Genomic DNA, 57,229 nt, shown 5'->3' with positions numbered 1-57,229 from the left:
AGCAGAATTTTCCACCACTAGATGGCACTGTCTCAGTAGAATTCTATGGAACTGAACAGAGGGGAAGTATTCAATTCAAAGGCCTTGTCACCCCTCTCCTCCTGTATAATGCAGCCCATAGCAATTATGCCAAAGAACCAGGACGCACAAAACCCCCAAGTAAACAACACAAATTCCCCTAATGTAGGGATGCTCTAAGATAATAAATACATTGCTAAAAAGAATATTTCGTATTCATCAGATCAGTAATCCTTACAACAACCCTCTAAGGTTGGTCAGAATTACCTTATATTGCTCATCGGCACAGCACTGTGGCTGAGAGATGGTGACTTGCCTAAAACCACTCGCCCCTTAGTTCATGGCAGAGGAGAGATTTGATCCATGGATGGACTCTGATTCTCAGCTCAGTCTCTCAGCTGCTACACTATCAAAGTTTGTTCAGATGGTAATTTTCTTCCAAATGATTGCTTTAGCCATATGCAACTGTATGCAGATTTAAACAATTAATCAAAAATAATTTATTCAACTAAAACTTTGTAAAACAGGTAACTTTCAAAGGCTCATGGAACAGAGGCTCTTGAGTAGCATTCCTCAGCCTAGTGCCCTCCAGATGTCTTGGACTACTACAATCCCCATTGACCATGCTTGCAGCAGCTGTTGGATATTGTAGTTCCAACCAGTGGAAGCTGGTGGCTCAGATTTAGGTGGGGCAGTACATCCATTCTGGGTTTCATTGTCAAAACCAGCCAGAACTTTAAATGAGCTAGCCAAAGTGCTGAACCCTAGCTGCAAAACAGTTTCAGCACCTTGGATAGCCATTTTTAGACTTCTGGCTGATTCTGATTGAAACCTAGAGTGGATTTGTAGCACCACCAAAATTGGAGCTGCCAGCCTCCACTGGTTCAAACACATCTGGAGGGCACACCAGGTATGGAAAATCTGCTTTTGGGCATAATATTACATGCAAAATTCACACATATAAATTGTAAATAAATTATATATGCCTATTACATACACAATGAATAAAAATAGAAATACAATATTAAAACACAGAATGGCTGTACTTCTTACAACTTTAACACATTTTTCTTTCTCTTAAAATTGCGATGGTAAGCAAACATTTTGCCACACCTTAACTAAAATGTTATAAGGCTGCTAGGGGCCAAGTGATATTGATTTGGGGGAATAAACCCAACCCTTAAGGCCACCACTAACCATCCCTGTGCAAGAGGAAACAGAAATCATTTTGTTTTGCCTTAATAAAGGTAAGACAGATTTTTCTAAAAAAAAATGGTGTGCAGTCCCCAACGTCAACAGATGTCACATTAAATAAACAGAAGGGGGCATATCTGTTGTGTAAGAAGATGCTATCTTTTCTGTAAATGCTTTTCAGTGAAGAATAGCTTTACTGTAGAAGCAGATACTAATTCTTATATTTCAGAGCTCTATCAACCTACTTGTTTTTCCTGATATGTACCCACAATTTTAACCTCCGTTTCATTAGCGCAGCAAGCGCTGGTCACTTTTGGTCACTTTCACACGTGTGCGTTGTTGCACTATGTCACCTTGTCGCTTGTTCGCTCTCCCATGCCACCCCGCCCCTTCTCCTTCCCCCTCCAGTTCATTGGTTCTACTCAGGAAGGAGGAACTGGATTGCATTATTGCTCCTGTGCCTCAAGTCAGGCATTGGAAAGCAGAGGGATGCAGCGAGCCCACACCGCCAGCCTCAGTTAGAAAGGCACAGAGAGGAGACAAACTTAATACTCTCCCCCACCCCGCTTTCTACGCCCCGCCCCAACATCGAAGCTTTGTAGTTGAAAGCCAGCCACGAAGTCTGAACGAAACGACTCCACAATCAAAATCCCTTTTTTGACTCCCTTATTCTTGTTTTTGTGCCTTTGTGTTGCTTTTTGCTTTGGGGCAACATTTAAATCTTCAGGGAACCTTCTTTTCTTTAATAATTTTCTGGACATTTTTGGTTAACCATGTTGATGACCTCTTGGACTTGGTGCTACCTTTTCTGAACTGTGGCTTGATATTATTGCAATTTTGAGTAACCCACAAATGTTCTGGAGAGATTTGACCCTGTTGATTTTTTCTTTCGACTTCCTTTTTAACCAATCCCTTTGAATACTTTGGGATCTTCTGGGTGGGGTCTTCTAACTCTGCTAGACAGCTCCCCATTACTGGTGCTCCAGGGGCTAGACTGCAGAGGAGAGGCAGGGTGTCAGGCCTGGTGTAGAGGTGAAGAATCCTCCTCCTTCCTCCTACCCCGGGTGTGTACCAAGATCCTGAAAAAGTCAGCACAAAAAAGGACCGTGCCTCTTGGCCAAACTGATTCAAACTTGTGATGCTTCTTGGCTATAGCCCATTGCAAACAGCAGCTTAGCTGAAAACCTTGCACAGAAATCTAAGAGGATGCCAAGCCTCAGCTGGTGGACATGTTGCATAGAACTTCACTTATTCTGAGATGTCCCACATACATATTTATATTATTAACATTTATATATTGCTTTATTTCCTAAAACACCATCAAGGCAGTGTACAAAAATGTAAAATGAAACCTTAGAACAATTTTTAAAGTATTTTTTTTAAAAAAGCCCAGCCAAGATATATACAGCCCAGTTCATATTAATTTGTCTCACATGGTCCTGTACACAGTCCCATGGAGGAATTTGGCAGTGTGACTGGGCCCTCAGTATCTTTATTATTAAGCATAGTGACATTAATTTCTATTTATCTGATACAGATTTCAATCTAAAGTGTTCATTCCAGCTGAAAGAAACTAAAACACATTTGATCTCACATCAGAGGTGTGCATGGTATCCAGCCAAAAGGAAAAAAATTGAGCTTCATTGAAAAATTTAGGTTCAGAGGTGCCATATCCTCATTGCTTTTCTTGACAAAAGCCCCACTCATTTCAAGCCAGAATAGCAATTTGAAGATCATTTTTCCATTTAAAATTCCTTTTATTTTCAGGCTAGTCAGATATTAGGATGGGGGGACCAGATAGTTTCCACTAAATAGTGGTGGTCTCAACATCTAGACCATCTCAATTTAATAGGTCAGTCATTCTGCAGTCCCTTGAGGGACACAGGGAAAGCTGGTAGCCAAGCCAAGGCAGGAAGGACATGGGGGTGCTGTTGCACTGTGTCCTGCTTCGTTGGTCCCTGGCTGGCCACTATGTGAACAGAATGCTGGACTAGATGGACCCTCAGTCTGCTCCAGCACGGCACTTCTTATGTTCTTACCTGGGATAGGTTCAAGTGGGTCCTGCTGACTGGGATTCTATCATACTAGAATAGGAGAATGTTGCTTCAGCAGGGAGCATCATCACTTCTCACCTCCTAGCATCCGTCGCCTGGACCAGCTGCCTCACTCTGCCTAATGGTAGGGCTGGCCATGAAAAGGAGGGATAGAGTTGGTAGCTGCACTATCTCAGGTCTAGAAACACACTTAGAACTGCAGGCTGGGGGCTATATCCATAACATTTTAATTGCCACATCTTCCCTCAAAGAATTCTGGGAACTGTTGTTTGGTGGGGGGTGATGAAAATTATCTGTTAGAGATTCTTCCTGGCTCCCTCACAGGACTACAGTTCCCTGGGAAGAGGGAATTATTATTATGCCACTTTAGGTCATTATGAAGATACACTCATAAAGGTCCTGGTCCAATAGGTCAGATGAAAAAATGTATCCCTGGGAATGGGAAAGTTAAAATATCATTTCAGGGAATCAATTTCATAACATTTCATTTCGACAAATATTATTTTGTGGAATACATAAAAACGTTTAGGTATAAAAAGATGCCACATGCCTTGATTGATAGCAGGGCAGTTAAGCCAAGAAAATCTTGGTAACAAAGAAATCAAAACATTCTTCACTTGCACACTTGAGAAGCACCAGATTATTGCCATGTTCAGGCCAAGATAAGCAAAACCTTACTAGACCTCAAAACCTTAAAAGACCTTTGAATGCAATGATTAAGGTGCAGAAATAGGACAGAAGACAACTGCAAGCTTCAAACATGACTTCTACTTCGTAGGCATCTTCTTGTCACAACTAAGACAGGTAGAGTAAATAAGCAACAGCGAAACCAAAACCAGCACCCCAATTCCCTACATGCATTAGCCATTTTAGCTGTATGCTTTACAACTGAAGTAATACACATGGCAGTCTAACACCCCCTCCCCATAAGACCGTTAAGTCCAAAGTCTAAAATTACCCAGCTTAACCACTACTTCCCTCTGGACACGGAGGTCTTAAATAGCCTCAGGGAAAGTGGGTGAAGGGCATTGATCATCCTTTCAAGAGCTAATGGCTTAAAGCTCCCCAGCCTGTGCATCTTCTCTTCAACTTAGCAACTAGACATGTGGCCATAATCAAAGATTACAAATGTGTTTGAATATAGGTATTACAATGAAGGTAAAAATAGGTTCCTGGTTACTTTAGGAATAAGGAACTAGAATTAAAAAGCTAGCTCTAGGAACCAGCATCAGCCCCATGGTATTAGTGGTTGTGTTCAGTAGCCCAACGTTACATGAAAATTCATTCAGAATGTGTGAGCAATCCCAATCCATCCTTGGGCATGCACTCATTTGGAGAAGTGTATTGTAGGAACTGGCCAGTTTCAGTCAGGACCAACAATAATTTATTTGAACAGGTCAGCCCTTTCTCCAGCTGACCCTGAGAACTGCTGTCTGATGTATACCTGACTGGCAAGTTGACACATTTTTTTCCATGTGCGCAAGGGCAGTTGGGGTCTGCTCACATACAGTATAAGCAAAAGGTAATGTGTGAACCAGACATTGTTTGCATGGCTGTTATGGTAACTAATTCTTGAGTAATCAGAAGAAGATGATAGACCAGCAGAAATGTATGTTATCTGTAGGACTGTCTTCACTATGAACCTGCCCCCAATGTTAAAATCAATGTCAGAGGACCCAGCCTTTGGCACACCAGGAAGAACCATTAGGTTGGCAGGTAATAAGAACACACCTTCGGAACTTCTTCCCCAGGGAGATACATATGGGCTCATCAATATCAGTGTTTAAAAACAAAACAAAAACACACACACCTGAAGACACGTTTATTCCAGTCTGCATTTGGTGCTTAAAAATCATTAGTTCCTGCTGCTACTACTGGTGTGTGTGTGTGTGTGTGTGTGTGTAATTGTAATATGTTCATGTTTTTGTAATCTCGTAAGCCACCTTGTGAGGACAGTGCATTCTGAAAGGCAGGTTAAAAATCTTTTAAATACATATATACATACTTAGAGCCATTTAAAGTAAATAGTTCCTGCCAACATCACTGCATAGGTAGATGTTGTAAAGAAACATATTCAAATGCCTAAGTTATTCGAGCAATTTGGTGGGGGGGGGGATTCCAGGGAAAGCAGGTTGTGTGGGACAATAAAAAGGACTGTTTTTGCTTCTGCTTTGACTGCTTGTGTCATCCCATCCTAACCCTGCTTGCCTCTGCCCTAACACACACACTTTTAGCATACCAAAACATCTTTTAGTTTCTCCAGTTATATCTCTGATACTGTGAGTGATTTGAAAAATAACCTCCAGGTTATTTGTATTCTAAAACTCTGTTAGGGTTGAAAGCACAGGGCAGCTGACTCCATCTTAAAGATGAGACAACCTTGACAAGTTTTTCCCCTGTGCACCTCTGACAGAATGTATATCTTGATTTCCCACATTCCATCGAGTGGGATGCAAGCATATTATCCATTTATAAGAATACAAGGGATGTGTCTGTCTATCCGTGAGGACCATAATGCCAAGTCCATGGGGCCCAGGCAACTGAAACTTGCTATGCATACTAATAGGACCCTAGGAGTATCGACCTTGCATTTATTTTGTCTTCAACCAACATTATTTGATGGTTGAAGCCTGCAATAATATCTTCAGCTATTTGGGACAAATTTCCCTAACCAGCTCATAGCTTTGCAGTTCATATGGTTTGAAGGGGAGATTAGCAGTCCAGAATTATATGCCTGTCTCCACCCTACACCCCCCCCCCACACACACACACTTGCAGGAAAATAGGGTGGACAGAGACCCCTGTCTCAAGGGGGCTAGAATGATGCACCATGGCAATGGCCATGCCTAGGGGTGCCAGCAGGCATGGCTTCACTCAGTTGGGGTGGGCATAATGTGTCCAACTCTGATAGCTGTACAAGTTTGCTTGAAGCTTTGGGTGCATCAAACTCCGTAATATTCCAGCCCACGCAAAGCTGGGTCTGTTCACTATTCATTCATAAAGTGCTTAAAACTTCATAAAGTGAACATTCATAAAGTGCTTAAAACTTTCTAGGCAATGTATGTAGATTGAAGAATAGAACCGTCCCTGCCTGCAGGCGCTCAATCTGTCATGACACAAAAGGAAAACTGAATGGGAAGGAGAACAAGAAGCAAATTCAGGCGCCATTTTTTGAAGTGACCAGAAGTGACATCATTGTTCTTCAAGTCACCAGCTGGAATGGCTACTGAGGATACAGTTCTGAAAGGACAGGAGAAGCCAGTTGGCATTTTGGTCCCAGCTGGGCTGATGAAGGGGCCTTAGTGGTTCCCCTCTCCCTTAAATGCAGCCAGATGTGTGCTGATGGAAAGGTTCTGGGAAAGGCAGAGGATCCAAATAGTGGTTGGTCCCAGCCTGACCAATGGAGGATTCTCCTCTCCCTCAGAGAGGCACTAGACAATATATTATGAAAGAGGATGACTATCAAATGCTATTAACTGTGGAAGCTAAGTGGTAGGGCCGGCCCTACCCAGAAAGGTAAGGCTTAAGATTCTTGCAGGGGTGCAGGACCTCTTTCAGCCTGAGGGCTGAATTCCATTTCGGAGAAGCTCCCAGGTCTTAATGCCAATTGCAGGCAGAGCCGAAAATGCCAGAGGATATTTTAGCTTAAAGCTCTTATGGCCAGTAACTAAGCCTTAGGAGAGACATTTCAACCTTTTAGAATGGGGGAGAAACTGCACAAAAGCCTGAAAACGCACATGTTTTGTGGTTGGGGGAATGGGAGATAGCCTTCTGGGGAACTCCAGAGGGCCAGGTTTGCCCCCTGGGCCTGAAGTTCTGCACCTGTATTCTAATGCAATCAAGGCCCTAGGCAAGAATGGTGACTTCCTATTCAAGGTTAAGCCACAGCCGTGCCCTCAAGACAAATGCTATGAAGGCCCCTCGAAAATCCTACCATACCATTTTGGAGGGTTTTCCTGTTTCAGGTGCATATTAAATTTGGCCTTCAATTGTTTTGTGCCATCTGCTTCCATGTTTTACAGCAGATGTCCCCACACCACAGCCTAACAGCAATCTGTGTTCCAACTCCTTTCCAAAGAGCTTCGGCTTGTTCTGTGAACGGAGAGGGCTGAGAAGAACAGCGTGGCTTGAAGCTGAAGGAAACAACTGAAACTCTCCCCACCCCCTCACACACACACTTATACGTGACGCTTCCCCCCTTTTCTTCCTCCCCACAGGAGAGAAGGGAAACAGAAAGGAGCCATCTGCCCTGCCCCTCTGATCCCACAGCAGCTGCTGAGGTAAAAGGAGGACAGAGAAATGTGTTTGTTGAGTGAAACATGAAACACAATCTGCTCTCCCTAGCCAGTCCAGCAACAACAACTGCTGGAAAAGCGCAAGAGGAATGTTCCCTTTTCTCTTTATGCTTTCCCAAGTCCTTCCTTTTCAATGCTAAAAGGGCAATTATCACAGGGATTTGGTTCTCACATTCCACAATAGTTACACCAAGGCAGCGGTGTAGCAAAGGCTGCACCCCTGGACTGAAGGCCAGGGGTCCCCAGACAGCAGCAGATGATGGGAGAAATAAGCCTGGTGTCTGCACCATAGCATCATGGCAACCTAGGGCACAGGAGTTAATGGTTGTCACAGCATCCTTTCTCCTTGTTTTTAAACCATTTGATAGTCAGGGGTCACCTAGCCAGGCATGTATATGTTTCCGGATGCACATTTCGTTATTTTTTACTTTTAAAACATATTATCCCAACAAAGTGGTGCTTTTTCCAAAGCCAATGTGTTTTGCTGCGGGGAAGCAAAAGGAATTCCTGGGTGCTACGATTTAAGAGAGCTTAAGGTGCAAACCTATGCATGTTTATGCAGAAAACAGTCCTACGCATCCCAGCATTCCTCAACCAGCCAAATTTACATAGGATTACATCCTTAAAACCCTGCATGAGCTCAGGGCTGGCAAACAGGGCTTTTGTCTTTGTTTTGCTCTAACTTGTCAGGAATGTTGAAGCATGAACAAAGCATGAAATGGCAGGGCAGCGAAGAAGCGAAATATCATTGAGTCCTCCACACCTGGAATAACACACAGGGCCATCTAATGGGGAGGCCCGTAAAACCATTAAATCCAGGGTCAAAATTACATCACTGTAACACTGTACCAAAGACTAACGGAGTGTTCAGGGTAACGGAGCGTTCAGAGAGTCAGAGCAAGGGTTCGTAGCTCAGTGGGAGAGCACAAGCTTTACCTGCAGAAGGCCCTGGGTTCAATCTCTGGCATCTCGTTTTGTTTTGTTTTTTAAAACAAGGATCACGTGACAGAAAATATAATCTGCTAGACAACTGCTGCTAATCAAAGGAGACAATGGGCTTGTCTATACGGCTTGTTTACCTTGACCTAAATGTGCATATTTGTGTTTCAAGACACATGACGCAGCCGTCCATTCGCCACAGCGCCAGGTTTTTAATGTGATAATGCGCATATTCGTAGTTGCGATTTACCACAAGTTTAGGATCACGTCCAAGTTTTCAGCATGTTATGATTATGTGTCTTTGGGGGAGTTAAATCGCATTTTGACATGTGGGCGGAGCTTTGAGGGTAGGACGTGATTGGCCGATTTCCCACCTATCGGCTGCCTCATTCCTTCATGCCTTTTTTAGTTTGAATTCTCTAATTCTGCGGACCTCCGCAGAGAGCTTATTTAAACAAAGAGGGAGGAATGGGCATCCTCCTCTGCTGCCTTGTTCCTTCCCCCCATCTGCTCCCGGTTTGTCTGTTATATGAATCTGCGGAGCTCCGCATAGAAAATTTATAGCTTCCATTGTCTCTACTCCGTAGCATCTAATCATTGTATATGCGCATGTGCGCATTTATAACTGCACTAAAAAAAAAATCAGGAAATAAATCGTTGTTGCTGCTGCAGTGTGATGCTCTTTACCTAGATTCGAATCAACAAAAATTTGGGTTTATATTTAATGAGGAGCAATCCCGTTGTCATATAGACGGGGGCAATGTTGGGTTAGACAGACCACCTGACCTGGTTCATATTCAGGCAGATGTCTGTGTTCCAATGGTGATAATATCCTTGGTTCTGGGGTGGGAAGAAACTGTGGAAGCTCATAACCAAGAGACACAAAGCTCCATCACAGCTTGGAAGAAACACTGGCTAACACTGGCTACCATCACTTCTCCGTGGACACTTAGTTACTTCCTGTTTTCAAACAGGAAGTAAACAAAGTGCACCAGGGCCATTCAGTCCTTTGTTGTGAACACGCTGCTTCTCCCACACACAGCAGGAGAGAGCAGCAACTTCGGTTTAAAAAATATTCTGCAGTTTTTCTTGCAGCACAAGGAAGACCAGAAGGGGCGGAAGGCATCATGTGAGGGACCGCTGAGGAATCTGTGAGTGCCCAGTAACAAACGCTCGACGGATGGAGCTTACAGTCAAACAAACAAACATTTTACAAGCACCCTGACGCTGTTGTTTTGACAGCATCACCCACTACCTGAACTTCATATCATTTGACCACTAGGTCCTCATGCACAGAGAACATATTTTAGCAGTTTGCTGTTCTTCACAGTAAGCAATGAGCTACAAATGGGACCTGAAACATGGAGTGCTCCTGTTTGGGGGGGGCGGGGCAGGGGTTTGACAAATTCCTGGAGGAGAAGGCTGTCAATGGCTTCGCTCATGCCACCCTGTTCCAGCTAGCCCTGATGTCTCTATGCTACCTCCAGTATTAGAGGCAGTATGCCTAGGTACACCAGTTGCTGGGGGACATGGACAATAGGTGTGACCTGTGAAAGTGGGGTTTTAGTTAAGGTGTGTTCTGCATTTCTTGCTTTGTGTGCCCCTGATGGATCAAAACCAGTTTCGTGAAAATCCAGATAATACCTAGAAGCATTTCTCATTCCATTTTCATGTAGATGACCCCTTGGAAATATGCAGGAAAGCATTACTTTTAATTTTGAGGAGGAAATGCTTCCTTGGCTAGGTGAGGAGAAATAAGCTGCATTCATTTTTCACTAGGATCTGTCTTCTTCAAAGAGCTTACAATCGAAAATTCATTAATGGGAAAGTAACAGAGGAAGGGGAAGGAGTTGGTAGTGGAAACAGAGGTAAACAGGGAAGCAATATTTGAAGCGTCATCCCACATACCTGCTTCCCTCGGATTATCCCCGTAGCGCTAAGCTTTCGTGGTGGTTGTTTTTGCTACCAGGCAACAGTGATCCTTTGCATACCAGGAAGTGAGTTTAAGGGGGGAAATGTAAAAAATCATAAAAAATCAACGGATGACTCTATTCAATTCAAATTTGGTATGCTTAAAGCTCTCCCTAATATCTATTACTGTGCCAATTTTGGTGTCTTTACCTTTAAAGCTTACGCAGATGTAAGCATTTCTTTAAAATCCTGCTCCTGCGCCCCAGCGGCGGGTCAGAAGATACGCTCAAAATGTAGGGGCTAAATACGGTGAATCTTTTTGCTTTATTGCACAATTAAGGCAGGATGCATGGGAGTACTTCACAATCAAAGCAGATTATAAGGTGGGAAACTTCTGAGTTCTTTGCATGCAATTCGCAGTGATTGCACAGTATAACGGCTGGCGTGATAAAGGGCATAGTTCTTCCATTTTTGCATGCGCATAGGCTTAGGTACAGACTGTTAGAAGATGGCAGCTATCCCCAAGCTGGTGACTTCTAGATGTTTTGGACTACAGCTCACATTGAGCTTGACCATTGCTCATGCTGGCTGAGGATGATGGGAATTACAGTCCAATACAGCATCAGGTCACCACATTGGGGAAGGCTGGAATAGGGCTTGGAAACTTGAGGGCTGTGCCGAAGGCTTAGTGGAAAAACTGGGGTTTGACCAAGGAAGTGAAGGAGGCAATTTCAAGCATTTGGAGCAGCAAGGAAGAAACAGGGCAAACTTTTGAGGTTGCAGGAAGCCGGAGGGACAAAGATAATGGGCAAGGCTGTATTTGGATGTGCATAGGCAGGCAAAAGTAGTGCATAAGCCTGGGTGGATATAAGCGTGTGATGGGTGTCCGTACACACAATGCATGTGAAAGCCTACTTATATTTCAAAAATTCAGATTTGGAGTCAGCCTCACCACTAGCCTGAAACCACAAACAAGTTATTACACATGCATAAATGTAAGCTGTACCTCTGGTGGTTTCTTTCATGTATAAATGGCAGCTAGAAGTGAGAACATGTTACTCTGGCGGTTTGGCTTCTCTTCCTCCCCACCCCTCTGAAATAGAATGCCCTTCCTCCTTAATTACCTTCTGGAAGCTGGTAATTAATTACCTTCTGGAAGCTGGTAGAGACCTTCCTTTTTTGAGGGGGAATAATTTAATATGTAAAATTTTAACCAGCCCGAATCTGTATTTTTAAAAAATCTTTTTAATAACTTTGTCTGCTGTTTTATGTTTTACTGTTTAATGTTTTGTTGTTTTTTAATTGTTAAGGATGTTTTTAATTGTTAAATTAAGGTTTATTGTTCTCTTTATGAGGAACTGGTGCTATGGTATAAATGTTTTAAAATAAATACATAAATAAATCGGTCTAGAAGCAATAGGCTCAGGGCGTGACTGAAGAGAGAAATGAAGGATCATGGGGAAGCCATGTGGGGTAATTTGGCTCTTCAGTTTTCTTTGGCTGCTATTGCACTTGCAATTCAGAGCTAGTTAATTGCAGCAATTACTGCAGAAAGTGCTACCGGGTCTTCCAGCCATTCATTCTTACAATAGACCTGTGAAATAAGCCCATTTTACAGAAACAGAACTAAAGCTGAGATAGTGATTTAGGACGCAGTCCTATGAAGACCATATAACAGAAGTCTTAAAAGAACTACATATATTATGGTGAGACATGGGAGAGGGCTTTCTCTGTTGTGGCACCCTGGTTGTGGAATACCCTCCCCTTGGGGGGCTGACTGATGCCGACCCTGGCTTCATTTCGGCGCCAGGTTAAAACATGGTTCTTTATCAAAGCCTTTGAGGGCTAAATTCTCCATGGTCACAGTTTTAATTGTTTTCATTGCTTTTAATTTTTTTCTACTGGTTTTAATTTGTTAACAATTTCATACTTTTTTAGCTGTGGATATTTATGTTTACATTGTTCTGATTTTATCTGTATGCCGCCCTAGGATCCTAGTGATATAGGACGGAATACAAATGTTTTAATAAATAAATAAAATAAATGTATGTTTTGACAGAAAAATATATTCCAATAACATGTACAGAATTGAACTGTCACTGAAGGCAACTTCAGATTTGTTTTTCATACAACAGCATAGGCAAAGAAAAAGAAAGTGTGCATTTATGTACCTTTGCCATGTCCAAAGACTGCACATATCTATTTTACCATGAATACATGTTTTGTGAACTTGCTGCCAATCGTGGCTTTCCAATATGTGCACATATGACAATTTAGACAGATCCATGATCATCACATAAAATGTGAATGAAATTTTGTGTGTGTTATGTCAGACTGAACTCCATGGAGGAAGGGCAGACATACAAATGTGAGATATAAATGACTCCATAAGATCGTTTTCGGTTTGTTACTTAGAGTGCTTATTAGGCCCAATGAGAATTAATTCACAGGTACTACATTTAAAAAGTGTAACAATTATAGGTCTCTTATTTAGGAAAAAATGGAACGACGCTGATGGAATAGCATCGTTTGCAACTCTGTTCAATTGATAGACACAATGGAAGAAACAAAGACAGAACATTCATAAACTTAAAATTATGAAGCCTGTGAAGTTACATTCACATGTATATCAGAGCCAGATCTCAGGGCTATCAACTGGCTTCGATTAAGTCCCAGTAGAACAGGATGAGGCAACGTTTTTGGCCCCAACGTCTGTGGCAGTTTGGGTGTGGGCTGCCCACCCCTGCAGTAGAATATAAGCTACTTCCGAAGGAAATTGTTCAGTTTAGGGAAGACCTTCTGTGCATTCTGTGTTGTCACATCTAAAACTTCTTCCATGGAAATTCCTTTTATTTTAGCAACATATTCTGCAGCAATGAAGATATTCTTTGGTTCATTTCTCACCTGAAATACAAATATATATGGGTTCCAAGTGGGTCATCCTCTGGTCAATAATTGCAGCAATTCTCCTCTGGTCAACTTGAAAGCAGGTCTTCCAATCTTTATTGCTAACCTTTTCCATTTCCTGAAATTAAGGCCCAGAAGGATTATTCTTCTGTTATGCACTACAGCCATTGCGGGCTTTAATATGCCCCCTGCTTACCAAGCCAAGAATTCTTCAGCTCTCAGGGCCAGCCCTACCATTAGGCAGAGTGAGGTGGCTTCCTCAGGAAGCACATTGTTAGCTATTTAATTTATTATTGTTGTGCTTTTATGCCCAGGTGTGATGCTTGTGGGGTTTTCTGCCTCAGGTACCAAACAATTTGGCCAGCCTGGGATACTATTTTTTTATTATTTGTTTATTTACAGTATTTATATACCGCTTCACAGCCAAAGGATTTCAGAGCAGTGAACAACAGATAGAAGAAAAGAATAAAAACCACGGTATTAAAATTAGTATGTTTGAAAGAACAGAGTTCTGATAAAACAAAAGTACTGGTATAACTGTGGCTAGTCACTCAAGGAAAGTTTCCTGTAACAAGGACGTTTTCAAGAGGCGCCGGAAGTAACACAAGTTTGGCACCTGCCAGACCTCCAATGGCGGGGAATTCCATAGGAAGGGGAATATGCACTTTGACTTGAGGGAGCAGAGCGCCACTTGCAGCATAGCCTCAGGCAGCAGAACGTCTTGGACTGGGCCTGTTGTCAACTCTATTTATGAGGAAGAGCCACAGTAGAGCACTGCATGCTGTGCGGATGGTCCCAGGTTCAATCCCTAGTATTTCCTGGGCTGAAAAACCTCCTGCCCAAAACCCAGAGAGCTGTTACCAGTCAGTGTTGACAATACTGGGCTTCAGTATAAAGCAGTTTCCTATGTTCTTCCTCCCTCCAGTTGATTGCCCACATGTCATTTCAGCCTTGCTGGTGGTGCAGCGGGAAAACCAAAAGCCAAGCAGTAGATTCATAGAATCATAGAATAGTAGAGTTGGAAGGGGCCTACAAGGCCATCGAGTCCAACCCCCTGTTCAATGCAGGAATCCACCCTAAAGCATACCTGACAGGTGGTTGTCCAGCTGCCTCTTGAAGGCCTCTAGTGTGGGAAAGCCCACAACCTCTCTAGGTAACTGGTTCCATTGTCGTACTGCTCTAACAGTCAGGAAGTTTTTCCTGATATCCAGCTGGAATCTAATTTCCTGTAATTTGAGCCCATTATTCCGTGGCCTGCACTCTGAGAGGATCGAGAAGAGATCCTGGCCCTCCTCTGTGTGACAACCTTTTAAGTATTTGAAGAGTGCTATCATGTTTCCCCTCAATCTTCTCTTCTCCAGGCTAAACATGCCCAGTTCTTTCAGCTTCTCCTCATAGGGCTGTTTCCAGAGCCCTAATCATAGTAGTTGCCCTCCTCTGAACACGCTCCAACTGCCAATTCACCAGGTTTCTCAAGCTGCTCCCTTCTCCATTTCTACGAAGGGGATGACTTTGGTAAACCCGACTTCTGAGATGATGAGTTGTGCCAGCATCTCAAATTACTGCCTCTCAATAAGGAGTAGGGCTCATGAACTGTTTTGCATCTCAGAAAAGCTGGAACAAGGTGACATGAGTAAAGCCTGCACTATTTGTGAAACCGGGCGGACACCACTGGCATGATATCACACATGGGGTTATGTCATGCCTAGTTTAGATGAGCCTTGGTGCAAAACAGTCTTCCCCTATCTTGTGTTCTCTAGATGTTTTGGACCACAATTCCAAGCATTCTTGACCATTGGCTGGGGCTGATGGGTATTAAAGTCCAAAACATCTGGAAGGCACCAGGTTGGGGAAGGCTTGTACAGAATCCAGCATTCATCTGATCTGCCAATTTTTGACAGAGTCTGTAGTTCCTCTGCCTGGCACCAACATTATTATCTTTTTGGTGCCAGGTCAAGGCTTTCCTCTTCTCCCAGGCATTTAACAACATATGCAGAGTTTTTTTCTTAATTGACCCCAGAATAGTTGTTTTAAATTGATATTGTTTGTTTTTATGCTTTTTATGCTTTTAAATTTTGTATATTTGTTTTTAATGTTCACTATTTGTAATCTTTGTAAACCACTCAGAGAGCTTCGGCTATGGGGCGGTATATAAATGTAATAAATAAATAAATAAAATTAGGAATGTCTCCTTTCTTTACTCCTCAGTGTCTCACCACCTTCCTGAACTTCAGCTGGTATCATCTGCCTTGCTGTTGTCTGTTACCTTTTAGCCATTCTGGCTGACCTTGATTACACAGTGATCCTTTACCTGTTTCTCAGGACCTAGAGCAGGAGAGTCTGTTTCTAAGCAAATGCTTTCTAGGGGAAGCTGTTTCACAAGTTTCTGCTTCTTGAAGGAAAGAAAAAAGGCAATGAACATCGACATTTCTGAGCAGACAAAGCAAACATTAAAACAAAGTGTCCACTGAATAATGAATGTTAGTTGATGAATCACCTCTTTTATTCAAAGAAATGCAATTAAGGATACAATTCTATGCATGTTTAGAATGGGAAAAAATGGGGACTACTGGGAGATGGAGGATTCCCCCCTTCTAAACATGCATAACATTGCACCTTTAAACACTTATATTACTCAACAAAATGCCTTTTTCAGGTTACTGAACTAACCAATGTTTACTTAAATTGTAAGTTACCAATCTTTGGAAGAAGGGAAGTTCATAGTTAAAATCTTCAGTTCCATTCACTATTTCACTATTTCAGTAACATGAGAGCTAAAAAAGTTTCCAAAAATAAACAAGACAGTGCCCCAACTATTGAATCAACTAAAGCTGTTGAATTAACAGCATACACATATACATGTTTTCTTAGAAATAAGTCCTATTGAGTTTAATGGGACTTACTCCCAAGTAAGTGTATAGGATTTGTAACCTATTTGTAATTCTATGCACATCTCAGGATTTTTTTTGCCTGCATTCAGTATGGCTTACTCCCAGGTAAGCATAAATAAGATTGCAGGCTAGATGCTCTCCATTGTGTGTAATACATCAGAAGCTTTGTAACCATTTTATCACATTACCATAATTATCAAATTATAAATCTGCAGTAAAGATCTAGAATTATAGGAGGATCCTTTGAATTATGGTTACATGGAAGTCAGCTTCCTGCTCCTGTTGAAATATTGTTGCTATTATTTATTATTCTAAATGGGGACGATCATTAATGCATAAAGAGACAAAAGGCCTTTCCGCTTCATCTGTCAGTGTGTCCCCTAACAGTGGCTTTTCATCCACAGGCCTGTTTTAATAACAATAGCAGGATATCCATCCCCAGGCGATAAATGGGAGGGGTATTTACCCTTGTTGCAGGAGGTTTATTTGCACAGCTCAGAAAAACAAATTTTGCTACATTTTCAGCTGTGCTGCAAGGGGGAAGGAAACGCCCTCTAAAGATTAAAGCAATATCCCCAAACGCTAAATACAAGGCCCACAAAAACGACACTGCATCATTGCAGACAAAAGGGAGCAGCTAGCCTTGTTATAGTCTGCATCACTACAAAAAGACCTGGCTCTCACATAATGTGCATGAGCAGGAGGGAGAGAGAGAGAGAGAGAGAGAGAGAGAGAGCCCATTGGTTACCCATGGTTTATTATTAGGTTGACTGTTGGGTTGTTTAGGCCCTAAACAACCCATCCGTCTGGGTTTGCATGTCACAACCTACAAACATGCTGATCATAGGCTGTTGTAGGCACCTCCTCTCTCCCACTCCTCCCTGACAGCCACTGGTTTATTTAACCCATGGGCTGTCATCACGTGCAAACTGCCACCAGGAGAAGAAAGAAACAGACAGACAGTGCTTGACGATAGGAGAATTCACTGCCTCTCATAAATTAAAGAAACTTCCTGAAGTGTCAGGACCTGTCCATTGTTGGAGAGGCCATACCGGGCTATTACTTGTATCCAATGTTAGTCCTTCTTAGAGCAGACTAACAATGTACACAACCTGCTGTACTCTACTAGCAGGCTTGAACCAAGGAATCTAACAACAGGGACCAAGCATCACATTCTCTGCACCATCAGGACAGCTTACAGGTGAGGGGACTGGCTAGCCTGAGCTTTATTGCTCCACAGTATCCCACCCACCCCTTTACAGTGACAGGGAAGGAAACTGCAGCTACTCAGCCCAGAAGGAAGCAGGTGACCTGGAGAGCCAATAGACAAGACCGGCCCTTCCATGAAGCAGGATGAATCCCCCCGCCTCAGGTGGCAGATCCCAAAAGGCAGCACATTCAGCTGCCAGGAGAACTAAGCACCTTGTTCAGCGCCCTAGAAAGCTACGCTGGCCACTCATCTGCTGGGGCACAAGCAGCTGGCACAGCTCTCTGGAGTCCCCTCCCCCCACCCCCGGCAATGTCTCACATTGAGGACCCCCCTCAGAACACCTTAACAGGTGAGTTGACTCTCTGAGAAGCCCCGCCAGATGCTCAGAAGGGAGAATGGCCAACACAGCTCTTCAGCCCAAATGCCTTGCTGTGAGGGCTCCTTCCTTAGAGCATTGTTGGGGAAGGAGCCCTGGAGATCACTTGTGCTAGTGTGACCCTGCCAATACCTTGCCCTACGGGAGGCATCAAGGGAGGAGAGAGGCCTACTGCCAGTGCCGCCATTGGGAGGATGAGGAGGGCAGTGACTGCTGCCCAGAAAGATAGGAGGACTGGAGGAGGAGAAAGAGGAGGAGGGGTGAAGCAGGGCAGCAGAGAGGGGGAAAGGAGGAGGTGAAGGTGGGTGGGTGAATGGCCGCCACCATTGTGACCAGGGTGGGAAGAGAGAAGAAAGGGCAATAGCACAACCTCCCTGAAGTTCTCCCTGGGAGTTCTTAGGCCAGCTCTGCCATTAGAGACCATGCTAGCCTTTTATGAGAGCTCTCTTCGTTTTGCCCCTTTAGGGCAAGCAAGTGCTGGAACTTGACCACCAATCTGTTTGGACCATGCCATTTACGAAGCGTCTGAGCCCTCCAGGCCCTGTCATGAAGATTTGGGATACGAACAAGGAACCTTGTGGAAACTAAAACCCCTTGAATCTTACCTGTTCACTCCTTATAATGGAGGGAGGAATGGAGAAAAAATATCCAGCCTTCACCCCTTCCATTGCCACCGAGGGCTTGCCATCGAATGCGTGGAGCAGCACCCTTTCGGCACCTACAAAGACCCACAGGAATCAGGAAACGCACGTGTGCTTCCAGGAGAAGCGACATCAGAAGCAACACAGGGCAGCAAAATGAAGCTCCAAAGCCCTACATTGCTCTAATGCATAGGAAGGAGCTTGGTGCACACTTGTGAGGTGTGGATCTGGGCTTTTATCCCTTTGCCCTATACTCATAGTATGTTTCATATTCATCTATGTGAGCTCCTGACTTGGCTGGCATGAACCTGACTGAAATCCAGACGTTTTCTAGTCATGCTGATAAGAAAAGGCTAATAATAATAATATTTATTTCTTATCCACCTCTTCCTCTGGATCGGGGCGGGGAACAACATTAAATACAATATAATACATAAAGCTAGTTAAAAGAGCATATAAAACCAATACAATATTAAAATAACAATCACAACATCTTAAAATTCTTAGGTTTAAAATTCATCTGGGTAGGCCTGCCAGAATGCGTGATGCTAGAACTTCAGGCAGATATAGATAGATCTATCTGTATCTATATATCTCCTCCCTCCCCGTCTGTTACGGAGATTTTAGATTGTAAGCTATATGGCAAATTGTCTTGTTTTGTTTTATTCTGTACAGAGCCATGAAAATTGATGGCACTTTATAAATAAATATTATTAATAATACATAATAATAATAGATAAGGGTGACCATATGGAAAGGAGGACAGGGCTCCTGTATCTTTAACAGTTGCGTAGAAAAGGGAATTTCAGGAGGAGCACCTGGTGAATTGCAGCACCTGGTGAAACTCCCTCTTCCTCACAACAGTTAAACCTGCAGGAGCCCTGCCCTCTTTTGTATCTGGTCATTCTAGTATAGCTCCTGCAGCTTTAACTGTTGTGATGAAAAGGGAGTTGGATTTCTATGAATCCAACCTGCTGATTCCACAATGGATTGGCTTTTGCCGAGTCATGCAGATTCCGTGGACTCACGGTGCTTTTTTAAAAGTTCTTGGAATTTTGCACAAATTTAATAATATAAAAATATATAAAATATAAAAACACTGGCTGAAAATGCGTATTTCCCCCAAAGGGTAACGCATGAAAATATGCATTTTGGTCGGATTTGCGCATTTCTACAAGTATCATTTCCCGCAAATTTAGGAACATGAAAAAATCCAATTCTGTCAATGAGTGGACGACGGAATGAAAGGTGCCTGACAATCCGCGAAATGCAGACGGAATGGATTTTACACAAACAGCACATCCCTATCCACAACATGCCTCCCCTGTTCTTTAGATGCAATATGTATTCCTTACCTTACTTCAAAATATGGTTAAGCTAAATCGGCTGAGTGTGGGGGCCCTCCTGCTCAGTGGGGCCCTGGATACCTGCCCCCAAATCCTGACCTAATGGCACCACTGCTCATACTTAAAGGCAGGGTCTCCCTAAAGCGCAACTGCCCAGTACCTTCAAACACCTACATTTGTGCCAGTAATTTAGTATGGCTTTATATCTTATACTCTGAATTAGGACCCCCAGATGTATGATCTGCTACTTGTAGATCTGGTTCTCATGTTTTTAGTGCAATATCCAAAGGAAAAATTCTGCTCCTCCTCTAGTGAATGGGCTCCACATCAGGTGTCCGTGTATTTTAGCAAAAGAACCTCCACTGAACAGACATAAATCATCAAATAAAAATATATATACCTTGTTCCTTTAAGAGGTTAATGGTTGGCCTTCCAGCTGAGCGGGAGTGGACATTTCTAGGATAAATAAGAAGAACAAAGGACATCAGCAGGAGATTTTAGCAAAGCTGAGCTGGCTTTTCATGGCCGGATAAAGTAGTTCCCAGGGTGGTGTTTGAATGTAACTTATGCTTTTAAGCTCTATTCAAGCTGGATATTTTAACTTATTGTTATCTACCCCAAGCCTTCAGAACAGGGTTATTTTAAAATTTATATAAACAAGTAAACAACTGAATGTTCACTGATTATAGTAAAAAGGAGGAAAAGGAAACTGTTATTAGTGTAATGTCTGGAAAGATTTCAAAGCACTGGACAAATATTTTACAATACAGCTTATTACCCTGAAAACGCAATGGCATTTTCTCCATGAGTACAAATAACACGTGCAGCATATAGGATGTATGTAAACCGCGACAAGGATTTTAATAAGAACAGATTCAAAGCAGGGGTAGAGGATCTCTTTCAGCCCAAGGGCCAAATTCAATTTCAGAGAAGCTCTCAGGGGCCGCATTCCAGGGGTGGGCAGGGGCAAAGGGGACGGGGGCAAAATACCAAAACATTTTAGCATAAAACTCTTACTGCCAGTAACTAAAATTTAGGGGAGATATTTCCACCTTTTAGAATGGGGCAGGCGGAGGGAGAAGCCAGCAAAAGCCAGGAAACCAACACACAATTAGCAGTCAGAGAAAGGGAACATGATGATGATGATGATGATGATGATGATGAACATAAGAAGAGCCCTGCTGGATCAGACCAAGGGTCCATCTAGTCCAGCACTCTGTTCACACAATAGACAACCAGCCATCGGCCAGGGATGAACAAGCAGGACATGGTGCAACAGCACCCTCCCACCCATGTTCCCCAGCAACTGGTGCACACAGGCTTGCTGCCTCGAATACTGGAGATAGCACACAACTATCAGGGCTAGCAGCCATTCATAGTCTTCACCTCCAGGAATTTATCTAACCCCCTTTTAAAGAGTGCGCAGTTTACAAAGATTAAAACACTGAACATCAAAAATCAGGATACAAATTTTTAAAACCATAAAAGCATTTTTTTTAAAGAGAGAGACAATCAATATACATTCAAAAAAACTATGAAATCTCAGCGGATCCGGGGGCAATTAAAAACTCAGCATATGCTGTTAAATACTTGGGAGAAAAGTCTTGACCTAGCACCAAAAAGATAATAATGTTGGTGCCAGGCAGGCCTTGTCAGGGAAATCATTCCATAATTGCGGGGCCACCACTGAGAAGGCCCCCTACCTTGTTGCCATGCTCCAAGGCATAGCCATGCAAAGACCCCAAAGGCTGGCTTGGCAGCACAGCTAGGCTGGAATTGACCCAAGGGCCTGATGGTCAACACCATTATTTAAGATAGCAATCTGGATTAATTAGTTAACTGTAATCTAATCTCTACACAGGGCAGAATTTTGGAGCTTGTCATTTCTAAAGATAAAAATCATGATTTTTCTTGCAACATACACAAGACCTACAAAGGCAAATCTAGCTGTTTTGCCAGTTGAATCTGTTTGATCAGGACTTGTCTTTGACCTTCCTTCTGCTCATCAGTGTTGGCAATTCTGGGAGTGAAATCCAGACCAACCTGTAAGAAAAATGGAGAAATAAAGTGCCACTAGAAATGCTACTGGCTGCATTCAGACAACACAATAGTCAATGGTGGCATTCCATTCCCCTCCTTATTGTTTTACTATGATTTTATTAGATTGTAAGCCTATGCGGCAGGGTCTTGCTATTTACTGTTTTACTCTGTACAGCACCATGTACATTGATGGTGCTATATAAATAAATAATAATAATAATAATGGTGGGTTAATAGTCAACTCCATGGTTGATTGTCAAGGAGGAAATCCCCACACAATATGATTATAATCAACCATTGTGTGAATTAAGGCCAGCATCGAGTTGACTATTAGTCAACAGTGTATTTGATTGACACCCTCCTCTCCCCCCACCCAGTCATCCTGCTGGTATCCCATCAGCCATTGCGAGTTCTGCCGGCTGGATTAGAGCAGCAGCCATCACTTTGGTCGCTCTTGCCAGGGGATTCTGTAGTTGCTGAAAATAGCCAAGCCTATGCGGCAGGGTCTTGCTATTTACTGTTTTACTCTGTACAGCACCATGTACATTGATGGTGCTATATAAATAAATAATAATAATAATAATAATAATAATTGTGCAATAAAATATTCAATGCTGCCCAACAACAGCCAATGTTTGTTCAAATAATCAACTCTGCACAGCGCTGGTTATTTCCGCTGAATAACCAACTGTGCTGTGAAAAAGTCCTGACGAATAACAGAATAACCAACTGTTGACTATTTAACCCAGTGTTGACTATTTAACCCACTGTTTGTTACTGTGTTGTCCGAACCCAGCCTTTATTATATTCTCTATCAGCTCTGAATGAGCTCAGCTAGGAGCAATTATTAAATTAAGCTCAAGGTACAGGCTCTAATTGCAGTTTACAGTTAACGAAAAATATATTATGGAAGCCTTGCTATAATTATGAAACACCCAAAATCCTTCATCAATTACTCAGCAATCCAATAGATGAATTGTTTTTAATGCACTTTAAAACAGGCGTTGGCTGCTGTGAAAAAGCCAACAATATGCTGTGAGCTTAGGGTGCTACTTCAAACATGACAAAATGCCTACAGGGGAAATGCTTCCCAGGAAGGAAACACTGCGCAACCCATAGGTAGATCATCAGGTACGATAACTGCACATACGTGTCATGTAGGAAATAATGTAAAACGTTTAATCATTAATTTAGGATATCGATGCCCTACATTTACTTGCAACAGTCCATGCTACAAGCATGATTATGCATGACAATGGCCATAGATTAAAGCATTTCAGCATGTGCATGCTTTCTGGAACATGGTACCCAAACACTGCTTCCCAGCTCATGTATACATGCAGCAAATTCCATGTGAGTACTTTTGTCGCACAAACATCTACACAACAAGTGTTCAGGGCTGGCATCAACCATAGGCACGGTTGGATGCCTCTCAAGGACACACATCCCAGTGAGGCTCCATTAAGAAGAGCTCCCTGGAGTTGCTCCTCCTCTTCACCACTGCAACCTAAACAACATGGGAGCAGGAAAACTGAGAGAACACCTTCTCCCTTACCAACCTGCCCAGTCACTGAGGCCATTGGAGGGCATGCGCCTGGTGGTTCCACGTGGACTTTTGGCCTGGTTGGAGTCCAGCAGAAGAAGAGCCTTTTGTGTGGTTGAGTGGCTAAAGTGTCAGACTGGGAGTCGGGAGATCCGGGTTCTAGTCCCCACTCAGCCATGGAAACCCACCGGGTGACTTTGAGCCAGTCACAGACTCTCAGCCCAACCCACCTCACAGGGTTGTTGTTGTGAGGATAAAATGGAGAGGAGGAGGATTATGGGTTCCTTGGAGGAAAAAAGGTGGGATATAAATGTTGTTCTTGTTCTCTTTGGAACTCCCTGCCCCGGGAGGTCAGGCAGGTGCCAACACTAGGCTGTTTCGGGAGCTTCCTGAAAATAACTCTTTTCCAGGAAGCATTCCTCAACTGACCAGCCACTGTTTTGACTGGTCCTTTGTTTTAAATAGAACAATTTCAATTTGTGATTTTTAATCATCTTTCTTTTTACTGTTTTATTCCTATGTGCACCGCTCCGGAATCTATTTTAGATATGGAGCGGAATATAAATATTGTAAATAAATAAGACCTTTTTATTCTCCCAGCATTTTAACAGTCTATAAATAAATTTTAACTTGGTGTTTTAAATTTGTAATTTTGCATCGCTGCTGTTTTTATCTGGTTGAGCTTTTATATTGAAGTTTATATTATGGTTTTATACTGTTGTTTTATACTTTGAATGTTTTTAATTTTTGTGAACCGCCCAGAGAGCTCCGGCTATTGGGCGGTATAGAAATGTAATAAATAAATAAATAAAAACCTGCTTGCTCACCTGCCCATCTCTCTGGCCCAGGTAACGGGGGTGGGGAGAAGGGGGAGCAGCAGATGCCGCTGCCTAATTGCGCCTGGATCTCTGCCTGGCAAGCAAGCAAGCAAGTCACAGCAATGATGCAAGAAAGAGGATGAGGAGCAATAGCAGCTGGTGACAGTCATGGTGAGAAGGAAGAGTCACAGATGGAGGGAGCCTCTTGAGGGTGTCTTGACCTCAAAAACTGCAAGCCTTGCATATTATACGCTACAATGCATACTTTCTATAGCAATAGTACAACCCTAAGCTTGTCTACTAAAAAAAAAGAAGAAGCCCATTGAGTTACATAGGACTCACCTCCAGGTAATTGTTTAGACAGAAAAAAGTCCTACAGCTCCCAGCATTCTGGCTGGGGAATCCTATGCAAAGTTACCTGGGAATAAGCCCCATTAAACACAGCAAGCCTTGCTTCTGAGTAACCTTGCATAGGATTGTGCTGCATGATTGCAATCCTAAGAACACTTACAAGGGAGAACCCCATCCAACCCTTTGGGGATTGCTTCTGAAGAAACATGCTTTGGAACTGCGCTGCACAGTGCTTCCTGTATAGGGAAAACTTTACATATGAAGCAGCCCCAACATCTAAGGCATAAACTAAGATTGAAAGAAGATTGTGGAAATGCTACTTAACTCTCCGATGGCCAACAAGCGGTCCTTATAGAGATGTATGAGTGGGAATGCTTCATCCACATCCTGTAGGAAGAGCTTGTGTAAATGTGAAATGAACACTGGTGCCCCAAACAGCTGAGAAATACTAGAGAAACAATAAAGTGCAGCAAGTCAACTAGTTTCCATGTCACCTTTAAAGAAACGCTTCTCTCATGTCCTGTTGGAATACTTTGAACTGGATGCATCCCCAGACATGGAAAGACAAATCCTGGGTACCTAGATGCAAAGACATGTTAAGAGGTGTGAGAAAATCAGGTGCAGATTACTGCTAAAGTTTTTTAAAAATAGAGAGAGAGCGACTGAAAAGGTAACAGCCTTTGATAGTCCAATAACCCCTAAACAATTTTTTAGAAAAAGTCCAGAGGGAAACAATGTAAGAAAACGTAACTGGACTTTATTTATCTTATTCTGATCATGGCTTGCAGTAGGGGTTGTAGTTTGGGTGAAAATGCACTATGCCCATGCCGGACAACAGGTTTCGATAACATGAAAACCTGTGATGCGATGCGGGTAATTATGGTAATCCGGGTGGCGCGACCTGCACGCATGGGAGAATCAACCAACACTGTGTTGATTCCCCTGCTGATTGTCTGAACAACTCCACTGTATCTGCATCCCTCCAAATTGCTAGCAACACTTTAGGAGGGTTCAGCTTCAGTCCACATGCACACACGTATGGAATATCATGGAATCAACTACATCAAATTGCTGAAATACTATGGGTAAGTGTTACCCTGAGCATTCCAAAAATCCAGTTGGATTTTTTACTTTTCATTGAACAGCAGATGTTCACTGAACACTATCACATATCACAACATGCTTTTGAAATAATAATAATAATAATAATAATAATAATAATAATAATAAACAATTGTTATTCAACTTAAGAGAATTTCTGTTGGAGGAGTACAATCTAAAACCCAGCTGGAAACGTAGAACTAACTGTATAGTTCTTTGGATCCAAACTTTAAACTATTTTCATCTCTCACAAGATAAGCTGAAGAGCTGGAAACTTTGGTACCTTTCAGAAAGATGAATAATTTTTTCAAAGTCTGCTGAATGTTCAGCAACTACCACGAGGGCCAAAACTTTAGACTGAAACAACAGGAAATAAGTTAGCTGAAATGGAGAACAATAATGAGCAGTCTTACAACCTGATCCTAAATGTGTCTGTTCGACAATACCAAATTCAGTGTTACTTCTAAATCAATGTGATTCCCTATCTTTTATTTACCCTATAATATAGCTTGGATCCTAACATAGGTTAACCAAAGGCTTTCTTCTTGCGGAGTCTTTCTGAGATTACAATGGGCACAATACATGTGCCTCGCCCTTTCCTCCTCCCCACTTTTTTGGCCGTTTCCTTTGTGGGGAAGTTCCATTTATACAGCCAGCAGTTGGCACTGCAACATTGCAGCAATACACCAGCTCTCTGATGGTGGTTTATATTTGTTACTGTATTTTCGTTGAGATAAATCATGGTGGAATAAAGCTAAAAAAAGTGGGAGAGGCACTGGATGATAATGACATTGTGAAAAGGACCCACAAACTTCAGTGAGTAACCGATCTTTATCATGCTACAAAAGGTCTGTGTGAAGGAGCCCTCAGAGCAAAATCCTATGCATGTTTAAACAGAAAAAGTCTCACAATTCTCAGCATTCCCTCAGTCATCCATGCTGATGTATTTCTGGCATAGGGCAATATTGCAGCGCCATCAGCTGGCTGTATAAATGGAACACATAAAACTTCCCCACAAAGGAAACAGCCAAAAAAGGGGGTGAGGGAGGCACTTGTATTGTACCCATCATAATCCCAGAAAGACTCAGCAAGAAGAAAGCCCGGTAAGAGTACAGGAATTTTGGTTTAATGTAGAGAAGCCCTAAGTCAACTTATCTTAGGATCCAAGCCAACATCTTGAACTATAGTAAATAAGAACATTCAGCTTCATGTAAACTTCCAAAACAAACAAGCAAGCAAGCAAACACCCTAACAGCAGACACAAGCTTTTCTAGAGCTTAAATATGACAACAGGGAAAATTATATAAATTTAGAAAAATGATGGATCCAGTTACAAACCTTCTTTGCTTCTTCCAATACATTTTCAATGTCCTGGAAAATGTTAAAAGACATAATTATGCTGGTTCCACAATTAAAAGAGGCTTATCAATCATTTTAAATGTATATGGAAAGAAAGAGAAAATAGTAAGGACCACATGGAGAATGTGCTTTTTCTTTTTTCAATGATTCTTCAGTACATGAGGTCGATGTTTTCATGTTACACCAAAGAAGCCACAAAACAAATTGCTTAGCTTCTACCTCTCAAAGTGGGAATGACTGTGAGAGGGAGCATTTATGGGAATGACTGTGAGAGTGGGCAGCATTTATAAGCATGGTGCTTATAAATGCATTTTAGAGCTCAGTCCCCACTCTATCTTGAGGTGGAGGTGCTGTCTTAGGTTCTGGAGCAAGTCACATCTCTTTTTGTCTCACCAGTTTGCCTTCTGTGCCCACCGACCCAGTAAAGTTGAGGACCCTTCCCTTAGGACTTAGCAGGGATGGGGGACATGTGGCCGTCTGTATTTTGTTAGACAGCTACTTCCATCAACTCTGTCCAGCATAGTCAAAGGTGAGGGATGATGGGAATTGCAGTCCAACAATATCTGGACAGCCACATGTTCTGCAGCATTTGCTGCCATGAGATGTGACAGCAACTCACTTAGACACCGCTAAATGGGAATTAAATAACCAAAGTCATATCGCTGCTAGAAATGAGTTATTGCTTCCTTGTGGGTTTTCCAAAAGGCATCTGGTTGACCACAGTAGGGATTTATTTATTTGTTACATTTCTATCCCACCTTTCCTCCAAGGAGCCCAAGGTGGCTGACATAATCCTCCTCTCCATTTTATCTTGGCAACAACCCTGTGAGGTAGGTTAGGCTGAGAGTCAGTGACTGGCCCAAAGTCACCCCGTGAGCTCCCATGGCCAAGTGGGGACTAGAACACGGCTCTCCCGACCCTCACTCCAACACTCTAACCACTACACCACACTGGAAACAGGATGCTAGACCAGGTGTTCAGCAAGGCTTTTTTTCGTGAGATGAGGGGGAAGGGGAGACATAGGCTTAAACGGTGTGTGTGTGTGTGTGTGTGTGTGTACCAACCACTGTGAAAGCGAAACCTCCTTCCTTAACCACCCACCTGCCCCAACGCCCCTCACTCGTCCACTCACCCCATGGAACTCGGGCGCCGCGAGGTGGCAGTGACAATCCACCGCCCCCATCCTTCCATCCGGAACTCCCGCTGGGAAGACCTCCGTTTCCAGCCAGACTTCTTTTCGGGCATTGCCAACTTGCCTCGGTGCGACGTGAAACGCGGCTCGGCTTATTTCCGCTTCCGGGTTGCGGGGAAGGCGGGTGGGTCGTGCCAGGGGACGGTTTTGAGTGAGCGGGAAACGGTCGCCGAGATGGAAGCGCTCCTTTCGGCGCCCGCCAGTTCTTCTTCCCCTCCGCCCCGCGAGCCCTGGGTGCAGTGCCGCTCGCGCCTCTGGACTGGCGAGCTGCTGGGCCACTGCGTGTCTTTCGTACGCAAGCTCGGGGCCGGGCAGCCGGTGGAGGCCGAGAGCTTGGAACAGGCTCTCGACGACGCGGTCTGGGTAAGAGCGGCTGGGCTGGGCTGGGCTGGGCTGGGCGGTGGGCGGGCGGGCTGGCAGGCAGACAAGTCACCCCGTCTCTCCCGCAATCCTTTGGGACCCGAGCTCCGTTTTTTAGCGCGTGTTTCGATTTAAGGCTCCTCTCGTTAAGAATAACGCCGTCAGATCAAGTGATTAAAAACTGCTCGTGGGGGCTTGTTCTCTAAAGCTGGGGTTATCATCGCCACGTCTTCCCACAGGGTCTCTATGCCTTTGGCGAAGCAGGGCAGGCACACACAAAAATGTATTTTTAATTTATGGTTCGCTTTTCTGCAAAGGCAACCTAAAACCTTCCATCTTAACCATAAATAATGGACAACATTAAAACAGTATAAACACAATTAAGCAGAAGGTATATGTCCAACATATATTATACATACATACACATACATACATACATATATGAATGATGAGAAGCTTGTCAGACCACTCCAGAGGGGAGTTTACAGTTGTGGCATCACAGTGGAAAAGGTGCTGTCCCTGGTACCTATCAAATTTCTATTGCAGATAGGTCAGAAATTGGGACCTCTGATGCTGATCTTAAAGCACCAGTTGGGGGGAAATTTAGGTACTCTGGTCATTAAGGGATTTAAAAGTTATTACCAGCAGTGTTATTCATAGGTTCAGCTACATAAATAATTGTTTTTGTGCTAGGGAAAGGTGCTCCTGTGAATTATTCATGGCTCAGGTGTATAGCCCACAAAAAGTGGTATCCTTGATCATCGCTGTATAATTCTATTTATGAAGTACTTTTTCTAAATGTTTAAAGTTCATTCATGTTATTCATGTTATATTACAAACCTTCCCATTTGCAGACCCATCATGTGTTCAGCTTCATCACATTAACGTGTGATGGAATGTTAGGGACTGGCTTTTATGTAAAAAAAATTAATTAATTCAAAAAATATTTTTACCAGCATAGGAGCACATTTGGCTTTTTTGCCTCTGGCTTCAAAATATCTAGGCATTTCTGCTGAGTGGTTATAAAGGGGGGTGCCCAGCCAGAGCCCTGTTTATCAGTGTGTGATGGCATTCTACTATGTCACTATTGGCATACTGTTGAAGGGCCTCTGCCAATGTCTGGTTAAAATATTGGCATGCATTGGACATCTGGGAAATAGCAATATGGCCACAAATTTAGCTCAATCATTTCTAATACATTTTTTTGGCATACCTCTAAGGTTTTGTGAACCTGTTCTTCTCCATTGTTCGCTACTTTTTCTACACAGAGATATAAAAAGAGGGGTGACAGATTGAAGATAGTTAAAGTGATTTCTTATGTTCTATTTGACTGGTAGAGGGAGGCATTTTAAAGAGTCTTGTTCAATACATTTACTACAGAACTTTGAAAATGCTGTACAAGAGAATGTCACTATTAATGGACAGCTGTGGGGAGAGTCAGATGATCTTCAAAATGGTATGTGAATTTTTGAATATAATTTCTTATTTTGTGCTTTTTCAAGCTTTTATTATTTTGCCCACTGATAACAAGTATTATCAGTGTGCAACTACATGTCTTTTAATGAGACTGTCCAATACTGAATGTATTCTAGATCAGATTTTGACACACTGAAGTTCTCATAGGTGATTGTTGGACGTGCTTAGTCCTGTTTTCTCTCCTACCCACAATAAACACTAAGAACATAAGAGCATGCTGAATCAGACCACAGGCTTATCTGGTCCAGCATTCTGTTCCCACAGTGGCCAACCAGATGCCTATGGGAAGCCTACAGCCAGACATGAGCACAATAGCATTTCCTATTTACGTTCCCTTTCAGTTGGTTGTCAGGGAGATACTGCCTCTGAGCCTGAAGATAAATAGTAATTGTGACTAGTAGCTTTATCCTCCCTTAGAAGTGATTGCTTAGCCCATTGGCTAGGGTTCGTCGTTTAATTTCCAAGTTTGTAGCTATATTTGAGTCGGTCCTTTGTGAATTTCTGTATATCTGAACAAAATTACTTGGTTCCTACTGTAGGACCACCCCTGCAGTATTACTCTGGCATAGAAACAACTTGACTGATCTCCTAGTATAGAAGTGTTCTGGGGAAAACTTCTATAGTAAGTGGAGAGGACCATAACTTAGCAGAGGGCATGCTTTGTGAAAGGTCCCAGATTCTGTCCCTGGCATCTCTAGTTAAAAGGACCAGGTAGGAGGTGATGGGAAAGACCTCTGAAGAGCCACTGCCAGACAGACAATACTAGGCTATATGGACAAATAGTCTGACCTGATATAAAGCAGCTTCCTAGCATCCTGTGAAGAAAGAGGTTTCAGCATTAGCTTGGAAGGGTGTTGGAATGCATTTACAGTTGTATATTGTAAACATATGTCAGAGATGCTTTAAAAATGTAGGGTGTCTTGGGGCCAGGTGTTGTAGAAAGGTGTACAAATCAGTATCCCTTCCAGCTGGGATTCTTTGGTGATTCTTTTGCTTCAGTCTTAAATACAGTTATTTGGAACAATAGGTTGTTGCTTCCAGCTCTTGCCATCCCAGAATTTAACTGTTAAGGAAGTCTGTCTAGGATTACATGCTTAGTTCCAGTAATGTTAATATGGACTAAACTGACTTAAATTCAAGTACTGAGCCTTGACCAATTTGTGATTTGGGTTATATACAATGTAATCCCATATAAAGGACTGGGTGCCATTATCAGAAACTTTAGTAAGTTAAAAACCCTAGATTCTCACGTCTTAATGATCTGGAAGGGAACCACTGTCAGAATAGGATAAATGTTTTTAAACAATTGAAGCAATTACATGCACGCCACCTGCTGGTTCTGTAAAGTAAATACAGAGAACAATTAATTATGTGTAAGACTTTAGTTCGGGGTGGGGGGGAATGGTATGAATGAATAATGTTTGAACATCAATGTTTGAACAATAAAGGTGTGATTTCCAAGCTCTAGATAGTTTCTGTTGATTTCTGTTGACCCTGTAAGTCTTAATGCATAATAGCTTCAATACTGCAGTTTTATTTTAGGAAGGTTCTCGGACTGTAAAGTTTTTATTCTACATAGGTTTTTTTTTTGGATGAGAGCTATGTAATTATTGTTTAGTGAGATGAAAATTTAAACAAAGGTAAGCAAAATGAGGCTTTTCAAGGAAATTTTATATTCTGAAACATGCAATGTAGAGATATTGATATTGTGACATCCTACTCCAAAAATGTAACTCCCTTAGTAAAACATCACAAGGTGAAATACATTTGTTACACATTCAGTTAGGGCATGATCCTTTGTAGATCATGGCTAGATGGGGAATGCTGGAAGTTGTAGCAGCTTTTTCTGTCTAAGCATGCATAGGTTTGTGATCTTAGTCTGAAACTATTGCCACTTCAACTCAATACCTGCAGATTAATAATGAATTAAGATTCCTTTGCACCTTTGAAGATGAGCTGTTTGATGCATGGCAAATACTGAACTCAGAGATCAGATGCTAAGCAGGGAGTAAAAGAAATATTACTGATCATACTTTTTTTTTAAAAAAAATCTTGGCTATTTCATGATTATATCACCAAATAAGCTTGTATTACGTTTTATATGATTTAGTTTATTTTCCTATACCTTGTAACTATGTTTCACCATTTTCAAATTTTTTGATGGTTGAATGTTTCTTTCTGTTCTTTTTTTTAAAAAAAATGATATTCAAAAAACCATACAGCAGTGACATTTTATCTCATTTTAGATTATTATTTTTTACTACAGGAAGTTGACATTTGAACTCTTGGTTTGGGTAATGTTTCTATTCTTTAAGACTTAAGCCACTCACAAAAGTAAATACTGAGAAATGAACAGCTTGAAATTTGAATGAGGAATCAAGACTTGGATGAACTTCCCATAAAATAGAATGAACTTGGAAAATAGTATGTCTGTATTATTCATGTGGTCTTCATACTCTGAAGAATAATATATGTTTGTGGGACTACTAATATATGTCAGTTTGCATTGATCTTTAGCTGAAAAATATTGTGCACTCTTGATAGTTTGGGTTTTGTTCTATAGAGTCTTGTGTTTTTGATGCACTAGCAGTCACAATGTAGTTCTAATCTGTTCAGACAAGTTTACTAATTGAGCTTACTTTTAAAGGTTTTAAAATATAATGATAATTTTATGAACAAATGAAGTTATACATAAAATAACTTTAGAAACAGAAAAGCTGCATTATCGTCCTAAAGCAGCCCTCTCCAGCCTGGTGCCCTCCAGACTTTCTGGATTATGGTGCCCAGCGTTCCTGACCATTGACTATGCAGCCTGAGGCTAATGGGAGCTGAAATCTGGAGGGCATCAGGTTGAGTAAGGCTGCCTTAAAGCAATGAAGTGACTTTAGATCTGTAAAGGGTACAAAAGAATAAGTATGGTTTATTTTTCCATTTTCCCAAAATTTTCTATTCCCACCACCACCACCACCACCACCACCCCCGGTTTCAGAAAGGGATAGGTTAATCTGTATTCCTCCGGCCCAGAAGTCTGAGCTCCCTGCCCCCCTCCCACTTCCAGCTGGTGTGGAGAGAACAGTGTTGGCTGTCTCCCCGAGGTCGCAAAAGTGACCTCGAAGGGAAGGTAAAGGGAGGGGGGGTGTTCCTGTGAGAGGGGAGGGGAAGGGACTGGGTAGGCTGGCTTATAAGAAATCCTCCTGCTTCCTCAGCTAGACGGGCTTTTTGCCTGTCCAGCTGGAATACAGAGTGGGAGGACACGAAGGCGAAGACCACCTCCACCGTTCCTCCCGCTCTGCATTTGGATGACCATAAACCTCCGAGTCCAGAGGCTTGTGGCCATCGCCATAGGGTTGCTCCCTGAATCACCGAAACATATGGATATTAGGGCCCGTGTTTTTATGTTGAGGTAAAATGGTACAAATATATTTTAGAAGTATCTTTTTATCTTATTAATCTGAACATCCTTGGGGAAAGTATGTAATTTTTAGTGCAGTTCTTGAATATCGAAAGATGCACCCTAACAAATGTAGACTAAAATGTTTATTGAATTATGTTGGTTTCTGCTCTTAGATGTTTTCAAAGCTTGTTGCTACTGTATTTGGTGTCTCTGTAAGTCTTGAAAAACCACAACTCCTTGGGGTTGTTTTTTAGAGAAGTTACCGTGCTTGTCCAGTAGAGGCTGCTCAAAATACATCATTGCCAGTACCAATACCTTTACTTCAAGGGGGATACCTGTGTTAGTTTGTTGAATGAAACCAACAAAAAGTCTTGTGGTACCTGAGGGGTTAACAAATGTATTATGGCACAAACATTCGTAGTTTAAATTTATTAGTCTTTTAGGTGCCATAAGGCTCTTCGTGTTTCCATGTTTGAGTTAAATGGATTACTTACTAAGAAGCTTGGCTGAAATCTATGTCTTTAGGCAATAATTTTGTAAACAGTTTGAATGTCATCAGTTAAATGTTTTGTTTTTACAATGGACGTACAGCTAATAAAAGACTGTCTGAAATGTAGTCACTCTGGGTGTTCAGCTGTAAGTTCACCTTATTTTCTCACTTGGTAACAATGGATAAAAAAAATCTGCTGACAGTAGTTTGGGAGGTGTTTTTATGCAGGTAAGTTGATGGCACCTCTTTCAAGCTGTTTTCTGATCAGGTGCAATCTTCCATTCAGAATGGCCTGGTGCTCCATTCCCTGCTGCCATGATTAATGGTTAATAGGATTGTAGCAGTTGATGTGCCGTTTTAGCTATAGTTCACAAGTTGCCCAGTTCAGTATACTTGATGAATACTTAATATCTGGTATGTCTTCATTGTTCCACATATCCCTGATCAAGGGGGAATGGAGTACATGCATCTTCCCATTTTTAGTTCTTACTTGATTACTGAAGTTGAACGTGTGTCTTTTCTCTGAGTGGGGTGGCAATACACATTTCATCCGTGCAATTTTTAGAGTGCCTAGACCACGTGGCTCACAGGCTTTCTGGAGGGAAGCTCACATTTCTTGCAGAGGTATTGCATAATTTCACACAGTCTGTTTTCATATATTTCATTTTCATATTTTTCTTGGGATTTAGATACAGACATCAAACTCCTTGAAGATCAACTTGATGAGTTAATAGTGGAGGTGGCTTCCAAACGTAATCAGTATCCCAGAAAAATACAAATGAATGTTGTCAGAGCCATTAAAAAACAGCAAGAATTGTTGGTGAGTAACCCTAATACTTAGTTCGTTGGGGAAAGTTATGTGTACTTCAAGAGAAAACTAGATTAGGAATCATTTTTCTTATGGCTAGGTCAGCAGATGTTTGAAAGTGTCAGAATCTGAGTTTTACTACTAAGTTGCTGCTGTAGTATATCAGCTATGAATCCCCCATTCAAATTTTAACTTGGCCATGAACTTGCTAAGTACCCTAGTTCAAGCCACACTCTGTAACCTCTTACAAGTATTACTAAGATGAATGTGAAGTGGTTTTGAACACTAAAGCTTGTCCTTGATGAACATGATGCAGGGCAGGTGTGCAACTGTGCATCCTTAGCTGATCACTTACAAGGACCTTATACTGGTACCTATCCTTGTAAAGAGAGAGAGGTGAATTTGTATCTATGGATCTGAGAAGAGCGTGTCTTTTCAGAAGCCATGTACTTTGTGAAGGAAGCAGAGCTGGGGAAGGGAAGAAGTAAGTGAAGAGGAAAGAGGAGCAGGTAACTGCTGCTTTCCCTGTGTAGCCGTTGATCTCAGCCAGCATCCTTTCCTTGGGTAGATAGATTCCTAGGAGGGAATTTGAGTATTCTTAAAGTGAAAATTCCCATTAGTAAATATCTGTTAATATCATAACCTACAGCCCTAGACAATGCCTTCCACATCTGGTATAAATGTTGATTTAAGATGTTTGAATGAACAATTATTTGGAAAGCAGTATTGATTTTATTATCACACCCTTCCTTCAGCAAGTTCAGAGTGACAAATGAGGGATTGTGGGTTTATGCTCACAATAATCTTATGTGAGAGGCGACATTACTCTCTTCACAGTAATATCTAATTTTATACATCATCATGATGTGAAACCCGCTGTCATTGCCTGACTGTTATCTGAGGCATTTAACACAATGGCATCAAATGTTACACCTCATGTAAAACATTACCAGGAAGAGATGGCTAGAGACATGGAGTCGAGGCAGCTGTCTCTTGTAATGTCTAGTTAGTAGATACTATGGTCTGATGTCCTCTTCTAAAAGACTTTGAAAATACCTCCATTTCCTTGGCCATGCAACAGAGGGCACTGTTTAGATATTCTTCTAAATTGATAATGTAATAATTTGATAAATTCAGATTAGCATTTGAAGGGTTTTTTGTTTTGTTTTTTTGTTGTGGCAATATTTAGATAGTCAGATAAAATGGGATAAGAGAGCAGGGAAGAACTTTAACTGTTCCAAATATCAGAACTACTGGATATGACTGCATATCAAACTCCCAGGCCACTATGATCTTTAGGGGAACCCTGTTGTCTGTGCTATGGCCTGACGGTTTCCATTTCGTGGTGATATAGGGATGGGCCTTTTCTGTGGTGGCACCTGCCCCCTCGGTGCTAGACAACCGTGCTGACATGTTCTAGGCATTTATTGAAAATATATATTTTTACTTTGTCTTTCCCCCAGCCATGAGCTGCCTTTAAATCAGTCTCTAACATGGTACTATTTACTGTATTATATTTATTGTGTTCTTTTGTAAACTACTTCAGGATTTTTGCAAACAAGAAGCAATATGAAAATATTGCTATTAAATATATAATAAATAATAATTTTGCATATCTGTCTTACTGAACCCGATTTCCCTATTCATTACTGAGAACACCAGGCATTCTCAGCTATGAATTTTGTCTCACTGTAAACATCATAAAAACATGAAGAAAGCTTTTGTACTAAGTACTTGTACTAAGAGAGTTTAAACATATTTTTATTTATGTAGGGCTGCTATCAACCTGTTGTGAATCCTGAAGAGATAAAAGCAAAACCTTCTCAAGGTAACTACTTATCTGAAACAATCCATTATAAACATCTTTGATTGCATTATTATTTTCATAGCGCATGACAGTCGTATGTTAAAACAGACCATAATCTGCTCTGTTTCAGAGGGGTAGCTGTGTTAATATGTTGATGCAAAAACAGTCTTGTGTCACCTTAAAGACTTTAAACCACTTATTATGGCACAAGCTTTCATGAGCTAGAATATACATCATCAGAAGTGTTTTCCAAGTAGGCAGGCATATGTACACATGGGTATAGAGATATTTTTTTCTCTATGCAGTTTAGGATAACACCTCATGCATCTGATGTTGTGCATGCTAGCTCACAGAAGCTTATGCCATAATAAGTGTTTAAAAGTCTTTAAAGAAAAGGTTGAACCTTGGGCCCGCAAACCAAATCTGACCCACCTGGGATCCCAATCTGGCCCTCTGATGTTCCCCAAATGGCCATGTCCCTTTCCCTGGCCCCACCTACCAATCATCTGGTGGTTTCCTGGCTTTTGCATGTTTTTTCCCATTCAGAAAAGTTGAAGTGCCTCTCCTAGGCTTAGGCCGTGTCTACACCAGCCATTTATCCCAGGGTCAGCTTGAGATCATCCCTGTGCGTCCAAATGGCACAGGTGATCCAGGGGTCAACCAGTGTCCTGGGATAAATGGCACTGCACTTATCCCGATTTTTCCCACGGTGTTGGGGCAACCCCAAGATCCGAGGGCGGTGTGCCACTTGCTCCCAGGTCATCCCTCCTCCCCACGAGTAGCAGGGCTGAGCAACCAGGCATAGAGCTGTGCGGGGGAACTCCATGCCCATCGGGAGTGAGGAGAGAGCATTTTCACCATCCTAGGGATAGCTCTCGGTGGTTTCTGTCGCTGAGATTTCCGTGTGTGGTTTTTTAAAAAATATATATACTTACTTTTGGCGCAGGATCATGCCTGTGCAATTGTCCAACGTCTCCTCTTTACAAAACCCAAAAAAACCCAGCCCACTGGAACATCCCTCTTCAGTTCTGGGACGACATTATGGTGTTTGGACCCTGGGGGATGATCCTGGAAGCTGGAAAGCCCAAGATCCTCCCCACCCTCGCCCCACCCCCATTCCAGAAGGCCTCAATGTGTAGATTAGGCCTCAGTTACCAGCAGTAAGAACTTTAAGCTAAAATATGCTGGTATTTTTATCCCTCCCCTTTTGCCTCCTACTCTGCTCATCACTGGAATGCAGCTCCCAAGAACTTCTCAGAAATTGAATTTGGCCCTTGGGGTTCAAGTGGTCCGACACCCCTGTTCTAGATCAGTATTACCTGCTCTGTCAGTCCCTGGGGTCTCAGGCAGAGGTCTTTCCCCATCACCTCCTACCTGTCCCTCTTTAACTTGAGCTAAGGACCTTCTGTATGCAAAGCACAACAGCAGAAACACAGTGGGTAGGTGGGTCACCAAAATGGGAAATAGCTCCATTGTTGTTTTGGATGAGGTTACACTCCCTCCCAAAGGAACAGGTGCGTAGTTTGGAACTGCTCCTGTATTTGTCTTTGTCACTTGAGGGTCAGGTGGCTTCAGTGATTAGAAGTGTTTGTTATCAGCTTTGATTGGTACATCCAGTTATGGCCACACTTGGACCATGACAGCTTCGCCATAGGCATTGCAGTACAAACATTGGTAACCTTCAGATTGGGTTATTGTAATGCGCTTTATGTGGGGTTACCTTTGGGATTGATCCAGAACTGTAGCTGGTGCAGAATGCAGCAATGTGGCTGCTAACTGGGCTCCTTCTGACAGCAAGCTACACCCTTGCTAAAAGGCTGCCAATAAGCTACCGAGCCAAATTCAAGGTATTGTTAATGTATAAAGCCCTAAACAACTTGGGACCAGGTTACCTTAGGGCCCACCTCACCCCTTATGTCCCTGCCTGATCTCAGCAATCATTAGACGGTGCACTTCTGATGGGGCCACTTGCTCCCGACGTTCGCCTCAAGAGTACTCGCAGTATAGCATTTAGTGTTGCAGCACCCACCCTCTGGAACACTTTACCAATTGATCCTGGCCAGGCCCCTACAGTTCCGACATCCAGACATCTTCAAATCCATCTCTTTACACAGGCTTTCCCTGAAATGTGAGCCAGCCAGTTAGGATTTGTAGCATACAATAAAGCATGGGTTTTATTCTTGATTAATGTATATTGTGTTTTTTTTATGCTATTGTATTTTATGTTCACAGCTTTTGTGGAAAGCATTATATAAATTTGAAAAATAAACAAATAACATGTATGCTACTACTGAGCTATGGTCCCGCCGTATGCTTAACAGACCTTAGTTGCACAGATTATAAAGTCTTGCTGTCACGTTTGACTTGATCTCAGGCAACATTTCCCCTAATGTGGAAGAGCTGCTGCTTCCTCTGGAGCAAACAGTTCTTCCTTGTATGTGGCTTTGGTCACGTTTGAGCAAGTGAGATCCAGTGCTTTGAGCAGTTCTCTTCAACTCCCATCCATGGACTCATGGGGTGACTTGGGGCAAGTGACACTCAGCAGAAATAGTGAATAGTAATTACTAAGTTCAACAGGTGTTGCAAAAAATGAATATTCTAAGGAATGTAAATAACTTTGGAAACAGAAAAAACCCCTATAAATACATAACAAACTGGAGTCTCTTTCAGCGTCTCACAGTCATTGCCCAACAGTAAGTGCTTCTTAATTGTGTTTCCAAACTGAGAAAAAAACAAATTGCTGACCAAAGTATCACACAGATTTGTGTGCTATGTTAAATGTGTGTATTTGCACAGTGTCTGGGATGTTCACGTATCCCTGTTTAGTAACTATAGTGGCCAGAAACCAAAGAGATTTAGATTACTCACTACCTTTCATTTCCTTTTTTCATTTCCCTGTGTTTTGGAAGCTGTGTAAATAACTCAGCTACTAAATATCAAGTACCTTTAACATACTATCATGTAGCAGTTTCCCTGTCTGATTCTGTCTTAGAAGAATTGCTTAGCCAGATCAGTTCAGATAGCCCAGATCTCTGTCTTCAAATTCAGGCAGCCCAATGCTTTTGGAAAGCTTGCAAGCGGCCGGTCGATCATAAATAAAAGGGGTTTGCAATTCATAAATTGCTGCAGCTCTTATCACTACTGGTCCTACTTTATAGATGGAAAACTAAAGCTAAGAAGAAATAATTTGCCCAGGTTATTATTATTATTATTATTATTATTATTATTATTATTTATTGCATTTTTATACTGCCCAATAGCCGAAGCTCCTTGGGCGGTTCACAAAAACAATTCAAAGTATAAAACATACACTATAAAAACATGATATAAAATAAAAATGGATTAAAACATACCATACACAATTAAAACATCCTGAAAACATTCTAAAATTTCACTGGATAGGCCTGCTGGAATAGATCAGTCTTTATTGCTTATTTAAATTCTAAAAGACTGTCAAGTTGACGAATCTCCTCCAGCAGGCCATTCCACAGTCTGGGAGCAGCGGAAAAGGTCCTCTGGGTAACAGTTGTTAATCTAGTTTTTGCTAGCTGAAGTGGATTCTTCCCAGAGGACCTGAGTGTGTGTGGCGGATTGTACAGGAGAAGGCGATCCTGCAGGTAGCCTGGACCCAAACCATGTAGGGCTTTAAAGGTAATAACCAACACTTTGTACTTTGCCCGGAAACTAATCGGCAGCCAGTGAAGAGATTTTAAAACTGGTTTAATGTGGTCACCCTAGGTGTACCAGTGACCAGCCTGGCTGCGATATTTTGGACTAATTGAAGTTTCTGGACTAGGCACAAAGGTAGCCCCATGTAGAGCGCATTACAGAAGTCGAGCCTCGAAGTTACCAGTGCGTGCACTATCGTCTTTAGGTCTTCCAACTCTAGGAAGGGGCGCAGCTGGCATATCAGCCGAAGCTGATAGTAGGCACTCCTGGCCGTCGCATCTATCTGGGCTGTCATTTGGAGCGACAGATCCAGAAGCTGTGAACACAGTCTTTCAGGAGGAATGTAACCCCATCCAGAACTGGTTGACACACCTCCAAACCCAGGTTGTGGCCTTTGACAGCGAGCACCTCTGTCTTGTCTGGATTCAGCTTCAGTTTGTTTTTCCGCATCCAGCCCATTACCGCCTCTAAGCATTCATTCAGAGGAAACACACTATCCTTAGCTGACGCTGTTGTCGAAGGCATAGAGAAATATATTTGGGTGTCATCAGCATACTGATAGCACCCCGCCCCATGCCTCCGGATGATCTCTCCCAGCGGTTTCATGTAAATATTAAATAGCATTGGGGAAAGGATGGCACCTTGCAGTATGCCACGCAGCAGCTCCTTTTTTGAGGAGCAGCTATCCCCAAGCATCACCATCTGGAACCTGCCCAAGAGGTAGGAACAGAACCACCGAAGGACAGTGCCCCCGATTCCCAATCCCCTCAGGCGATCCAGAAGGATACCATGGTCAATGGTATCAAAAGCTGCTGAGAGGTCCAAGAGTACCAGCAGGGACACACTCCCCCTGTCAATACTCAGGCGTAGATCATCCACTAAGGCGACCATAGTGGTCTCAACTCCGTATCCTGCTCTAAAGCGAGTTTGAAATGGGTCTAGAAAATCTGTGTCATCCAAACTCCTTGGAGTTGGTGAGCAACCGCCCTCTCGATCACCTTGCCCAGAAATGGAAGATTTGATACTGGTCGATAGTTGTTAAGATCCAGAGGGTCCAGGGAGGGCTTTTTTAGAAGTGGCCGTACCACCGCTTCTTTTAAACACAATGGAAAACTCCTCTTCCTGAGAAATGCATTAATAATACATTGTAGTTGTAATTTAACTGCATCTCCTCCCTGGGCAACCAACCAAGAAGGACAGGGATTGAGAGGGCAAGTCATCTTCCTCACTCTTCCAAGCAGCTTGTCCACGTCCTTGGTACTCACCAACTGAAACTGATCCAGTGTAATCCTGCTCGCGAAGTTGCTGGACACTCCATTGTCAGCGTCTGCTATAATGAGTGTGTCTAAGTCAGCTCTTATCTGAGAGATTTTATCTGTGAAATGATCATTAAAGGCATCACAGCAAACTACCGAAGGCTCTAAAGTTGGGTTCAAGGGAGAAGGTGTCTGCATTAGACCCCTCACCACCCTGAACAGTTCAGTTGGACGCGAATTTGTGGGCAGAGAAGAAAGCTTCCTTCGCTGCATGTATTGCCACCCCATAGGAACGAAGATGTTCTCTATGTCGTGTCGTATATAAGTTGAGTTTTCCACCATCGGCACTCTAGTCGTCGTCCTTCCCGCTTCAGCTCCCTGAGTTCCTCTGCATACCAGGGTGCCCGGTTAGAAATGGGCCGGAGAGGACGTTTGGGGGCAATCGTGTCAATAACCCTAGTTAGGTCTTGATTCCATCTGTTAACCAGGGCTTCAACAGGATCGTCGACGATACCAGCCATAGAACCCTCTAAGGCTTTCTGGAATCCAAGAGGATCCATCAGCCTTCGAGGGCGGACCATCCTAATAGGTCCGCCACCCCTGTAGGGGCGGATAGTAGCCGCGATACTAACCCTGACCAGAAAATGATCTGTCCCTGACAACACAGAGGTATTTATCACCTCTGCCCACAGATCTGTCTGTTCGGAATTGAAAACAGCATCGAGAGTGTGACCTGCTGAATGTGTGGGTCCAGGGACCAATTGGGATAGGCCCATGTTTGTCATGGATGCCATGAACTCCCGAGCTGCACCTGACAAACTGGTCTCAAATGGGATGTTGAAGTCGCCCAGGACCAAAAGCCTGGGCGACTCCAACACCAGCTCCGAGACCAGTTCCATGAGCTCAGCCAGGGAGTCTGTTAGGCAGCGGGGTGGCCGGTACACTAACAGAATCCCCAGTCTATCCCTGGTCTTTAGACTCAGGTACACACGCTCGATGTGATTCAATTCACGGACTGGAAGTCTGGTCAGGTTAAGATTATCCCTGTAGACCACACCAAACAGGTTAACCCCAAACAGTAGGTTAATGGAAAATAAGGGATTGTGTTTCACGAAACCAGTGGGTTTGGGGAGGGATCTGAAGGAGGTAAGAACATGTAGTTGCTCCGGGAGGCATTATTCCCCCACATTATATATAAGTTTAAAGAACTGTACCATACTGGCTCTCAAACATTGGTTCGCAGAGAATTGTCAGATGATGAGCGCTGGCCTTGAACCCTTTGGCTCTGTGACAACCTCCCTGATTCATTGAGCCACTCTGTCAAGCATCTCCAGTAACTGCTGCTGTTTTGGTTTCTCAGACCTTGTGGGGAACTGTGACCTATTTCCTCACTGCACTACTTAGGGCCCTCCTGTCAGGGCTTCTTATGGGAAACACACTGTGCGTTTGAGTGGGGGATCAGAACCCTTAAGCAACTTGAGGTGTATTCTGTTCTCACGTACCAAATGTCTTGTATGAAGTTCCTATTGAGCCACCTAGAAAGTTGCTGGAAGTTTGACTCCTCTGATTTTGTATGTTTGTTTTTGCTCCTAGTGTGCTTTCCTGAGTGAAATGTTTTCTTCCTGTCAATTCAGGCATATTTGTGTGTTTGCTGTTTTTTTTGTTTTTTGTTTATGTAAGGGAAAGTACATAAAGAGTCATTTCTAGTGGATTTCATTTTCTTTTTAGTACCATAATAGCAACATTTTAAAAAATGTTTTCAACTTACGCCCCTCGCTTTTTATAATTTCCTTTTCTCGGAGTTTTCATTTTGCAATGGGTGGGCTTTCCACTTTTTGTTTCTGAGTTTAACTATCTTCCCCCCTCTTGCTAAGTTTCTGTTGACAGGAAAGAATTTAATTGTAATTGCAAAAGAGTGAAAACTCGACCTGAAACTACTTGCACGGTTTTGCTTTTGCTTCTGACAGCTGAGGGAGCTATGCAGTGCCCAGCCTCGCTCAAAAAGGCTAAACTGGGGTGGGGGGGGGAGAGAAGTAATTATGCAAAATAATCTTGTCTCCTGATTAGAAGAAAGAGTCTGTCTTGTTGAAGGGATAATTCTCAACAGAAATATCACACCCTAGGAAAACCCGGCTCAGCACTTGTGACAAAGAGCAATTTCAGTTGTATGGCTATAATTTTTATTTTTGCTGAACAAAGTGGCTGTTGTCCAGGAAGCAGCAAGCACATAGCCTTCATATTGCCTGCAGAGGGAACTGCAAAGTTTCCCACTCCATGAGGTTTGTTTATTTATTTATTTATTTATTTATTACATTTTTATACCGCCCAATATTTTATACTGCCCAATAGCCGAAGCTCTCTGGGCGGTTTACATGGAATCTGTTGATCTTTTATAGTGTCCCTAATAGACAAGGCAAATGTAATTTGCTCAATGAGTTGGATCCAGGTTGAGTCATCCTTCAACTAAACCCATTGAAATCAATAAGACAAGTTAGTCATAACTAACTTGCCCCTTGGTTTCAGGTGGCCCTACTTCAATCTGGATTCAATGCAATGACTACATTTCAGAGGTTGTGATGCTTCCCCACCCACACCCACCCCACATTGCTTGATGTCTGCTACTTGAATGTGCCTCATCCAGGGCTATCTTATTATATTTGATCAGAGAAGGGCTCTCCCAGGGTATTCTGTGAGTTGGGAAAGACACTATATTGTCAGTCAGTGCTGATTTACATTTTGTGCAGCAAATGAGTTTAAAGCAGTAACAGCACATAGTATGAAGGAAAGGTGAAGGTTTGTGAACTATCAGAGGACATGTGATAGGAAGGTCAAAGTTCCCTGTCACATGTACAGCACATGTCAGTGAGTTCATATTTTACAGTGAATGTAAAACACATTTTCCACATAAAAACTGCAAGTACAGGATACAAACAAATATGGCCCATATGAGCTGAGCTGACTTGCATTCCAGGTGGGTTGGGAGGCCACTCTTAGCCTTGGTTCCTGTCTATATCACTCACACAGTGAATGCACATTGCTGCAGCCACAGTGAAGAAGCAATGTATCCAGGTGTACTGAGTTTGTTAGTGAGCAGGAAATATGGGCTTCAGAGTTTCAAAATGCTGCTAAGTGACCTGTGTAGCCTAACACGGTGAATAGATTTTAGCAGGCTTTAGCTGACAAGAGCAGGCCTCATTCCCTGGATGGGCCTCTCATAGTTACATCATCCTTTTCTCATAGAGTCTTATCTCTGGATGAGCTGGGAGGTTTTCCCTCCTAACCAGGCCAATTAATTTCTCAAGCTGAGATGTTTTGAGAACCTATGAGAGGGAGCCCCCCTGCTTCTTCTGAGAGGGAGGAGGGATGTAGCCTGTCAGCTCCTGAGCAGAAGATCCTATAAGATTCAATGTATGGGCTTCATGTTTTGGCTTCGCTTCAGGAGGAACTGTGCGTGCTACCGGCCTGGAGAACCTGCTGTGGCTCAAATGGATGGCTTCCATCTATTGTGGGGGGCCATAGTAGACACCCAGCTATGAAAGCTTCATTAGCTGGAAGGAGGCACTAACTTTCTTTGCATGTATAAATTCTGCATCCATTTTCCATCAATAAAGTGTCATCTTTTTGCACAAGTGGCTTGTTTCATCTTGATAACCAAAATAATCTGATTGATGGCTTGGAGGCAGAACCAGAACCCAACTCAACACAAAAGGTCAATACAGGAGACTTACTTACATGACTTCTCCTCCGTTTCCTGAGAGATGTTGGGTGAATCAGACTTTCAGAAGACTGGTGTTGGCATAGACACCTTGGCTCATACATTAACTTCATCGACACAGTAGCAGCATCAGGCTGCTTTTTTAAGTAGAGGGGTTTTAAAACATATGAAATGGGGCTAAGGTTGTACGCTTTTTGTGGCACAGCACGTACTCTCTGACTTTCTGTTTAAGCTTATACTATGTGCAAAACTTTGAGTTAAGGTCTGCAATGCCCATTATGCATAGTAGATATGGTCAGTGTACACTTTAAATGATCTCTAGTAGTAATAACAATCATATCTGCAAAATACTTCTATTATATTGTAAGTGGAAATTTGGTATAACACAATGAAGATCCTCTCCTTTCAAAAACTAAGCCTTGTACTCCAAATAGAGCTGAATTAAACGGCTTTGGGTTAGGTCAGGTGCTGTCCCTCTGCCAACTGAACAGCATCTGTCAGTAAAATGGATTCCCCATCCTGCTGCATGCCCCATACAAAACTGCTTTGTAGGATTGGGGAAACCTCCAGGGAAAGACTTTGGGGGCTGCAGGGGGAAGAAAAATTTCTGTTGCGTGAGAAGACGCTCACTCATGCAGTTGGATGTAATCCTTTCTGTTTATGGCAAAAAATCTTATGAATCTGATTTCAGGAAACAAATTTCCTAGTTTCATAAAATAAAAAGTATCTCTGTTAATGAGAGTTTATAAGCTTGAGTTAGAAAATGTGGGGTTTTTTAGTTTAAAAAGTGAATAAAAAGCAAACAAAAATAAAGGATAAAGTAATAGCAAAAAAGCAACGCAACACTTCCTTGAAATTTTCACAGCAATGTCTAACCCATAAAAGCTTTTATTAACCTACCTGCCCACATATAATTATGTAAAATGTTTGTAGCCTTGATGAAAGGGCGGGGAGTCTGTAAAGCTTCCCTGCCTGGTCAACTGGAAATTATGATTACTCGCCTTAGGCAACCCAATGCATGTCTATTTGCAAGCCTGCTCTTATTTATATAATTATTCAAGTCCTATATTTCAATCTACTCCTTCCTCCCCAAAGAGCCTGGGTTTATATACCTAGTTCTCTCTCTGTCTGTTACATCCTGATAACCACTTAGGTTAGACTGTGATATTGGAGCTAATCCAAATCACATAGTGAGTTTCATGGCTGAGCAAGGATTTGAACCTGAATCCCCCTGATCTAGTCCATCACTACAACTATATCACGTTGCTTCTTTGCTTATGTGATGTGGGGGAGGAGGAGTTTATACAATTTCAACATGTAGAAATATTTATATATTTCAGAAACGTTCTGTACTTTAGAGGTGATTAAAGTTGTTTCTGACTTGGGAGTGTTGAATGTCATTGCATAAAACTTCTCTTTGACCCTGTTCAGAAGACATCTTAAAACACAGCTTTAACCACAGTGAATAAAGCAAAAAGCCTTATTCACCATGGAAAAAGCCATAGTTTAAGGTGTCTTCTGAGTGGGGCCTTCCAAAGTTATTGGGTTGTAAAATAAAATATAATGGGCTACAGAGCAATTGTATGCTCCTTTATCTTGGAAGATCTTCCTCTTAAATTGACCGGGTTTATCCAACAATTTAGGAAGATAACTAGCATCCCTTAGTGCAGAAACATAGGATGCCTTCCCAGTGAAATAAAATACTTTAAAACTGTTTAGGCGGTTTGACATAGTAGAGATTGCCTGTGATAGTGCTTTTGTGATCCCCCTTTTTCTTTTACTTTACTTTGTAGTGGGGAAATTGACTTTTTTTCTCACTTTATTCTTTTGGAAAGGATATGAAAATCTGTTTGTTTGTTTTTTAGATTCTTGTATGGCAGACTTGAAGCTTTCAACAAAAACTGCATCCAGACACATTGGAGAGTCCTTTAAGGTGAGATCTATAAGAGGAAACAGCCATAGTCATTGGAACTTAATGGGACTTAATCATGACTAACTTAAGTCCCGCTGAGTGGTCTCCTAAGTGTGAATTCAACTCAGTGGTATAGCAACAGCCTGGATTCAGCTCAATGGCTCACATCAGCCAGAAACTTTTAAACTTATTTCCAGACACAGCCATAGGACACCTGCTGAAGCTTAAATCCTAGGAAATAAGTAACTTGGTCCATTTAATTTTAATATTAACAAACTGCAATTGTATTTGTAAAGGCATAGTTACTTATTTTTGACATAAGTAAGCTGAGGCATAAGGGTGAAATCCATGTAGGTGTTCCACTACTTCTGTCAGCGGAACCAAGAGGGGGCAATTTCTCCTTCCAAGCCTCTGCATGCCCTCAAACTCTGCTCTAGAGGTTTGAGAAACCTCCCAGAGCAGATTTTCAGGGGGCTGCATCAGAAGAAGAGAAAGTCCTGTTGCACAACTGGATGTCTGTTCATGCAGCATTGTATTCCACCCTAAGGGCAGTATCCAATGGGATGCTGCACTCCCACCGATTCCATTGTATCCCTGCCAAGATGAACCACCTGTACAATAGAGATTTAGAAATGAGTGGGAACACTTGTTTCTGGAACAGGGAAGGTCAGCAGAGCTTGCATAAGAGAGCTCCACCAAGCTGTTCTGATCCAGAAATGAGCATTTCAGCTAATTTTGGTTAAGAAAGTGTTAAATCTTCGTTATGCAAGCAGTTTGTCCTACTTGCACAATGGAATCAGACGGAGGGAACACTTGCACAATGGGATCAGCAGGAGGGGACGCTTGCACAACGGCCCATTGGATATTCCCCTAAGACTTTAATATTCACTGAGTGTCAGGGAGACAGCCTGTACTTTGTTTAATTTACTAGACTGGTTTCTAATTGTTCTACTGCATGGTCCTATTCAGGACCTACCTGCTGATTTTAGTATTTGACCTAGAAGTTGAGGATATAACAACTTGGTTTTTTTTTTATTATTTACAATATTTATAAACAGCTCCCCATTGAAAATTTCGGAGCAGTGTACCAGATAAAATAAAATAAAAACAGAATAAAACACTTTAAAATAGATTTTAAAAGAAGCAAAATGTACAGCGAACCGTGGCTGGTCATTATTTACTCTCGCCAATCTTCAGTGCTGGCCTAATAGGCTTGTGAGTGAGTAGAGGCTCACTTCCAAGGTAATCATGTCATTCCGTAGGTCCCTCTCTATCATAAGGGAATCACTAGTTTTATATTTTTACAATTGAATCACAAAATTTTTATATGTGCTTTCGTCATTATTCCTTCAAAAATATTGCTTTTTTTAAAAAAAAAAGATATATGCTCCTGTGTATTGGAGATTCAGTACTGATAACACATTTCATAAAATATAGAAACTAAGTAATTCCCTTTTTGGCTTCATGTTTTGCCACTAAATGTTAGTTGGAACAGAATATATACAACCTCCAATAAAATGCTTAGAGTTTGTTGCTTCAAGAGAAAAATTCTGTAGCTGAACCTATGTATACCTCTAGGGGGGAAATGTCATTCTGTTGAGCCTGCAGTACCAGTGAAGAATGTTGACATTCGTAGTATATGAGTTAATGTTGGAAAGTGACTTTTGTTGAGATTCCATTAAGACAGTTGATGAATTGCAGTACTCCCAATACATTACAGCTCATATTTAATAACTTAATCTTTTCTGTTCTTCTCACCACCTCTCTCCTCCCAGTCTCTGTCATCCCTCGTAGAAAAAGCAGAAGGTTTCTCAAAAGCATTGTCTCTGCAGCCAACTTTGGAACGGTGCAAACTCCACCAAGAAATTGTTTCTGGCTCAGAAGTGAAAACGGAGAATAAAATCGACGTCAAAAACCTTACATCACATGTGGAAGTCACCCCCTCACAAACTGCTGCTAGTAATTCTGTTCTACTAAAAAGAAAGAGACTATCATGCTCCCCACAGAAACTCTACCCACTAAAACAAAGAAAAAATAGTCTTGATACATGAAAGTTTTTTGGAGGGACGACTGCTGTGTAGCCTTCCTTTCTGTTTGAACTTGTCCACAGCACTTAAGTGAAGACTGTTTGCAAAAGCATCAGTAGTGCTCTGGAATCCATATAACCAAACACATCTCATCTGTTACCAATGGAGTTTGTTGCTAGATCCCATTGTATAGCCCTGAATATTACATCTAACGCTTATTGTACACTTTTTATTAAGTCTGAGCATTGTTCTTTGACATTGAAACTTGAGGCTGCTGTAACTTTGGTATATTGCAGCAACGATGAGGTTGTGAATTGCTTATGAAGATAAAACATCTCTGAATGATCCATTCTCCAAAGCAGATTCACAGTACACAGAGAGAGAGAGAGCTGTGCACTAGCATAGCAGATATTGGTTACTCAGTTGCCAAATAGGCAGAAGACTCTGTGCCATGGGCAGCTTCGAAAGTGGCCTCACATGCAGCACCTGCGGCTTCCAAGAAGAAAGCCAACATTTCTGGTGCAAATGCCCAGTCCCTTACGTGCAAGTAAAAGGACTGCCTGGATCACAGCGACAGTTTGCATTTGTGGAGTCTGCATTACTTCGAAGTTTTGCTTAGTTGTACAGGTTCATTGCGAATGTCAGAAGTATTTGAGAGCTGAACTACATGTTTGGTTGTCGCTAAATAGCTAGAAAGTAGTGGGGGAAGGGTGCTATTTGGAGGGTGGCACGGAGGGTGCGTCATACTCCCCTTATCTGCTGCTTTCCCCCTGCATTCCCTTCTCGATTGGCTTTTCTCCCAGCCATGGCACACATAAGGGAAGGGTTCTGTAGGAGAAAAGTGTCATCTGGAGGAGGATTAAGAATTCACCCGCCCACAACATCTTCCTTCCAAACCGCTGCTTAGATGTTTTAGTGGCCACCCGAGTATCCAAACCTGAGTCTGCCCCCAAACATCCAGTTTTGTCCTGACAACCAATCTGGGATATATGTAACTACATTTGAAACTGTAATGGAGTTCTTTGCTTGCATGGTATGCCATTTTTTAATTAAACAGTGCCCATGATGCATACTTACAGTCTGGCATTAATATTTTTATGTTCTCTTGAATACCCTCTTTAATTATATTTACCCTTCCGTGTATGCCTCAGGAATGCCAGTTTAGGATTACTAATCTGTATATTAGTTTTTTAAAAGCTTAGTTCACATTCTAAAGCTAGAGTTCTAGTAAATTTAATGTCAAGCTATGATGTTTTTCATTTGAATTTGCATATGGATCTGTGGGTTGTGTCAAATATTAGTCTAACTTAAGTCCCATTCATTTCAATAGGTCTGCTCTAAGTAGAACTAACATTGGATACAACCCTATCTCTGTTCTAAGAGAAATGAAGAGATGGCTTCCTCTAGGTCTCTTTTTAAAACACATACTAATAACTGGTGTTGCTTGCTCGATGGGCAGCGTATTGTTTTTCTAAAGCCAGACTGGAATGTACGTTGAGTTGCATCCACCTGCAAAGTGGAGAACTGGGCCTGAAAAGCATTTGCTCAGGCAGCATCTGTTCAAGGAAAGCTGTAAACAGGCAATTCTGGAATTGGGGATGCAGGACTTGCATTTGCTTTGGAACTGCCTGCCTCTGTGCTTGCTTGTTTTACGATATAACACTTGCTCAAATTATACTTGTAAATGATAACAAAGCCACTGTAAAGTCCCCAGTGCTTTCTCCCAGAAATAAAATGTAAAAAAAAAACCAAATCATTCTGAGTTCTTCCCATGTAAAGAGTGTCCTGAACTTACCACTTCAGGAACAGTATATGCATTTATATACTGTGACTACATTGGTGAGCCTTATTTATAAATGTATAAAATCAATGCTATTTGCAGATACTGTTTTCTCCCCCCTCTTTTTTTTTAAACTAATTACAACTTACTGAAAATATATTGTTTCTGAAAATGCAAAATGTTATTGGTTTACCTTAGAACAACTTGAATGTTTGTTTCTTTAAACTGTTTCTCGAGTTAACCATCTTAATTAGAGGGAAATGGACAAAAGACTATAAACACTTCATTCTGCTCTTGAAGTTTTACTTAAAAACATGAATTAATGGAGTAGGGTTTCCAAACTGAATATATGTATTTCTTTTGTTTCCTGTGTAAAATGCATAGTTGTATATATCAAACTCATCAGGACCAAACCTATGGAGTAATATTCAAATTTTGGATTAAATTATCAATTGTCCCATGGTAATTCTGATTTATCGTTTTCAAAAGAGAATTCAAGTATGACTAAAATACTACAGCGGAGACAACTCTGTGCCGTCGGACTTGATTATATATTTTGCATATAGAAATTGCCTTTATAAATACAAAACGCAGTAACTAGGATCCAAACGAAGGAACAAGAAATTTTGTATATGCAAAGGAGCTATGAGCTTGAGTTTCTAGCCCACATCTCCTAATATTGCATGGGAAATCACGTTTTGAAAGGACAGCGCCACAAGCAATTTGTTATATAACGTAGGGGTCTGCTGATCAGTGAGAAAAAGTAGGAAAAGCTCACTGGGCATGGCTAAAACAGGTCTTCAGATCCCCGCCATGTCTAGCTAGAGATGGAGTTTTACTCCAACAAAACTATATTGGGATCCAATAGTTATTCTATACCCAGTCATTTTGAAAATGATCAGTATGACTACTTGCCAGTATTTCTTAAGCCAGGGGCCTCCCTGCCATGTAACCATTATGATTCTGAACTTTAGCCTATGAGTCTAGAAGCTGTCGATTCCTTTAATACAGCATCAAATATATTGATTTTCTTTTGAGTGTGGACATAGTAGAAGAGAATGGATTGCACTAAACATGGCTTTCCAAGTCCGGGAATAATATCTTCTAAATTCTGATACCATAATTTTAATAAAATGATACTTTAACTTTTTGAAGCCCATCTTGAAATCTAGGTAACCCTTCTGTTTTGAATTCTAGAATTGGTTTCTCTTCAAATCTCAATCTTGCATCCTTAAGCATACCTGCTTGGAAGTAATTCCCACTGAATTCAGTCAGACATATTTCAGAATGGAGCCTAAGATGGAGCTTTAAGATGGAGCCTAATTCCATGGAGTCCTTGCAGTTTTCCTTAGAGACAATGTGGCTTGTTTAATGTGGATGGCTTTAAGCACGACTGCTACTGAGTGCTGCCGTTTTACAACCATAAGGTGCTGAAGCAGTGACCTCTTGAGACTCTTCTACAACTTTTTGATAAGGCAGTTAGGATATTGTAATATAAATGAGAGCATACAATTATTTTTAGGAGGGCAAAACAGCTGGAGGTGGGAGAAGAAAGTTGAGTGATGAATTAATACAGTGACTGATTTGGGCAAGGAATTGTGTAACTTTAAAAAAAAATTAGGGGGTCCCAATTTTGATAGGACTAGCATTGTATCTTAAGAGGGGAACCTTACTAAATCCAGGCTATATAATAAACACTGAATGGCCTTGCAGAAGAATGTAGTGATAGAGTGATTTCCTGGAAACTTTCATGGTGGCTGCATACAGTGTCTTAATATTGTACTTCTAAAGTGAATTATATTGAGAAAATTCTCTCTCTTAGCTATGTGTAATTTGTTTTTTTGGATAAGTTTCCTATAACTCTGAACTCATAGTTGTAAAAACAGTCTTAAAACCTCCCTTTACTTGAAATGTCACAACACTGAACTTTTTTATTTTTAACTTGGGCATAAACTGGTATTGCATCAGAAGGCGTCTGGCTGTTTCCTTAATATAGCTGAATTCCTCTGGGGGCACCTAATAATAGGATGGCTTATATGCATATGGGCTTGATAGTACACTGCTGAGCTCAAGATAGACAGGAGAGTTATTATCTGGAGAAAATGATCACAAAATTGTTCTAACATTTCTATTAATTGGACCAATGATGCACTTTCAGGCCCTACTATTTGAGTTAATCTGCCTCTAGCTGCATGATAATTTATTTAGGTAAAGCTTTGTTGGACTTGCACCTCCTATCAACCCTAGGCAGCATAGCCAGTGATGAGGGATGATGGGACTTACAGTCCAACAACATCTAGGCGGCCCCACGTTCCCAATCCCTGGTTTAGCAGGACAGCCTGTTGAAGCTTCAAATATGTAAGCTTTCCCCAGAAATTATTATCACTTTCTTAAGAATCAAAAATCTATCTAGACACTACCTGTGATGAATGGAAGCCCAGAAGCTGGCTTTTTCCTACGTAAAAGACAATCAAAATAGCTTTTCTAATTTGTTGCGACGTAATCCAACAGAAAACATGAATCGGACTGTATCAGCATTCAGCTCAATCTTGGCTTAAGTATGCAGCATAGTGCATACACATGGTGCTGCAGAGAGCTTCATGGAATCTCTCACACATGAATTATGCTATTATGGTTAGCGGAGACAGGAATAAGTGGCCCTCCAATCCATTTGGGAAAAGGCTGCCAAGCGCATGCTTTGCACGCAAATGGTTCCAGGTTCAATCCCTGGCATCTCCACATAGGGCTGAGAAAGACGTGAAACCCTGAGAAGCTGTTACCAGTCTGTCTAGAGTAGACAATACAGAGCGACATGGATCAATGCCATGAAGAGAGCTTCCTATGTTGCAGTTTTTATTCGTTCATTTGATTTTAGGATGCTTACCTGCTCTCTAAATATGTGCTATAGGTTCACAGAGTGGCCCTAGTGACCAAAGGACTGATTTTGCAACCTTGCCTTTCCTATTAAAAAAAATGTTTAATAGTCCATAGGACAAGATATTAATTTGAATGGCAAGGCACAAACGTTTTGACCCTGTTCAGATGGCACGCTAAGCCACGGTGTTTAAGCATTTTGAGCTAAACATTATGGTTTAATGTGTTGTGTGAACCATTCCTAACCGTGGTGCCTACATAACCAGAATTTAAACACGCCCACTAATCATGTGCTGCAAAAGGGTTAGTGGCTTAACCATGGCTTAGTGTGCTGTCTGTGTGCTGGTTATCGCCAGCTGTTGGTTTATTTATTAGGAGGAGTTATATCCCAACTTTTTCTCCCTAAAGAAACACAAAAGCTGGCTCACAATATAAAATTTAAAACGATGTAGACAATTTAAATCTCTCCCTTCTATCACTTCACTATACCCTTCCTGCTCTCTCCCTGTTTGTTCTCTTTCTTTTTTGCTCTCTCTTCCCCCTCCCCAAACTCTCAAAAGTTTGAATTATAATAATTACAGCCATCAGGGTTGCCCTTTTTTCTTTGGTCGCTACAATAATGTAACTGTGCCATAGTGACTATTTTGTTACTATGGGTGGACGGTGTATTAAGGTGCATTATATTCTTTTCAGCCTTGAACCATTTGTTCTTTCGGCTTGACAAAGTGGGCAGTTACTCCCTATTAGATTAATTCATTGCTTAACGATTTTTTATCCCAGTTCTTCAGCCCCCCAAAAGCCCCAGAGAAATTTACAGAACAATGGTAAATACTAGATGTGTTTCCTTTTGTATCTAGTCTATTAGATTGCGTGCAGGGATTGTCCAGTCTTTTAATCTCTGTACAATGTAATAGATAGATAGATAGTCTTGTGGCACCATAAAGAGTAACAAAATGTTTATTATTTATTTATTTAAGGATTTTTATGCCGCCATTCAGCCAAAAAAGGCTCTCATGGCGGCTTACAAAAGTATTTCTTGACAGTCCCTGCCCACAGGCTTACAATCTAAAAGACATGACACAAAAGGAAAGGGGATTGGGAGGGAGGAGGAGGAGGGGGGAAAGGAAAGGAAATTCAGGCACTACAATCTTAGTTGCAAAGTTCAGCAGTTACAGTTGACAGCAGGAGGGAGGGGGCTCTCAGCTGGAGCTGGACCCAGGCACGGTGGAGAGGTGCCTGGCTGCTGCTTCCTCCCTCACTGGTGGCCTCTGCAGAGACAGTTGACAGCAGGAGGGAGGGGGCTCTCAGCTGGAGCTGGACCCAGGCACGGTGGAGAGGTGCCTGGCTGCTGCTTCCTCCCTCACTGGTGGCCTCTGCAGAGACAGTTCAGTTTATGGCACGTGGTTCCCCAGACTGGAGTCCATGTCATCAGATGAAGAATTAACCTGACACATCCATATACATACAGAGAGATGGTTGTATAGGGAGAGAGTAAATAATAAGGTGCACAGTGGAGTAAAAAAAAAATCCCAACCTGACGTATTTGCTGATCAGATCTGAGCTGGCGGTGACTGACCAAGAAAGTGAGATTTTGTGGTTGTGTAAGATGGCTTGATGAAAACTTCAACCCAGTGTACAGCAGCTGTAAAAAAGGAGGAGGAGGCAGCAAATTCCATATTGGGCATAATTGGAAAAGGGATAAAAAAAAATGCAGCTGCCAATATTATACTCCCCTTATACAAATCTATGGTGTGACCACATATGGAATACTGTATACAGTTCTGGACACTGTACCTCAAAAAGGATATTGTTCAGCATAGAACAGAGCAACTCTCCTATGAGGAAGGGTTACTACATTTGGGATTGTTTGCCTAGAAAAAAGGTGAATAAGGGAAGACATGTATAAAAGAGATGTATAAAATCATCTGCAGTGTGGAGAAAGTATCCTATAATAATAGGTCTCCAGGTCATCCCGTGAAGCTGGTGAGGGATTCAGGACACATAAAAGGAAGTAATGCTACCACAGGATGGCCAGTGTTAATCTGTCCTGTAACTTCAGAATTTACACCAGTTGAGTTCTAAATACCCCAGTGGGTAATCAAGATAAATCCAAACAGGCAAACATTGCCCCAGACTACAAAGTGAATGCTTTATTTCAGAAAATTACAAAAAAAGAGCCCACCACACACGGTTGTTGGTGTGAGGATAAAATGGAGAGGAGGAGGATTATGTACAGCACCTTGGGTTCCTTGGAGAGAAAAAAGCCAAGTTATAAATTAATTAATTAAATAAATAAAACTGGCTGGCCATTTAGAAACAGAATGATGAACCAGAGAGGCCTTTGGTCTGATCTAACAGGGCTCTTCTTGGGTCTAAGGGGGGTTGGATAAATTCCTGGAGGAGAAGGCTTCAATGGCTATATGCTACCTCCAGTATCTGTGTGCACCAGCTGCTGGGGAACATGGGTGGGAGGGTGCTGTTGCACCATGTCCTGCTTCATTGAACCCCGGTCGACAGCTGGTTGGCTACTGTCTGGACTAAATGGACCCTCGGTCTGATCCAGCAGGGCTCTTCTTATGTTCTTATGTTAAATGCAGGCAGCACACTTTCAAGTGATTGGTGGTATTGGCACAGACATCCCAGCATGGGTAAGCCAATTCACCCTGTGCTAATATTAATGATAAATAATATCACTGTGGCTTTTGGGGTAAGGGGGAGGGAATTGTTTCTGTTTAACAGTGGAAGCATGAAAAATGTGATCAATCTGAAGAGGCGCCACAGTCCATGACCAGCTGGTTCTGAAGCCCATGTGCAGATCTTTGCTCTCTAGATATCAACTCCAATAACATAAGAAGAGCCCTGCAGGATCAGACCAAGGGCCCATCTAGTCCAACATTCTGTGCACACAGTGGCCAACCAGCTGCCCATGGGAAATCCACAAGCAGGACAGGAGTGCAACAGCACCCTCCCACTCAAGTTCCCCAGGAACTGGTGCACATAGGCATTCCACCTCTGGAGGCAGCACATAGCCATCAGGACTAGTAGCCATTGATAGCCTTCTCCTCCAGGAATTTATCCAACCTCCTTTTAAAGCCATCCAAATTGGTGGCCATCACTACATCCTGTGGCAGTGAGTTCCATAGTTTAATTATGCGCCGCGTGAAGACCTCCTTCCTTTGATCTCTCCTCAATCTCCCACCCAGCTTCATGAGATGAGCCCGGCTGCTAGTATTATGAAAATCCCTTTCGAAGTGGGGGGAGAGAGAGAGAGAGAGAGAGCCAGCCGCCTCCAGGGTCGCCCGTTGCAACTCGGCGCAGGCACACGCGGCCTAAAAGCAGCAGCAGCAGCGGGTGTTCTGCCAGCTCTCCAACCAGCCAGCCGCAACTTGCGGGCGGCGTTGGTTGGGGAGAGAAGGGAAAAGCCCCCTTCTCGTCTCGGTTCCCCCTGGGGCCGGCTCCACGCAGCGCAGCGCGC

The 57,229-nt window shown here is 42.2% G+C and overlaps 2 protein-coding genes across 3 annotated transcripts; one reads left to right on the top strand and one right to left on the bottom strand.

Annotated features, from left to right (window-relative positions):
- Positions 1 to 12,807: 12,807 nt before the first annotated feature.
- Positions 12,808 to 28,259, bottom strand: TATDN3 (TatD DNase domain containing 3). Of its 2 annotated transcripts, none has more exons than XM_063124034.1 (10): positions 28,127 to 28,259; positions 26,974 to 27,006; positions 25,919 to 25,992; positions 25,029 to 25,113; positions 24,861 to 24,921; positions 21,716 to 21,827; positions 20,183 to 20,238; positions 18,401 to 18,513; positions 15,630 to 15,710; positions 12,808 to 13,315 (listed from the first exon to the last, which is right to left on the bottom strand). In XM_063124034.1, exons 1-10 carry the CDS (start codon positions 28,175 to 28,177, stop codon positions 13,172 to 13,174), a joined length of 810 nt encoding a protein of 269 aa, XP_062980104.1. In that variant the 5' UTR covers positions 28,178 to 28,259; the 3' UTR covers positions 12,808 to 13,171. The 2 variants fall into 2 exon arrangements, with proteins under 2 accessions (XP_062980104.1, XP_062980107.1); XM_063124037.1 differs by having other exon boundaries at positions 15,630 to 15,707.
- Positions 28,260 to 28,270: 11 nt separating this feature from the next.
- Positions 28,271 to 52,850, top strand: NSL1 (NSL1 component of MIS12 kinetochore complex). The gene is made up of 7 exons (XM_063124038.1): positions 28,271 to 28,549; positions 29,927 to 30,002; positions 34,596 to 34,726; positions 36,488 to 36,542; positions 47,027 to 47,094; positions 48,849 to 49,385; positions 50,329 to 52,850. Exons 1-6 carry the CDS (start codon positions 28,361 to 28,363, stop codon positions 49,122 to 49,124), a joined length of 795 nt encoding a protein of 264 aa, XP_062980108.1. The 5' UTR covers positions 28,271 to 28,360; the 3' UTR covers positions 49,125 to 49,385; positions 50,329 to 52,850.
- Positions 52,851 to 57,229: the final 4,379 nt, after the last annotated feature.

This window comes from Elgaria multicarinata, chromosome 4, assembly GCF_023053635.1.
Source record: "Elgaria multicarinata webbii isolate HBS135686 ecotype San Diego chromosome 4, rElgMul1.1.pri, whole genome shotgun sequence".
In the NCBI taxonomy this organism is placed as follows: domain Eukaryota; kingdom Metazoa; phylum Chordata; class Lepidosauria; order Squamata; family Anguidae; genus Elgaria; species Elgaria multicarinata.
Note: the sequence above shows the minus strand (reverse complement) of the source record. Positions and strands in the feature narration are given on the sequence as shown.

Excerpts from the sequence above, each read along its gene's own strand:
- TATDN3 (XM_063124034.1), bottom strand. The coding sequence starts at position 28,177 with ATGGGGGCGGTGGATTGTCACTGCCACCTCGCGGCGCCCGAGTTCCAT. Across the intron at positions 27,007-28,126 it reads CGGCGCCCGAGTTCCATGGG|GACATTGAAAATGTATTGGA; the intron begins GTGAGTGGACGA and ends AACATTTTCCAG. Across the intron at positions 15,711-18,400 it reads CCATTATAAGGAGTGAACAG|AAGCAGAAACTTGTGAAACA; the intron begins GTAAGATTCAAG and ends CTTTCCTTCAAG.
- NSL1 (XM_063124038.1), top strand. The coding sequence starts at position 28,361 with ATGGAAGCGCTCCTTTCGGCGCCCGCCAGTTCTTCTTCCCCTCCGCCC. Across the intron at positions 30,003-34,595 it reads GTCAGATGATCTTCAAAATG|ATACAGACATCAAACTCCTT; the intron begins GTATGTGAATTT and ends CTTGGGATTTAG. Across the intron at positions 36,543-47,026 it reads AAAAGCAAAACCTTCTCAAG|ATTCTTGTATGGCAGACTTG; the intron begins GTAACTACTTAT and ends TTTGTTTTTTAG.